The sequence below is a fragment of the Dermacentor variabilis genome, chromosome 7 (assembly GCF_050947875.1).
Source record: "Dermacentor variabilis isolate Ectoservices chromosome 7, ASM5094787v1, whole genome shotgun sequence".
NCBI classification, from domain to species: Eukaryota; Metazoa; Arthropoda; class Arachnida; order Ixodida; family Ixodidae; genus Dermacentor; species Dermacentor variabilis.
In genome coordinates this window covers 113,126,370-113,198,458 of record NC_134574.1, presented here as the reverse complement: position 1 = coordinate 113,198,458, position 72,089 = coordinate 113,126,370, and the positions used below count along the sequence as shown (strand labels likewise).

The 72,089-nt window shown below is 45.2% G+C and overlaps 1 protein-coding gene across 1 annotated transcript; it reads right to left on the bottom strand.

Annotated features, from left to right (window-relative positions):
• Positions 1-32,533: 32,533 nt before the first annotated feature.
• Positions 32,534-70,620, bottom strand: LOC142587030 (uncharacterized). Its single transcript, XM_075697913.1, has 5 exons — positions 70,490-70,620; positions 57,145-57,281; positions 56,991-57,073; positions 41,601-41,690; positions 32,534-32,758 (listed from the first exon to the last, which is right to left on the bottom strand). The coding sequence occupies exons 1-5, from the start codon at positions 70,607-70,609 to the stop codon at positions 32,607-32,609; spliced, it is 582 nt and encodes a 193-aa protein (XP_075554028.1). The 5' UTR covers positions 70,610-70,620; the 3' UTR covers positions 32,534-32,606.
• Positions 70,621-72,089: the final 1,469 nt, after the last annotated feature.

Here is a 72,089-nt window from a genome sequence, read left to right as displayed (position 1 = left end):
CTTCTATTTTTAGGCAGTTTGCGTGTCATTGTTTTTGCCCTTACCAGTGAGTTTACCCTTTCTTTAGTTATCATGACTATGCCATACACGTCGTCCAGTTTTGTGCAATATCTCAAGTGCGCATATAAGGAGCTCTTCTACACTTTCGTCTTTAGGACATTATTGGGGGCGACATACACCACTGGAAAAGCTGGCGCCTCCATCGGCGTGACGTGGCATGAGGGATTACGTGGACACAGCGGCCGCGTCGGCTGCTTTGGAAGTGCTGAAGCGAGCTGAAAACGAAAGTTTAAAGTCCCACCTGCGCCATGGTTCTGATTAAGTGTTGAGGCTTCACCGCCTTGGGTGTCTGCTTTGCAACATTTGAAAGTACTATGATATGTATTGGCTGCCTTTGGAGGCATGCAGCATGGTAGGCTACTGCTCGGTTTGAGGATTGGGCGAGTTGGTATTGCATTCTAGAACTGGTAGAGCGCAATATTCAAAGGAAAAAAACAAGCCGAGCCGGCCAGATAAAGGAACACAGCGCTCTGTTCCTTTATCTGGCCGGCTCGGCATGTTTCTTCCTTTGTATATTGCGCTGTACCAGTTCTAGTCTACTGCTCGGGGCCTCTGTGCCGGACGCACGCAACGGAGCCCGGTGTCAGCCTTATTCACACCACTTCGCAGGGCTTGGAGCTGCGTGAAGCTTGGCTGGCGAAACTTAGAACCGGCAGACAGCAATCGGCTACAACTCGGGTGTGCAGCAAGCACAGACGCGAGGAAGATTTCTGCTACGGCGACGGAACTGAGATGTTCGGTGAGTAGCAGAAAACGCAAACTGAGACGCTCGCCCGCACCCGGCTTCCCGGCTAATGTCATAACGATTTATTAGGTCTATGAACATGTTGATACTAGATTCTGGCAAGTTCATTGGAATGGAAAGGGAGTAGTGAAAAGCGCATTAACAAGAGGGATGGCATATGGTCATGTTCACTGGTCAGTGAATATTGTCACTGAATTACGCAAAATAACCATAGGGAAATCGCACACTGAGAAGACCGATAGAGATACAGTGCAACGCAACTTGAGAAATAATATTCAAATGTCCAAGATTTTAGAAGACAAGAAAAGGTCGAATCGTAGCGACGGCACATCACAGTCGCCGTAGGCGTCGAAGTCCATATAACGAAATTATGTTTGAACAGTTCTGATAGCGTTCATGCAACAATGCTTGCTAGTGTGCTGGTAAATGCTTTAGGCTACGGCTTAAAGTCACGGCACGGTGCGAAAACGCGCTCACAGCGAAATGAAAACATTGTGCGCGGACATGCATGAAGGTACGCAGTCGGTCGCTGCGAACCCGTGCGATCGCTGCATTGAGGCTTCAATCTGTTAGGCTCCGTTTGGTTATACAGACAGCCCAGTATAAGAACATATTTCACATATTTTATTCTCAGCGTTTGCCTACCTTTCACGCAAGAAGCCGGTTCAGGAGACTCCATCGCTGTGGCCGTGCACAGTGGCGTTCACTGTGCGCATTTGGTAAAGAGATAGCGTCTGTAAACGATTCGGTGCTTTCAGTTTGCGCAAGATTATTATATCGACAGTCAAAAACCTCCCTCGTTTTGAGAGTACCTACATAAATCTCCAGGAGGGCTGCTGCATGGTGTTCTTACTGAGCGCCGTAAGGGAAACTTATGAGGAGCACGCCGCGTGATCCTTTATACAACGCTAGGGAGGCGCTTCCGACAAATGGCGACTCTGTAACTCCCCCAGTATAAAAATCTTTTAGAGGTGTACTCGAAACGGCGTTCGCGTTTTCTTGAGTTTTATTTTTATTGTTATTTTACTCTTTGTTAACTTTCGTGTTGTTTCGTAATCATGTAAATGTCATGCATTTTCACTTTTGTTTATTTTCTGAGTGTGTATCATACCAAGTTATGCGAAGATATTTGTTTTTGGAAAGGGAAGCCAATAAGAAGAGGCCAAAGACCTGCCGCGTTGGAAGTGGAATTTATATATGTTCTAGCATATACTGGCATACTCAAAGTATGGATAAGACTGCGTGCGTGCTAACGCATAAAGAACCCACGGTGCACCACGTGCCAGTTCAACCTTGCTATGTACTCCGGGTTAAGTACATTTACCGCAATGCTTGGACACCATGTTAAGGTAATAATAAACATTTTTTCAGCAGAATATTAACACTTGTAACTGAATTGGCCTTTGAGAATTTTCAATCTGAAATCCTCAATAACTTTTTCTGGCGTTTAATGTGTTGAGCTCATTGTGTATTCTCAAAAGCCGGCTCTAAAAAAAAAAGAAGCAAGCTCGCAGCCGCAATTTATGTAAAGGGAACATCAGCTTAAGTCTCAAGATACGGTTGACCTGCAGATAAAGTGAATAATGCATGGCAAATATCATGAACACTTTTACATCTTAACCAGTGGGGTCACTCACGCAGCCATGAAATTACGGCATTCACACACACGATGCATTGAGGCTGGTTTCGTGAATTGTTTCATGCTTCCAAGGTTTCTTCTCCATTTGTGAAGGCGGTCTCCACAACATAAAAAGCGATAAGAGTGAAAAAAGCAACTTCAACATGCTAAAAATACGTTGGCCATTTGCAAGAAACCAGCAGTCTTTTTGGCTCCCAGCTGGCCTCGTGCAAATCTGCTGTGCCTCATTACTTGCTTTACCGAGCACCAGCCACATTAAAATGCAAAGTGTTCAGAGCCCTCGCCCTCTGTTTTTCTGCTTTGGAAACACTTTACCATGTGTTCAGTTGGCGTCGAGAAAGGCAACACAAAACACTGTGCACCACTGATTTATAATATGTTTTGCTGGATGCAGCGCACCGCACCGGATGCAGGTGAAGCCAGTGGAAGTGCGGTGTCGTGCAGCGGCTTTTCCTGGAAGCAGGGCGTATGGTGCACTAACTACAGCGTGTGATCTGATAATATTTTTCTTCGTGGTTTTCCACATTTTAGAAAATCTTGTCTCTACATGTCTGGTAGGCGCTTTTATGATGATCTCAACCCGTATACGATTACATAAAATGGTTTCTTATTTACCATTGTTCCCTGTGCGTGCCACGTATGTTACCGACGTTGTGGGCGCTGGAATGGAAAAATTCTGAACATCTTCTCAAAACAATGCTCTGGCCTGCTTCGGCAGCTTACGGCACAACAGGCCGGTATTTTAGGGTAAGGAATGCAACACACCCATGCAGACGAAGTGCTGCTGTAAAGTCGGGAAGCATCAACTTCCGGGATAAGGTTGACTTCAGTTGAGGGCGCTCGATGTGCTATCCACCCCCTGTACTAGAGATCAGTGGTGTGGACCCTTTTATACTGGCTTTCCTTTCTGGTCTGAACCTTGGTAACAGCTCACACCTTATTTTTTGAACCTTCAACATATGCAAAGAAAGACACTTTACTGTGTTGATTCTATCGCTTTATTTTTCTAAGCGAACTGCCTACACATTCTATCAAATAACAAAAATTACAGTTGACACATTTTTACTACTGTTGCTAGACGTGTGAAACATGTTACCAGCCCTCTGACAGAAGGCAACAATAGAAGCGCTCACTATAAAGCTACACTACAATTTAACCTTACGTGACACTATGAGCATACAGTATGGTTAGTGTGCACTTTAGCCCTGTGTCAAGTAAAATTTAGTTGCCAATTGTTTATGGTCATTTCTACTTATTCTGAGTAATCAAACTACGCAATCAATGTTCCTTGTTTACACATTGTTTCGATTGCCTATGTGATTCGTTTCCTACTTACACATGCAGTAATCCCACTGCTATAAGAAAAATGAGGTATAAAGAGAAATGCCGTGATAATCTTCCAGATTTTCTGAGGGCAGGAGCAATTGCCAATAGTATGTGGTTGAAGCTACGTAAATATAGAGTTTTCACACAGCTTAATTGTTCAGTAAGTAATGAAGAGGTGTTGTGTGCACCTCTGCATGCCCAATGCAATCTCTCAATTGATACTGCACTGAGGATGCTGAGGATGCCCAACCCTTATATATAGCTTTCATTGATTACGAAAAAGCGTTTGATTCTGTTGAAACCTCAGCAGTCATAGAGGCATTACGGAATCAGGGTGTAGACGAGCCGTATGTAAAAATACTGAAAGATATCCATAGCGGCTCCACAGCCACCGTAGTCCTCCATAAAGCAAGCAACAAAATCCCAATAAAGAAAGGCGTCAGGCAGGGAGATACGATATCTCCAATCCTATTCACAGCGTGTTTACAGGAGGTATTCAGAGACCTGGATTGGGAAGAATTGGGGATAAAAGTTAATGGAGAATACCTTAGTAACTTGCGATTCGCTGATGATATTGCCTTGCTTAGTAACTCAGGGGACCAATTGCAATGCATGCTCACTGAACTGGAGAGGCAAAGCAGAAGAGTGGGTCTAAAAATTAATCTGCAGAAAACTAAAGTAATGCTTAACAGTCTCGGAAGAGGACAGCAATTTACAATAGGCAGCGAGGCACTGGAAGTCGTAAGGGAATACATCTACTTAGGGCAGGTAGTGACGGCGGATCCGGATCATGAGACGGAAATAATCAGAAGAATAAGAATGGGCAGGGGTGCGTTTGGCAGGCATTCTCAGATCATGAACAGCAGGTTGCCATTATCCCTCAAGAGAAAAGTATATAATAGCTGTGTCTTACCAGTACTCACCTACGGGGCAGAAACCCGGAGGCTTACGAAAAGGGTTCTACTCAAATTGAGGACGACGCAACGAGCTATGGAAAGAAGAATGATAGGTGTAACGTTAAGGGATAAGAAAAGAGCAGATTGGGTGAGGGAACAAACGCGAGTTAATGACATCTTAGTTGAAATCAGGAAAAAGAAATGGGCATGGGCAGGACATGTAATGAGGAGGGAAGATAACCGATGGTCATTAAGGGTTACGGACTGGATCCCAAGGGAAGGGAAGCGTAGCAGGGGGCGGCAGAAAGTTAGGTGGGCGGATGAGATTAAGAAGTTTGCAGGCATGGCATGGCCACAATTAGTACATGACCGGGGTTGTTGGAGAAGTATGGGAGAGGCCTTTGCCCTGCAGTGGGCGTAACCAGGCTGATGATGATGATGATGATGATGATGAGGATGCTGATTGGTACTGTACACTAGTTCGGCTTTTTTTTACTGCTAGAAAGAATTGTTTAGGTACTAGTAGCTTAGTCTTCGATAAAATAGAACTTGGACCACTCGTCATGTGCACATAAATAATGAGACTGCAAATATAACTCAAGGGGAGGATTATGGACATGTTTGAAAAAGAACAACATCATATTTATTACGATTATAACGTGATGTGATGCCACAATGAAACAGAAAGCAGCTCATAGAAGTGGACGGCGCTTCTCTGCCGCCAAGTTTATTGGACAGGCAGTACTTCAGAATTACCCGCGACAGAGTCAAACAAGGTAAAGCCGTGTTTCCTCGGGTGTTTGAACACAGCTCCACACAAGGTTGCGGTTCGAGTATTGCTGTCCAGTGGTTTAGCTCGCCACAGTTTGAAGTGTGAGAAGATGTAAAGAGAGAAAACTGCATTATCATGGTCTCTGCGAAGTTCAAAATGCCAAATTCCCTGAGTTTTCCAGGTTCTTCCTGAGTGGCTTTGCACTATTCCCTGAGTGACAGAGAACTTTGTTTTATGTCAAGGCAGGCTGGGACACCATGTCGCCCGATGCTGTCACTCTCTAGTAAGCATGTTAAAAAATAAAAAAGCGACTTAATCCAGTATTTATAATAAGGACTAATGCTTATTTTGTTAAATAAAAACAGAAAAGGGGGACGCTAGTGAAATACTTAGCAAATACAATACCTTCGAAAAAGAATGGTAAAACGTATTGCGAATCGAGTCGAACTTTCTCAAATACTAATAAAAAGGAGATGCATACAGAAACAAATATTTTCGAATGTGACCTATTTCTATAAATTGATTACACGCTCATTGGTATGACGTCCGAACTTTGTCACAAGTGAGATTCTCTTTTAACAGCTGTTAATTCACCCTCAAGGCATACTCTCAGTCCAGGCATACTCTCAGGCATAGTCTCTGAAACGCCTCAGTGTTGCGTTTCACTGCTCGAAAGAGTTTATTTTTTTTTGGATGAGGGACGCCTGCATCTCGGAGTCAGCCAATACCTTTCTTTTTTTGAGATCAAGCTTCTTCAATGAAGCGGCGACTCGCTTCCCGTTCATTCCTCAGTGTGTGGGTCCTTTCTGTTCTCGAATTCCCTCCGACGCACGTTCGCTTCACGAACCATTTCTACCATCCTCTTGGTCATTTGTACAGTCAACGTATGATTGTCAGTAAACTTAGGAGCCGCGAAAACTACTGAAAAATAGGGCAGTTTGACAAAAGGAATGCATGTCTTTTACTGCACTTAAGGGCTCAAATCGTTACAAGCACTTCTGAAAAAGCTCTGATTACCTTACAGTACACTTATTAGGCATATCGGTGCTCGTGCTATGACAGGAGATGGCGAGTGTATGCGTGTATAGTTAACGAATACATACTGCGTCCCGTGAAAATTACCCCTTCCCATACTTGTTATGCTTCACCGCAATACTTTTGCTTATGCTTCACTACATAACGCTAAAGTACTAAGGCGAAGATAACTCTCAAGAACTTGCCTTGAGCAACGCGTTGTTGTTTCCGAGATTCGAAGCTAATAGCGTGGACCACACAGGCTCAGTCACATTGCTAACAGTGGCGAATGTTTTCAATGAACGTCGAAGCAGCTGGGCCTAGCGCTGCCGCGGGGTGGCTACGGCTGCAAGCGGATCTGCGTGCGAGAGCGCCATTCGTGCCAGCGAGGTAATCAAAATGGCAGCGGTGGTGGCTTTGTTTGATTAAAGCCATGGATTTCGGACCTGCGGTCACGGAAAAAAGTTCGGAAAATCTGACGGCGAAGGGTTCTTGCGTCCAAAATTTCAGACGTTCTTATACATTGACTCTATGGGGTACGTGGTGGTGCCGCGAAGCTGTCCGAATTATCGGGCGTCCGGAAAGCCGGTCGTTGACTGTACACTGGCAACTCCTACAGCTGACACCACGGTGTCAAAGTAGATTCGTTACGGTTCCTCTTTGTTACTCGAGCTAGAATTACCGCAACTTTCGCTCCCTTTCAATAAAGTTACAGCTAATTTTACCTGAGAGGAGCACAATTTCCCTGAGTTTTCCCTGAGAATTTCCAGACTATTTAATATCCCTGAGAATTCCCGGTTTTCCTGGTTTTCCCGGTTAGTAGACACCCTGAGTATAGCCTTGTCGCAAACAGGAATATAACGTGAGGGGCATTCCGAGGCCCGAAACTGCTGAAAAAAAATCATGCATTTTATTCATGCAAATAGGTAAGCTGCATGACAAGTTTCACATGACAAATTTTCATGATTCACTAGTGTGCAGGGTTTTATAGACAAAGTCAAATACATTTGTTGCAAGTAGCACACTATGATCGTACGCAATAAAGTCATCTCTCATAAAATAAAAGGCGTTGCCTTAATGTTAAAACAAGAGTTGATATTCAATCAGAGCCGTGTAAATTTTAGCATGCAGAGGCACCATTTGGTTAAACAACAGCGATGTAACGTCTATGTATACAAGTATTGTCCATGCATTTCTGCCATTGTCCAAAAGAAATAAGTTTCCTCATCTTTGTCTGCCTCTTACAAGAGTAGAACTAAAGCACAAATTTTATATAGTCACCCTAACCGGAGCACATCATTTCAACTTCACACCAAATAGACCTGTTTATGCCAAGCTCTTACAAGGATGAACCTTGCTGCATGCTTTCCAGAGAAATTATAGTGATATCAGTTAACTCTAGAGCTATGCAGCACTGCAGCATTGTAGAACACATCTACAAGTGCCCCATTTCATGTGTAACAGCTCAATTGATTTCTTTTCACAACTTAACAAGCGCAAATTAAAATTACTTCTCCTCGTTTATCATTTTTGCCTGCTAGACCACAGTCGAATGACATCAATATATTAACGTATTAACTAAGAGAACCTAATTTGGAATATATATTAACACCTTCGTATATTGCCACAGCTAAACTCTGTCATATGTGTTGCAATAATAAAGGGGTGCTTGTCCACCAGTACTGCAATATCGCTAAGAGTTATTATCAACACAGGAAAGTAGGTGGTCATGATTCAGGTAGAAAGATGCTGAGAGAAAAAAATCCACTCACTTTCAGAGCAACAATACTGCGATAACTTGAGAGAGATGGACCCATTGCAGGCGAAAGCCCTCTTCTCTGCTATAGCAGGACACAGCAACTAGTGTTTTGATAAAAGAAAGTGATTCATTAGTAATGATAAGTAACTTCGTTCCGAATGAGTGTCAATCCAATCTGATTTACATGGATATCTACGCCCCGATTTACTAATACAACTGAATTATTCGTAAAATACAGTCTATGATAGTTGCATCCGCTTCTCTTGTACGTCCAAATTTTTTTTTGAAACGGATCTAACATTTACAGTTTGCTTAATGACACCAATGCGTTGACTGCCCAGACACCATTCAAAGCAAAACAGCTTGCTTCCCGGCAAGCGCTTGCATAAGGAAATACACAGCGAAGAACTTTTCATGATCACTACAATAAAAGCGTGCATGTAGGCAAGAAAGTAACGATCACTCGTAGCGAGCCACTGCTATTATCGCGAACGTTTAGTTCCTTATGCTAACAGAAGTTCTTGCCGTATCGTATACAGTGTGCTCTCAAGCCAGTACAAGCGTCAATACCAGTGCGCCGCTGAATGCAGTTTTATCCTACGCTTTTAACGCAAGTGGGCAAGATGTTACAAGTTTAACACGGAAAATTGTGATCGCGATCGAGCCAATCGCCCTACCATTGCGATCGATTTGAAAAGATAGGTGATCCTTTTCCCCATTCATGCGTCATTCTTGGCCTAAGACGCTGCTTAGTAGCCCTTTGAAATAATGTTTCTGCTCACTAAGCCGGCTTACCACAGATAATTTTAACACCTACGTTATGCAAACCAAATAAAATTAAAGTGGGCTTACCTCATGAGCAAGTTACGAGCTCGCGTAGTCTGTTGGAAGATCCGTTGAGAGCAGGCCATGGCGTGTCAAGCGCATACGTGGTAACCGAACGCGGGACAACTTCTTCGATGCATGCAGTTTTGTAGACGAAGTGAAATACATCCAGGCGCCATGACGGCACATGACGAGCACACAAACGTACACCACGCAGCGACAAATCCGTAACTTTGCCAATTCGAACATGCCGAGACTCAAGCAGCGTAACCATTCATCGCTTCTGTTCTTCGCTTCCGATGCGTCAATTTCTCTTTGTTGGGGCCTTGCTCCACTCCTGAGTACAAATCAAGACCTATTTACGGTGAACTAACAATTTTTACAACATGAAACGATAGAAGCCAGCGGACTACACATGTGCAGCTTTGTCGACCGCTCCTTAGATTGGAAGCGTAGTGTTCCTGTGTATGCCCCCGAAGAGAGCAAAGTTTCGCATAGGTCCGGCATTAGGTTCCTGCTACGCAGTGAAGCCACTCCTCGCGTGCGCAGAAGGCAAATGCCGCTCGGTGTTCTATTTGCTGCTTTGTCTGCTGTTCGTGAGCTACATACTACATTTTCCGCAAGTGCTGAGCAAGATGGCACATTTTAACGCAGGCTACGCTTGAACCACTGGCACAACCGGAGGGGAGTAGTGTTCGAACCCCCCCAAAATTTTTAGTTTGTATCTACATATATACACGCACGAACGTGTATATAGGGGGCAGGACCGCCCTCGATCCCTGGAAATAAAATTCTGGTTACACCTTTGTCGCGACGGCGGTGGGGCTACATTAAATCAGGAGGAGCTCGGCCACACCGACCCCTTATTAACCTTTCATGAGATCGTCTCCCATTATAAAGAGGAATGCAGGCGCTTCTCGCCTCCACATCCAAATCTATGCAGATCTCAATCGATCACGCTTAGGATGCTTCAGACGAGGTCATATCCCTCGGGAGGTTTCTTAAGCAGGATTTACCCGGAAATTGACCCACAGTGCCCGGATTGTGGGGAGGAGGTTATCACTCTATCTCATATGCTCTGGCAGTGTCCTGCGTTACGGGATACGTCCTTCACCAGCGAACGGGACTAGGACGAGGCCATATCTAGTACGCAATTAAAGATGCAGTCCATGGCCGTCCAGAGGGCCCGTGAAAGAGCGGAGAGGCTTGGCCTCCCGATTCCGACATGGGAACAGGCAGCGGCGAGCCGGGGGCCCCAACGGGTCTCCGCCGGCTAGTCCCTCAGGACCTCAATAAAAGTTAATTGTCTGCCTGTCTGTACACCTGTAGCTCGAACAGCTCAAACGCTCGCGTGATAACCCGCAGTACTTCGCAACAAAAAGCGGTGCAATGTTTTTCAGCATGCATATGAAGGTTTCTCGCCGAGGCCAGAAGGCAAGAAATGTTTTAAAAAATGTTTAAAGAAAACTTCCCACACGTAAGGTAGAGAATAATGTGAGCGCATTTTCGCTGTCAAAACCAGCCGAATAATGATCGTTGCCAAGCGAAATATCGTTACTGCAGTTATGTCAGTGACCGTTGACAGAGCGGGATTTATGACTAACCTCAATAACCGTCGTTCACAGCAGCTTTACCTTTTCGATATATGAGGTGCATACATGTAGATTTAAACACATTAAACACAAATGTTCACGTGCGCACACTTTAGGCATAGCTTATTTTCACGATTCATTCACACCACAAACGAAACAGCTGCTTTGTAGCAGCGAATCTCCAAGTGGAAAAGATTCAAGATGCAGGGGTTTGTAGACCAAATTTATTTCGCGCAAGGGAGTAAATGACCAATAGCTGCTGGTAGCAGCGCCAGAGTGCTGGTGCTTGGAGCCTTGGGATGCAGAATTCAAGGTAACTGGAAAGGCAACAAGCAATTAACAGTAACAACAGCTTATTTTTATTGTACTAATCAATCCATGATTACAAACTTACAAAGTAATTAATCACAAATTGTAGGCTGTAATACGGGAACATAGTTTTGTTGATCTCTTCATACTATTCAGCTCAATTTACTATAACACAGCGCTTAGTAAACATACAGGCGGAATTTTGCGTTCCTCATGTCGACTAAGGTCGATATAACAAGCAAGATATTGAAGGCGCTAATGCTGAGGCTATCACATCTATCTAATGAACGGGAGCATGTGAGGTTTACGTTTACTAAACAAGAATAAACACTAGCACACTAATCAAGGTTACATGAAAACTACAACGCCTACAAAGAATAAAGTGAAAAACAGAAGAGAGAAAACAAGGGCGCAGTGGGCAAATTGTGCCTGCTAGTATTTACACTGCTTTGAACACACTGCTCGAGACTCTCATAGTCAGAACAATCGTACAAGCAACAAAGCAAACTGGGCAAGTTGGTAAGTTAACATTCTTTGCGCATATGTGCAGCGCGACTCGGACATATCGCTCATTCTTCGTCCCGTGTCTGTATCGCGCTGCATATATACGCCAAAAATCATTCAAAAAGTGAACAACCTCTCATGCCAGGTGTACGCATTGCGCCATTAAAAGTGGTGTTACTGGGGATAAATGTTGCTTTGGTGTAAACAAGGCGAACGCACCACGCATATCGTGGTCGCTTTCGGAGCCGGTCGGTCTCGGATAGTACGCAGTTGCCATACCAATCGCCGCCGCCCATCTGTCCGTTCGCGCGGCACCACGTAAGAACCTTTGTAACCTTCCGTGCGGTTTGTGCAGTTTTGTGCGCTGCACACCGTCATACGGGAATACAAGTGTCAAGTGTCACTGTGATGTGTTTCGTATCACTTCACTAAATTGCTTGACTTAATCTCGCTGAATACCGTACCAGCGACCCACAGCCGATGAATTCAACGCACGCTCGACGGTCCACTGATTGCTGTGTCGATGACACTGACAAAAGCAACGAGTCGGTGTCGCGCGCTTAAAGTTGGTTTCGCAGCGGCGCAGTTGAACATTCGACGCCAATTTTGCAGAAGAGCGCGCCTTTGGCCTGGTTGGTTCATGATTATGGGCAGTAAAACAGCGCTAAACAACAGGACAAGGAGAGGGACACAGACAACAGCACTGACTAGCAACCAAGTGTTTTTATTCATTCAGTCAGCATATATAAATTCCGCCGCTATGTCAAAGCACAGAATCAACAGAATACAGAATGCGCAGGGGGAAAATGCAATTATTGCGATTGGAAAGCAATCTGCTTCGCAAGGTGAGAAATAAAAGGAAGGCTTACACATGCTTCGCCGCCAACATGATTGTGGAAAGCTTCGGAAATAAGATTTGTGCGGTATTTTGACGGATGTTCTCTCTGCTCTAGCAGAGAGAACAAAACAGAATCGATTTCGTTCTCGCATTTGTGCTATTGTTGCAGGAACAGGAAAATATTTGCTTGACAAATAATTGAATTCTGAAAGAGGAGAGCGCAATTTCTCCCATAAGTTGTGCATTTAAAAAAAAGAGATAAGGAATGCAACACGAAGAAAGGCAGGGAGGTCAATCAGAGGGTTTGCACCTGGGGATAGCAGGCCCCAGTGTTGGAATGCAGTTCAAAGCAGTGCACTGCGATGCGCCAATAAGCTCTATAGTATAGTGCTAATTTGGGTTAGTTGGTGCATGTAACGAACGGGTAAATAATAAGATATGTCATAACATTTAAGATTCGAGTTAATTAAGATAGAGTTAAGGTACTGGAACCCCCGACCTTTGGTGGGAGGGAATATTAGGAAGTAACAGGACATTTTAATAAGAATGTCAGGTAGTTTAATGATTGCCTCGTCAGAGCGCAGGTCTTCGCCTTCATCCTTTTTAGCGTGTGCCCAAGTGGCTGTCAAATTTTGTGTCAACTGGCCGTGCCTGCAATATCCGCAAATCACATTACATTAGTTAAACGTTACTAGACCACTTGAAAGTGCGTATCTGCAAAATACTTTAGATTCGCAGCGTCCCTGACTGTAGCAACATTCAATTTGCCGATGCTTTCGATATTGACGCAAAATTGCTTCCGCATTGTATATTAGGTAGTTTGATACAAACCATCAGCAGAGCGTACAGACAAATATCATCAATGCGACAGATGATTCACAGTATGAAGTCAAATCTAGCTGGTGTTGGTGTTTTGTCCAACGCTAGACAGAACATTTTCTCGGCGGCTGCCCATTTTTTGCGCATTTTCATGGATGAATTTATGGGAATGGTGGGGCCCAATTAAATTTACTAATTACATCTGCTGTGGTGATCACTGATTCTATATAATGATGTTCCTCACTGGCTGGTTCTGTTGACTCCCTTTAGGAAGGCCTTTCATTCATTTGTACTTAGATACGTGAAGAAAGTCCGTTTAGTATGGGTACCTGGCCACAAACTACTAGACCTACCTGAAATTTCAGATTCCTTATCAAGGCGTCAATGGGCAGCCCGATTCTTCTATATTGCCTTTTATCTGGTTATGCCACATCTGCTGCTTGTCGTAGGCATGTCATCATATATCCTGTCACAAACTCCACTGCACACTGTACTCTTACTTACTCCACGGATTACCCACATCTTTTATATCTGTGGCGCAGAAATGTTAGCCAGACAAGAAAAATTGAAGTGTCCATCACGAAGTGCGCTGTCGCATTACCAATGCTAAATTTCTGTCAGTACAGGTCTGTTCAGTATGCAAAAAAGGTAAGGGGTGCAGATAGGACACAATAAAATAGAAGAGGACAACACGAACGGTGTTCGTGTTGTCCCTTTCTCTTCTCTTGTGTCCTGTCTGCATGCCTCACCTTTTTTGCATAATGAATCCTTACCAACTAGATCAGGTTTCTGCCGTTCTAAGCACATGTCTGGACTGGTTTCCTCACACGTGCGTTCATTCTTTGGTGAGCGAGAGACAGTAGACCCGTTCTGTGATGTCGAACGCCGACAACAGGTGCCTCTTTAGTGTGCTATATATTACGTTTCCATCAAGCGATTGCACCGCCAGCGCACATGTATAAAAGGTGGTCGTTTCGAAAAAAGGCGGCTTTTGTTTGGAAATTCCTTGGTGAGAACGCCTATCACGCGACACTGCAACAGGACAGACGCCACCGTCACCGTTCTTGGCTACGCCAGGAGCGCCTACTATTCCGTAGTCGCCTTGGCTGCGATTTGTCGAGAATTTTATTCTTGCTAGCGGCTCTGATGACCTATCGTCAGAACGGCACTGAGCACTTTTGATCTATCGCCTTGGATCTAATGGACAACGCGTTTTCGAAGCTCCTACCTCGGGAACAAGGAGCACGGCACCGGCTGAAGTTAGCAAATGCAAGAATGTAGGAACGGACGTGTACAACGTCGTAACCGCAGGGTTAAGCAGCCATTTAGGTATACGGGCAATATTCGCGTGAAAGGACACAGTGTTCAAGAGACGGCAGCTTATAGGTGAAGCGAGAGCTTTTTTTTGTTGCTGTCGGATGACCGGCTGACGAGAATATGTGCGACCAGTTTATCCCGGGCTTCGCGAGTCCTTAGTTGCGTGAAATACTTCTGTTTGAGGGCGACATATTGACGTTTCAACGAGAAATCGAGATATATTTGCTTCGGGAAGAAGTCGCCCTAGAGTTGTCATTTTTTGGAAACTCAGTGCAGAGCGTGCCATCCTAATAGCCAATCGTGCACGGTGCATGCAGATACAATCCCTCGAGAATTATGACGCTGACACTCACGATAGAGGCGCTTCCCGTTATGAACCGTAACGCTCACGCTCTCTCGACCCATCTTCAACGCCTACCGACGCTAGCGTTCCGTGCACTCTGGCAAACTACAGGTATGCGATAACTGTCGAGTACTATGTCGCGAACGGGCTCCACGCCCAGCCCAGGGCCGACACCTGGTATGGTTGCGTATGTCTTGGTCATTCCCGCATTGTCTGTAGCCACGAGGCTGCGGGGGCTCATCCCAAGTGCGGGAATTTATGACAGAGGAAAATGCAGCAAGTGTAATCAATGTTACGACCACCCAATTTACGGTGGTTCCGGTTGAACAGGTCCTCAGCCGATTTGCTCACCGTCCAGATATCTTCATTGATGTGCAAGTCGCTGCTCGGACTTCCACATCAACTGCTCCTCTGAACCGACACGCAGCGCAATGTTTCCCGTCGATAACGGATATGCCATGTCAATTTTCAGAGAGCACTTAGGAAACATTATTCAAGGCATACAGCTGCTCCTCAGTGCGAGCTTCACGCTGTTTGAATTTTCAAGACAGAAGATGCCAGTTCCTGGTTCCTTCCGTGCTCGCGTGCTTAAAGTGCAGGGGCAGCCAATGATGCCTTCCATGTTACTCCTAAGGGAACGTGACTGCTTGGATTGGACGCTGTACGAACTCTCCGACTGCAGATCTACGGTGAAGAACTTTGCTGCCTGGATACGTCCACTGAAGCAAGTCAACCCGCGTCTACTTCGACGACGTGCGGTTCTCTGCAAACACCAACCACAAAGGCTACGTGTCCTGGGGATCGCTCCCGAATGGGTTTTCGTGCACCACTGAACGCAATGTTTGCGCATTTTCTGCCCACGCCTCGGACTACGAAGGGTATTCCAGCGCAAGATCAAAGTCATCAGTACCTTCTGTCGCACTCAAGTTAAGGTGGCTATCTCTCTCGCTGCGACAGTCAGTGAGTGACGAGCTGAAGCATTTGGTAGCGGCTGAGGTCATTAGAAACAATTTCTACATCATAGTGGATATCCAGGTGTCCGCTGTTGTGTTACGCAAGAAAGACCAGTTTTCTCGTTGGCCTCAGAGAGCCAAACAAAGCAGTGGTGGTAGATAAGATTCATCTGCCCCACATCGCAGACATGCTGAAGCGGAGCTAGCTGCTTCTCGAAGTCGGGATTGCCTTCAACGTACCAGGATGTACTGCTTCACCCAGACACCAGTGAAATTACAGCACTTATCACGTACTGTCGTTTGTACAGGTTTTAGCGAGCGTACGTCTGTCTGGCTTTAGTCCTAGCTACTTTCCAACAAACGATTATGACTATTCTTCGAGTCTGTAAAGGCGTCCTACGCTTTATCTATGACGTCATCGTCTTTTGGAAGACCGAGCAGGAGCTCACTGAGAACCTCAAGGAGCACCTCTGTCGTACCGCTGAAGCGGGACCCAAGCTGAATGAGAAATGCATATTCAGCGCCAGTGAGTTTTCATTCCTCTGGCGTCGCGTCCGTGCTGAAGGTATGACACCCCTTCAAACCAAGGTACATGTGCTCGTCCATGCAATAGACCGTCGGATGCCGCCACGTTGCGTTTCTATTTGGTTCTCTTTGGTTATTATTCAAGGTTCCTTCCCCACCTAGCCGAGGAAGTAGAACTAACATGTCGGCTTCTTCGCAAGAACACTGTCCGAAATAAACTGGAATTTAAGGCTTCTATTTCTCCCTTAGTCACTGATATATTAACCTCAGCCCTCGAGCTACTTCAAAATAGTTCTGTCAGTTTTATTCTCGGAAACTACAGTTGTGCTATCAGCATCACTTTATTGAATGAGTCCTTGCAGCTTGGCTCACTCGCCTGCTAGCACAAGTTCTACCACCTATGTCGTTTCATAAATTATACTACAATCCCGCCTTGCACGATGACCTTACTCTTCTTCAGTCGTACATTTCACCTTGTTGCGATCATCAACAAAAGGCGGAAATAATGTTGGTATTAACGCAAACAAGTTATCAATCAATTATGCCCCGCCCCTCACAGCATTGGGACAACCACCTTCCGGAATGAGTGTCGTGTCGTGTGTTTTTCAGTGTGTTTCACTCCCCTCTGTAGTGCCTCTGACCGTGAGGGTAACACAAATAAATACAAATAAATAGATCTCGCCAAAATATGTGCGAGTTGTCTAAAAAGAAATGATCCGACCATTTTAGAGGCAGCGTAGGGTTTCATTGGTTTGCGAGTGAGTGCGGCCAGTGCAGGATTATCTGACGAGATTTCGAGGCATTCGTTTCGGAGGTACACCGCTGTCAGTGCAATAGCTTTTTAAAGCCTTATACGTATCCGAAGACGTGACACAGCCAAAGTCCACACACATATGTCGTCGGCTCACATTGACACCTTGATAGCTGCAGGCAGATGTTCAACAAGGCCAATGAGTGTGAGCTTGAATAGGGATAATTGAGATAGTATTTTGCGTAAGTTTTGTTGATGGATATGCGCAGCGATATGAACATTGTCTGTTTGTGAGCAACGTCATTGAAAACCACCCATCCAATTTGTATACATGCTATAGTGCCCAAAGTGGGCAAGTATAATTTTTTCTTGTTACCGTCACTATACAACCGACCAGCACTTTTGGGGTATGTGAGCTGATGAATTGTGGGGACCTGCCCGGCTTCAGGAGCGCGCCCAAGCGGCTTGTCTTATATTCTACATGAACCATGTCTTCTTTCCTGGATACGTTGAATAGATCCAATAATTCTCCCCGTGTGCATTCACTCAGATTGCACAAGGCGCGGTAGGATTTTCCGTTTGATTCCGGGGATGAACAACGCCTCCATTGAGCCGGAGTTGCTTCCAGCTCATTCATTGCGAGAGGAAGATTCATGCGGAAGTCACACGAAACGGGGAAGTCTCTGGGGTCCCAGAGCCTCGGCTTGTTGCTTTGGCCAGGGATAATCACACAAAAGTCTTCTGCAACACCGATATCCAGCCGCCTCTGCAAGAGTGCCTGCGCATAGAATCAGGAGCGTTGTTGCAGGAGGGAACGCAGACCCCGTACGGTTCTCTAGATATGGGAAAGTGGCTTCAGAGGTTCTATTGACTGGCAAAATGTGGAGCATTCAGATGTTGATCTATCCATGCAACATCGAATTTTGTTTTGTATTCGTCTCGCTGTCCTAAGGTCATGACTTCAAATGAGCCTAAGGTCAGAAACTTCAGGTCCTAAGGTCAGGTCCTTCACATCAGGTCCTAAGGTCAGAAAATTCAAAAGAGCCAATTTTTCTGCCGTAAACTCAAGCCTATGTTCATTTCTTGACGACTTCTCATCGCAGTTTTTTGAACGATCAGTTGAAAGAAATTGGTGTATGTTCAAGAATAAAATTTTAGAATTAATCCGTCTGCATGTTCCATTCCAGCGCGTTTATTCCCATAATCAAGCCCCCTGGTATAGCAGGTTCCTTAATAGGCTCTCAAATAGGGAGAGACGCCTTTTTCGCAACGCTAAACGGACGAAAAAGCCTGCACATTGGCTTGAATATATAAACGCTGCCACTGACTGCTCAATTACTGCTAAAAATACTAAGCACACATTTTTTTTGCAAAACCCTGCCATTACTACTAACAACCAATTCAAAGCGCTTTTGGAGCGTAGTAAAATTCAAGCGTGAAAATAAGATTGCATTAACACAGTCTGGTAGTCAGGTTTCCAGCTATCTTTAGGTAGACGTCTTGAACAGCGCGTTTGGGCAATTATTTTCGCCTCCCGCACCTAACAACGTACGTCCCGTACTACAGGGCTGTAACTTTCCTATGGACCCTATTATATTTGATGCAACAGGAATGAAAAAAAAATGATCGAAAATTTGAAAATTACTTCTTTCTGCGGTGTCGATGAAATCACCACGAAACTCTTCATTAGCACAGTTGAATATTCGCCTATCACATTGCAATATCTATTCTCGCAATCATATAACTCTGCAATGCTTCCGCTAGATTGGAAAACAGGAAAAATCATTCCCATACACAAATCAGGTGACATTCATAATCCTTTTAATTATAGACCAATTTCTCTGACATCAGTACCCTGTAAAATTATGGAACATGTAATTTAAACGCATCTCATTAACTTCCTTGACGACAATAATTTCTTTACTCCTCACCCAGCATGGGCTTAGAAAAAACTTCTCTTGCGAAACACAGCTAACATTCACGAACGATTTACACTCTAACCTTGACGCAGGCTTCACGAAGGAGTGCATATTTTTGGATTTCGCTAAGGCATTCGAGAAGGTGTGTCATGCTCTTCCCTTACACAAACTAAGCATTTTAAACGTGCACCCTACACTACTTAAATAGACCTGCAGCTTTCTTACATCGCGCGTTCAGTTTGTTGCTGCTAATGAATCTAATTCATCTTTAGTCCCTGTCGGCGCAGCCCTCCCTCAAGGATCTGTGCTGGGCCCACTTTTGTTTCTTATATACATTAATGAATTACCTACTAATATTTCATCAAATATATGTTCATTCGCAGACGATTGTGTGATATACCGCAAAATTTCAAATGACTGTGATGTAACAGCTCTGCAAACTGACTAAAATAAAATTACTGATTGGTGCAGCACGTGGAAAATGCAACTTAACATTAAGAAGTGCAAAATTATGAGGGTTTCTCGTACTAACTCTAGTTCTCCTAATTACTCTCTCACTAATATATCACTCGATTGTGTCACCTCGTATCGTTATTTAGGAGTGACCGTAACTAACAATTTGTCTTGAAAATCGCACATAGATAATATAGTGTCCAAAGCTAACCACACTTTAGGCTACCTGCGCAGAAATTTTTCTCATGCACCATCATCATTAAAACAATTACTGTATACCACTTACGTTCGCTCGCAGCTTGAGTATGCTTCATCAATATGGGATCCCTGGCATTCAACACTAATACATACGCTGGAAGCTACACAAAACCGCTCAGCCCGTTTCATTTTAAATAACTTCAGTCGGACAGCAAGCGTAACACACATGAAATGTTTATTAAACCTGCCTTTTTTACCCGACCGCCGGAAACACTCACCTATTTCTTTTTTTCAGAAAATTTATTATCATAACACCTTTTTACACACTCTTTGGATCAGGCCTGCACCTTTCATTTCTTCTCATCGTGATCATAATCAGAAAGTTAGCATATCGCATTTCAATACTATGATGGGCGCGAATTCATTCTTGCCAAAGACTAGCAAAGACTGGAACAACTTATCGCCTTCATCAACAGGTACAATTAATCCACTTATGTTTAGAAACGCACTTGAAAACGAACTTTTCTAATATACTTACCATTTGTCTTGCCTATGTGTATGTACCTTTTTCTATTGCAGCGTTTTCATTAGCATCATGATCAAAAAGTTAACAATGCATTTTGTAAATCTACTGCACATATGTTTTTCGAACCTCTTTACCATTATACATCACATTTGTATTTGTATCTTTTGTACCTCTGTTTGATATCAACGGATGTCAACTCAAATTTGTAGTTATTACTGCTGTTATTTATTTTATTTGAGTTACTTTTACCGATGTTTACTTTGTATTCTCTTAGCCCCTCCCCTCTATAATGTACTATGTACCTTGAGGGTAAAATAAATGAAATGAAATGAACTGATACAAAATGCCGAAATAAAGTACGAGCAAGAGGATACCCAATATATTATTCACAATGACTGTGGAGTCTACACTTTGTGCAACGTTTTCGTGCACATGAAGAAGTGATTTCAGTGAAAAATGTGCCGGATACTGCTACTGCTGCAGAATACGTATTCAGCCGTGGTTTATCACAGGGCTGGTTTCATAAAAAAACGATGCCCAGTAGCATAAGAGGCAGGGAATTGTGCCTTTAAGTACGTGTACTAGAGCGCATGAGGCAATTCTCTATGTGAGGAGAGAAACAGAGAATCATGCCGGTTGACAACATAGTGTGAGCAGGGGGTAGGTTGCACAGGTAGCTTGATGCGGCATAATTCATCAGCAGAACGAAAATGGGTTGAACGTCAGCGTTAATCAGCATTCATATGCGTTCATGAAGATGACGAACCACTGCACGCCCCATGTGCCCGAGTTGGACTTTGAATGGTGGACGCAGAATACGGGATGTTGAATAGTTGCTGTTGTATGTATGAACAATACTGTCATATAGAATGTGTCCATAACCACATAGACGTCTCTGCCGGGCATAACTACGTTGTCATGAAACCTAAACTGTGTCTAGCCTGATGCCCCTGATGAGCATAATGATGAAGCCATGAACACTGCTTAGCACGGCTTAACAGAGCACATCTACAGGCAGCCAAGATAGTGCGTCGGCGGCAAAATTAGCCTTGCCAGAGAAATGAAAAATGTCACTTGCAACTTCACATACGTAAGGTTTCAAACGAGGCTGATCAGAAGGACGACCAGCCGACAATAGTACGCAGCCTAAAGCTGCGTTCAATACACCCAATATAAAAAAATTTATAACGGGGCCTTTGCGTTAGTTACATGTTCTTCAGCATGCTGTCTGCGCGTAGCCACATGCTCTGACAGAGAGGTGCACACTCCATGCAACTTTCTTCCCTCGACAACCACCGGTTACCAGGCTTACACCTTCAAATGTCTGGAGGGCACAGCTCACCCTTACAAAATTTTTTATAGAAAGTCCATAGACAGTCTATAGACATTTGTCTATGAAGTCTATAGACTGTCTATAGATATTTCTTTAGACTAGTCTATAGACAGTCTATAGATTTATGGCCATACACTTTTTATAGACTAGTCTATAAAAAGTCTGAGTCTATAGACTGTCTATAGACATTTCTTTAGACTAGTCTATAGACAGTCTATAGACTTATGGCCATACACTTTTTATAGACTAGTCTATAAAAAGTCTGAGTCTATAGACTGTCTATACACAGTCTATAGACAGTCTATAGACTTATGGCCATACTTTTTATAGACTAGTCTATAAAAAGTCTGAGTCTATAGATTGTCTATAAACTGTCTATAGACTTATGGCCATACACTTTTTATAGACTAGTCTATAAGAAGTCTGCGTCTATAGACTGTCTATAGACGGTCTATAGACTTATGGCCATACACTTTTTATAGACTAGTCTATAAAAAGTCTGAGTCTATAGACTGTCTATACACTGCCTATAGACAGTCTAGAGACTTATGGCCATACACTTTTTATAGACTAGTCTATAAGAAGTCTGAGTCTATAGACTGTCTATAGACTGTCTATGGACAAGTGTATAGGCTTACAGTTCTACTTTTGTAGACTGAAGTCTATAGAATCTCTACAGATGAGATTTGTCCGTAGACATTTTATACACTTCAGTCTACAAAAGTAGAACTATATATACAGTTCTACTTTTGTAGACTGAAGTCTATGGAATGTCTATATACAAATGTATATAGATAGTCTATAGACATTCTATAGACTTCAGTCTACAAAAACAGAACTTTATAGTCCGATACACTTTTTTTCTATGACATTCTGGAGACATTTGTTAACAAATATGAATTTTTTTTAATCTATAGGCACTCTATATACACAGACATCTTATAGACAAGTCTACAAAGAGTGTATAAGGCCATAACTCCATAGCGGCTATCTACAAGTTAGTTTACATTTTTGTTTACATGCGGTAGCAAAAAGTTTTGAATGTATTTATGCATGTGCACCTGTTCCTTTTCATCTGCACTTATGCATAACCGTTAGTAGATTAATAATGCTTCTGAACCAGCTGTACTTTCATATATGTTGCACAAACAGAAAGAATTTATATAGTGCTGAATCATGCAGTGCGAAAAATAAAACAAATGCGCCAGCAATGCATTTACCGTTTTTATTGCTCGATATAATAGATGAATTCCTTAAATTCATGTCGTATGCTATTATGGAAACAGATTAAATATTTACACTACTCCTTGGCAAGCATGGTCGCCAGGCTGGCCTTGACCTTTGTGTCATTAGTCCCAAAGGTGCTGCAGGTGTATGCTGCAAATAAGTAGATGCAGCAATATGAGGCAAAAATAACAAGTGTATATTCTTTGTGTGTTCATTAAGCAGCTTAATATATTTGCTCAAACCATCTAAGTCAATACTTAATGCGGTTTAACTATGACTAATGGCTGCTTGTCAATACAAATCAGCACCTTTATACAATGTTTTATTCCATGGTATGGTGAAAAATTAAACAGTCACAACTGTTGCTCGTGCCAGCAACAGTATGCTCCCTTTTATGACAAGTTCATATATGATGCATTATTGTACTTATCCCAAATGGTCTCTATATTTATTGCTGAAACGTTACCCAGTTGGGCTTTCTGTACATTTTTTTGGCTGGTAGTTAAGTATGCCCGTGCAGAGGGATATTTTCAGAAGACGTGACTGGAATATTCACAGTATCATGCCTAAGATTGTAATTTATTTTGCTTAATACACATTTAAATGTCTTTCTCATACTTTTAAATGAATGTGTGATTGGCCATAACTTCAACGGAAGGCAGATGGGCTGATTGTATCGATATGGTCACTTAATTTGTTACAGGTAATGAGGCCTCTTGGGCGTGCTAACAGGTTTCCAAGTTCGGTATACCACATGAGCACCCGAAATACCACACGAGCACTTTGTGTCATGGCACGACAGATATGCACCTCCTAGGAAACAGAACTGATAGTATAGTTCGAATGAATTCTATTACAGTAAATTATTTAAGGTGCTTTGAAAGATGCAAATTTTTTGTAGGCTATCGAGGTTCAGGACGTTTAGTTAACGCAAAAAAAACACATATTGAGTAAGAAATGCCTTGTCAGTAAGCTTGACTTTCTTTTATTTATCAATAAATGGAACCAATTTCCTTCAATTTTTATCAGGTGAAACGTTTTAAAAATATATTTAACTCAGAGATTCTCTGGAAACTTTGTATGACATATAACAAGACAGCATACCTATGTGGCCATTTTAAAATTTCCCGATCTTTTTCCAAGCCTTCCCTGGCTGTTTTCATGAAAATTTTCTGGCAATCTATGACGCCTGCAGCTTAAGTGTAATAAAAAAAATATTGTGGTTTAATGCTTGCCAAGTACTGCCAGTCCATAATATTTAGATAAAACGAATAACACGTCAGTCACTTGACACGCTGTATTAGATTCAACTGACTTGAATCCCTTGATTAATAAAGCTGATAAGGGCTTCGGCAAGTTCGTAATTGATGGCCACACGAGTACAGCACGGAAGACACAGAGACACACGTAAAGCAAATGCAACAATGTGAGGAAAAACTATACAATGAGTTATACAATTAGTTATTTTTACGCTTCAATAGTAGTTTTCAATATAATTTGCTCTCATCACTTATGCCTCTAGTTAACTTTGTTTACCTCTGACTAAAGACTACATGGGGATATTAATCAGTACCATTATGATGTTTCGTTATACTACAGTATGATAAGCAGTTAGACAACCGTAATGGTCGCCGGTGCCAGCAACGGTACGTTTCGTTTTAGGACAGGTTCATGTGACACACAGTGTACTTATAAAAATAAAAGAAATGCGAGAATCCCAAACGATTCCTATAATAATACTTGTTGAAACAAAGATACCCGGCTGGACTGTGCACATTTTTCACGTGTTAATACAATATGCCCGTGCCGAACGAACATGCTCAGCATACTGACTGCAGTTTTGAACAGTCACGTTAAGATTTGCAATTTATTTCCGCTTTGAACAGTCTGCAATGTCTCTTTTCTCATACTTCGAGATGAATACATTTGCCACACTTTCAGTAGAATGCACATGAATGGGGGCGTACTGATCAGGTTACTTATCAATTAAAACATGTTACGATCTCTTAGGTGTGTTGATAAGGGTAGAACAAATGCAATGCCCACTGAATTATTTGAATAATCTGTGCGTTATCTACTTAGAAAAGACCACCAAATTGATAATCTGGCTCTTTTTTCTTTTGTACAGCGCATATTGTATGCAGTCTGTCCAAGACGACGGCGCTACATGCAACAGTAATGAAAACCGGAACACTTATTACGCACGACAATGGCTTCATACCATGCACGATTAGCACAATGCGAATCTGCGCCAGCAGCTGCCTTGTGATTAAGAGCACGTAAACTGCAGAACGCCGAAGCATCGGAAGCCGCTTAACGCTTTTCATATAGCTCGAAAGATAACTTCTGCTGCTAAATTGTTTAAAAAAGAGACAAAAAACAAATCTTCCAACTACCGTCAAACGCAATGCCTTCAGTTTGAAACGTGTAAAGGTGTTCCCGGAGCGACTAATTTATTGTTCTCTAATTTTTTCGGCTAAGTTGCGGAGCTGCAAGTGACTAAGCTTATCGCAGGTTTCATGCTCCAAAAGCGTTTGTGGTTGCATATAAATAGATTGGGTGAATCTAGAGATTTCTACTAGATATTTCTTCAAGTCTCATGTTTTGCTTGCTGTAACTTCCCAAAATTATTTAGATTGCCAGGAACCTTAAAAATACTGCTACTTTTAAACTATGCGAAAACGGCAGCGCACACACCGCTGATGCATGCCCCGCAAACACGGCCTTTCATCCGTGTACGCTAGCAGTTATCCAACTATGCCTGTCTGTTTGAAAATTCTTGATGCTAACACAATTTCGAGATATATGCTTAAAGCGTGTCACGAGAATTTCGCTACACATACGGTGCAGCATTCATCGCGGCCGGATCAAGCGCCACTAAATGAGATCTACCACACTGGCTGCCCAACACACACAATCCGCTTAGTGGTAGCTCAGTATCAAGTTAAAACATGGTGTACTTCCTTTTTTACGCACCTAAGCTATAATGATAAAATCAACAAGCACGAGCGATCGCTCGCCGTAAAACATTCCGTATAGTAGAAGCGAGAACAAGAGCGCGTTATCAAACCATGTCAACGACAAACCGACACTGTACCCGAGTCGCCTGCGCTACGTGCAGCCGGTTCGCGCTACGAAATGCGCTCACATAATCATGAGGTATTGACGCAAAACGTCTTTGATAAAGCTTACCATTCAATGTAGTTGACGTGTGATGCCACAAAGAAGACACGCATACACAGACACCAACGTTCAGGGAGACACCGCACACCGGCACAACCGTTTACGTGCCTGGCGCACTCGTTGAGACGGCGCACCGCCGCGCATGCGCAAGAGCTCCGAGCATGCGCAGGAGCTCCGCGCAGGAGGGCGTGCGCGCTCGGAGGAGTGTGAGCGCCTTTTCCTCCTTCATTTTTTTCTTTGTCTCTTTCTCTCTCTCTGCGCGCCATGCGCGCCGGAACGGGTGGCTTTTCTTTTCCGTTATGCATTTTTTTCGTGGACGAAGGATATGCGCTGGCAGGTTGTAAGACAAACGCTGTGGGCTATCATATCAGACTGGAACGCTAACATGAATGCGCTGTTTGTAAAAGCCGTTACGGTGCCCTTCAGACGTTTTAGACGCATTATTGTCAGCGTCGATGAGTAATACAGCGTATTTGTAGCATATCTTCCAGCGTACCGCTAAATGTGATGCCCGCACGTATGTTAGTACTAATTTTCTGTTCCGATGATAGGTCAAAGCAATCAGTACAGCACTGAGGTACTCATATGCGTGGCTGCGCAGGCATACCGCCGGCGAAATACTGGGTGGGCTCAGAGAATTTGGCACCTATTTTAAGTGAATGAGAAACGTTGATGAGTTTATAGTGCAGGATATTAGGCAACAAAAGTCGCCCGATGTTAGTGACGCAGCCGAGATATGAAGACAATGTGAAAAGTATCCGAGAATCGGACGACACACAACGCGAACACCACATGCGCGACATCGGTTCATGGCACATTCACAAAGTCCGCGTTGTCAGCTACAAACATTACGAGTGTCTTTGCTGTTAGCTTGATGCCTGTTTCGAATCCACTTGTATCTGAAGCTGGCGTTCATAACATATATTTTCACAATTGGATCGGCGTTTTGCTTCCGTTATTCTACTGCCGCAAAAGTGATGCGATAACTGTGAAGACTGTCTTGGGATTGCCGAGAGTGACTACGTAGATCATATGTGGTCAACAAACGCGGAGGTATACACTATGTGTATACTAAAGTCTACAAATAGGCTCTACAGCAATCTCAGCAGTATACAACTTTAGTGGCTTATATCAAATGCAGCTATGTATTATCCACCGGTACCTGCGCTTGGTTAAGCGTACACGGGTTGGGCCCAGATTAACGATGTTTGTCTATTGTTAATCTATAGACATACAAGACCACGACAACTCAGAGGTGGTGAATTCACCACCTGGTCTGCGGGCTTTCGCCACTTATTCACCCCCTTTGCCACATCTTCACCATCTGACCTTCACCACCTGGTCTTCGCGAAGTGTACGTCTGGGAAGCAGCCAGGTTTAGGGCCTTCGGGTGCCTGGAAGACCTTGGTGACTCGGACGGTGCCTGCTCCGCCGCGATCCTCGTTCGGTGCAGCTGCACCGAACGCAGACTAGCAGTCTGCACGGTTTGCCCGCCGCGCCAGGGTTGCGGTGCCGTCGTGCATGAACCAGTGCCATATCATCGCGTTCGCAGAGGGCGGGGGGTATGGGAACTCAGAATTACATATTATCGACTTTCTTCTATAGACATTCAATACACCAGGAGTAGATTATTATGACTCCCTATATTATGGACTATTGTCCATAATATAGAGAGTCAACAGACAAAGTATGGACAAAAATAAATAGAAACTGTATCGGCTTTCGTCTACAGGTAGTCCATATAGAGGGGAAGTAGACAAAGAAGAAACAAACTCCTTATCAAATTTTTCTATAGACCGTCTATAGACTGCGAGTAGACAAAAAGAAATAGAAATCTTATCGACTTTCGTCTACAGAAAGTCTATATACAAAGTATATGGACAAAAATAAATAGACACTGTATCGACGTTCGTCTAAAAGTAGTCCATAGAGGGGAAATAGACAAAAAGAAACAAACACCTTATCGACTTTTTCTATAGACCGTCTATAGACAGCGAGTAGACAAAAAGAAATAGAAACCTCATCGACTTTCGTCTATAGAAAGTCTATAGACGAATGTTGGACAAAAATAGATAGAGACTGTATCCACTTTCGTCTGTAGGTATTCTATAGAGGGGAAGCAGATAAAAAGGAAACAAACACCTTATCGACTTTTTTCTATAGACCGTCTATAGACTGCGAATAGACAAAAATAAATAGAAACCCTATCGACTTTCGTCTATAGAAAGTCTATAGACAAAGTATGGACAAAGATAGATAGAGACTGTGTCTACTTTCGTCTGTAGGTATTCTATAGAGGGGAAGCAGACAAAAAAGAAACAAACACCTTATCGACTTTTTTCTATAGACCGTCTATAGACTGCGAGTAGACAAAAAGAAATAGAAACCCTATCGACTTTCGTCTATAGAAAGTCTATAGACAAAGTATGGACAAACATAGATAGAGACTGTATCCGCTTTCGTCTGTAGGTATTCTATAGAGGGGAAGCAGATAAAAAGGAAACAAACACCTTATCGACTTTTTTCTATAGACCGTCTATAGACTGCGAATAGACAAAAAGAAATAGAAAGCCTATCGACTTTCGTCTATAGAAAGTCTAAAGACAAAGTATGGACAAAAATAGATAGAGACTGTGTCGACTTTCGTCTGTAGGCATTCTATAGAGGGGAAGCAGACAAAAAGGAAACAAACACCTTATCGACTTTCTTCTATAGACCGTCTATAGACTGCGAATAGACAAAAAGAAATAGAAACTTTATCGACTTTCGTCTATAGACAGTCTATAGACTTTATATCAACAAAAGTCCAAATCTATAGAAAGGAAAGGTCGTCTATTAAAAGTCTATAGACTTTCTATAGACAGTCTAAAGTCATTTTTGTAAGGGCAGTCTTCGTATTTGAAGTTACTTTCAATGCTCAAGCGTGTTGTATCAAGACTCGTGCCAGTGCATTGCATTTGTTGTGTTTCAAGATATTTGAAGACGGAAAAAATGGCCAAATGATAATTTATCAGCTGAAACTTGCAAAATTTTTTATTTGTACGTAAAGAAGTATGGCGTTCGCATTCATAGAGTACCTCACGCACTTTTAGGGGCATAACTCTCTATCTATGTACCTAATAGTTTTCTCTACTGCGAGGGTCATGGGTAGGCCACATTTGAATGGGTAGCGCATCGGGCTGCTCTGTTAAGTAAAGAAAGTAAAAAGTATTGTCAACCGACTGCACGGCCAAACTTTTGTCGCTTAGTATGTGGCAATGCAAGAGTAGACAGGTGCCGCTCTTCAACGAACCTCCTTCATGCCGACAGGGACTTGGTATGTACCATTATTCAATGAAACCCATCCGCGGTGGCATCTAGCCCTATGTGTGTACCAATAGGTATGTGCCGGTCTTCAATAAACCAGTTTGATGCCTACATAGGTCACTGGCTACGTGCCAATAGGCGCGCGCCCCTTTTCAACGAACGTCTTTGACGTAAACTTGGGTATGTGCCACTAGAATTGTGCCACCCTACAATGACAAGTAGATAATAAAAATTTCTCTCATGCTGGGCGAACTCAATCCCACGTCACACGTGTGCCTCAAGGACAAAAATACGCCTCTTCAGCGACGCGGTTCGTGAACGCACTGGTTATGTGCCGCTCTTCGATGAACATCTTGCCCGCTTGGATTACGGTGTATGAACCTTGGGGCGTGTGGCGAGACAGAGCCACTCTCAGCATTTATACGCAACAGCCCGGCACACTTTTTGCCTAGGAGTAAACGCACAGAAACTCCTCGGGGAGTTCTATAAGTACGCCCTAGCGTTGGGCCACTTGCTCATCTCCACGCCGCCCAATGTCAATATCAATGTATTGAAACTTCATCCGACCAGTAGAAACGACAGCGCCGCGGTGACACGAAATGCTGCGAATGGCGGCGCAAGGGGAACTTATGATGCATGCAAACTATTGCAGGTGGCGACACCAGGAGCGCTGATGACGTGCCGATTATTATAAGCCGGTATTGCCCTTCAGGGCCTTGTCCATCCGCGTCGAACCATTATCAAACGTGATCAAATGTACTCCGGCGGTGGTTGCGTATGGGGCGGCCGCGGGAGCCTTATCTTGAAAGCGATCTGCTATGCGGACAGAGTTTTCCGAGTGCTGATAGCTTCGTGTGCGCTGTGTTCTCGCGGCTTACTTGGAGTTGAAACAAGATGCAGCACGTAGGTCAATCCGCTTACTCCTGCGGGCCCCATCTTGAAAGTGATCATCTTACATGATAGACGGGCATACGGATGAACGGATGTGCGGACGGGTTTCTTCGATGGGTTTCGCGGCAGCGGCGCGCGATGGGTTTCGGAATACACAAGCAGGCTTCGCAGTGGTGCCTATAGATGGCGCCGAGTCTTCTTAAGGAAGCGCAAAAAAGGAGTCCCGCTGGCGTACACCTCTCATCCGTAACCACTTTCGGAGGTGGCAATACATGGTGTCGTTATATTTATTAAGTCCTAGACGCGTAACCACTGATAGCGATCGTCTTATTGGCTCTGCGGGTTTTTTTAGTTAGTATTAAGGAACATTGTCTCGCGTTTCAATATACGGACAGCCCCCTGCTTATGTTGAAGCATTATAATTCTGAAAATGCTATTGGTAACCTGCGCTATGGCTCGCAACAACTTGTAAATTGGCTTTACAATAAACAAATCTGAGCAGACGAACGTCGTAAGTTTTCATAAAATTTTAGAGATCCCTACGGATACCCGCCGCGGTGGCTTAGCGGCCATGGTATCGCGCTGTTAAGCACGAGGTCACGGGATGAAATCCCGGCCGCGGCGGCCGCATATAGGCGGGGGCAAAATGTGAAATGTCCGTGTCCCACGTGCTGGGAGCACGTTAAAGCTACCCTTGTGGTCAAAATTAACACAAAATACCCCCCTATTGCGTGACTCGAAATGAAATTGTAGTTTAGGCACGGAGCAACCCGGCATTCAAGTTAATTCCTAAGGATGCTTCAATAATTCTATAGGTGCCCAGTTAAAGCAATCTGCCTACCTATGTGTTCAACCTGCAGATCCTGCGAAGTACACATAAACATTTCTTTCGGCTTATTTCCTGGAACCAATTTTGCGTTTCTGTTGTACTCCCGCGGGTCACTGTGGCCGATGTAGATACGAAGGCAGTTAGTATTCTCTTTGGAAATAATGCTTTGTCGGTTGCTATCACGCTTTCACTTCTGTTCTAATTCTTGGGCGGATCAAATTGTAGGTCTTTATGTGCCAAAACTCATTATGAGGCATCTCATACTGGGGGACTCCAGAAATTTGCTCCACCTGCGTTTCTTTGACGTGCACTGAAATCAAAGTACACGGGTGTTTTCGCCTTTTACCGCCATCGAAATGTGGCCGTCAAGGCCGGGTTTCGATCCCGCAGCCTCGTGCTTAGACTGCGGGAAAGTATACATTGGGCAAACTGGACGTTGTCTAAACGATAGGTTACGGGAGCACAAATACACGTGCCAGCTTCTGACAGCACCTAGCAACTTGGCCGCACATTGCAAACAGTGCAAATGCTCTCCGCTAATAGAAAGCACCACAGTCATCGGAACATCAAAAACAAAAACGGAGCGAGAAATATGGGAGGCGCTTGCGATAGCTAAAGAAAAAGAGACGTGCGTAAGCACTCCGTCCATCGCGCTTATCAAAGCTGAGGTCGAGTTCGCCAGGGCGAACGGGTGCATGTGAAGGATGTATGCCTGACCCAAACTATAATCACATGTCGTCACCTTGTCATATCTTTTTATATGTAGCCCCCCCGCACCATATCTCCTTGTATATAAGCGCGTTCTTTAACAGTATCAAACAGTTGGTAGTTTGCGCTTCGTCCGTCCACGTCCTGTCCTTCCTTAGTATCGTGTTTGTAAAACTGAGCGCAATATAACCATGATCGTGCTTAGCATCTTGTCCCAAAGCGTTCTGTCGCTTCTCCGAAGCATGTAAAAATATCTGATGAGTGCTTTTCAGAAGAGGGACGTCTACAGTGGAAATTCCACTACACGAGACCGATTGGAGCTCTTTCTGTTCATTTTAAGGAGAGAAGCTCTGTAAAGTACATTTGGACGAGATAGCTTTGCCTCTCTTATAAACCTGACAGAGAGCTCTGTCCACTGCAGCGTTAAGGCTTGTTCTTTTTTTTTTGTCATACCCACACTCGTAAGCGAAAACCTTTAACAGAATAATAAATTCCAGTTATTTTAAATTTTGTGCCTCACATTTGTGACACAAGCATTTTTATACCTTTATTGTATTGAAATCTGCGATTATGTAAATATTTGCTGACTGCGTTTTCATATCTCAATCGGCCGGGTGCGGCCCCTCGAGCCCTCGTTTGGCTACAGAGGGCCCGCTTTTGTATATTCGAATAATATAAAGCAAAAATCGTATATACTTCTCTTTGCTTTTGTCTTGTGCCGTAACAACGCTGAACTTGTGTAAGAGGATTTTGATTACGGACACTTGAACGTTCGGTGCCTTTTATTTGATGAAAAACTAAGTTACGGTGGCACCCCAGCTGCGATGGGATTATTCTTAGCGTAATTCAAAAACAGGTGTCTTTATGAATGTTTACATGAAAGAGCAAACAAACTAAGATTTGATTTCACGTATCTATTTGCTTATTTATCAGCTAAAGAAAGCAGAGAATGCAAATGACTGTAAATTTCGGATGCTTTATTATAACAGTAATAATAAGGCCAAGAACAGGCAAGCATAACAGAAAGTAGGCGCTACATGCAATTCTCATTTGCATGTAGCGTTGTATGGAGATGTCCAGTTTGTCTTAGCCCACTGCATTGATTTTTCAAATTGTTTCTTGCATTCTTCTTCAATACTTGTAGGGTCATTCGGGCGATTTTTCACACGCAGGTCTCTCCAGACCGTAGTGAAAGCGTCTGTGAAAGAAGAAAGTATCAGTGACTGTTAAATATAAACGCCAGGAGAAAGTAAACATTTAGTAAATTACCATGTTAAGGAATGAAGCCATCGGCATGCGACATTTTGACTGCCGTCGACCAGCAGCATTATTTCGGTCCTAAGCTAGCACTACATATAACACATCTGTAGGACCACGTGGCACTCGTAAATTTTAACTGCACACAATGTGAGCGTTACTACCACGAAAAAAGGCGTACTATAGCTTAATACACAAGAGAACCTCTATTCGGTAGTCACGGAAAGCAGACCAATGGCCCGAACAAGAGCAGGAATGGCGTAACGGAGACAGAGCAAAGTTATGTCCAAGTTTCCTCGTACTTATTCTGTCTGATTTGGTGTTATAAGTATTGTGACGCATGCTTTACTTGAGGTGTTACTCCATTTTAACGGTTTTCTAATTGATCAGGCGGATGTGATTGATGGTGCATATCCCTCTGAAAAGCAAGCTTGTTGTACTGGATATTTCAGTTAATGTACCACCCAGATTCTATTCAAGTTCGCCTTTGTCAACACATTGAACACGGCCGAAAGCAGTGGAATGGCCTGCCGCCTTTCAGTTTTCTGAAATGTTAATTATTTTAGAGCAATATTATATTTACATTTCTAGAAATTAGCTGGCGCACCATAAGCAATGGAATTTTGCCAATGAAAGGTCGCTAGTTTTTGAGCATAACATTTATTAGATCGGTCGCTGTCTTTCGTGCACAAACCATTGCATGTGCTAATTTCGGTAGTATCGGAAGTGTATGGGCCCTTTTTCATCAGGGACTTGATTGTATTTGTTCATCCTGGCAAGCGAAATTGAATATTGTGCTTGAACGTGTCAAGAACGTCAACTCTGTGTTGTAGGGAGGTTTACGCTTGGTAGAGATGGTAGCGAAGCTTCGTAGCGCAGTGGCAATGGAGCGTTTATGTCTATAGTCGATGGAACAAACTTGACGTAGATGTATTTATTGAAACGCACACAACTGAATCATTTCAGCGTAAACTGTCATGTGTTTGCCGAATGCATTGTTTGTTTATTGCGGAATTGGTGTTACGTGTTTGTGGAAAATTCATTTTCCCTCATCCCTGAAACAGCCCTCAAGGGCTAACAGTATTGGAAATAAATAAATGAATAAAATGTCCCATAGGATGCGCAGAGTCGAACCTCAAGTTTCTCCCCGTGTGGGTCGGCTTCTGACAGTCCGTCGCCGCTTCCCTCTGCTCTCGCGTATTGCGCATCTACTCCGAGCCTGGACTGCGCAAGCAAGACCTAGACGTGGTAAGGAAGGACATCTCCAATAACGGCTACCCAGCGCAGCTTTTGAGGACTCAAAAACTGCGGTCGTCAGTTGGTAAGCACGCAAAGATACAAGAAAAGCGTAGCAGAAACGGGTGGTTGTCTCCTAAGCACAAGGCATCTGTGAAGCACTGGCAAACGTTTTTGGCAAATACAGTGTAACAATCGCATACCTGCCAACAAAAAAACGAAGACAGATGTTCGTACACGTGGAAGACCCTTTGGAAGTTTCAAGGATTCCAGGGGTAATCTACACGATTACATGCAAGACTTGTGACACATGTTACATAAGTGAAACTGGGAATTTTAAAAGAAATCAGCAGCATCAGAACGATGTCAGGAAAGGCAATGCAAATTCATGCGCCTTGGTGGATCATCACTTGACTACTAACCACATCATCGACTGTGATGCTGCGAGCGTAACGGCGATAGAGAAGCGCCTATCTTTACGACTGCTGTTAGAATCTTTACATATTCAAAGGACTAGAAACGCCATTAACCGGGCACGGGGTAATCTCCGCGAGATGTACATGCGCACTCTACGCCTTCTAACGCATAAATAACCACCCCCTCCTGCGCTCGCCTTCATTGTGAACAATGGACCCGTAGTTGTCTCGAAACGTCATTTTATGTTTTATTCCTTTTTGAACCTTAGGCGAGTGCCACTTCATTTGACAATGTATCACCCTCGCCTGACGAGTATGGACTATGCTACACTTTGAGAGAAGCATGAGGCGCAAGTTATTGTGCTTTTTCGTCAGTTCGTCAATCTGAAGCTCCGACTATGCTCATTCCAAAGCCACCTGGTATTCAACAACCATTGCAAATATTCTCTCCTCACCCTAAAGTATCTTCGACTGCCGCTCATTGTACGTACGGTCATAGGTAGAAAGACAATCGCCCAAGCAGAAGGCTGTCTGCTACAAGCGCGGATTTTGGAAACCAAGTCAACGATTAAGCGACTGGAAAATTAAATTTTCTTTTCCCAACGACCGCTTGGAATTTGCCTTCCAAACGATTTGCACGATTTGTTACTACATGCAATTAGCGTCGCTTGCTAGAATCGCGAAACTAGGACAGAATCCCAGGACGCCAAGTTCTCCCTACTGCTGCTTCTCAACCCTGACCCTTCTGGTATGCTCGGTGTTCGCAACCTGTCTTCGCACAAACTCGACCCCTTGGAAGAAGTTCTGAGCCGTGGTTTGAACTTTACCGTGGGTTATCGCCCAAACTACGAAAAAGAACGTGTGCCGTGGAACAGGCGGCCCGCCTGGTCAACCCTCCGCTACAACAGGGGGCACGTTCACGCGCCATCGGGGTCCTCTCCAAGCTGTCAAAGACTAAGACTGACACGCTACTTGTTCCTGAGAAGACAGTGTTGCGAAGGCTTCAGCAGAATAAGGACACTGTTATTCTTTGCGCAGACAAAGAAAACGCTACGGTCATCCTTGACCGCTCGGACTACGTCGCCAAGATGACGTCGTTGCTTCAAGACGACACAATCTATACCAAGGGAAGCCCGGACCAAACGAAAAATATTGAATCCGAGCAAGAAAAGCTACTCAGGGATTATCTCAGTATCTACTCAAAAGCTACTTACTTACTCATTCGAACGCGGTGTAAATTTGGTAATAAGTTGCAACGTGTTTGAATTAGAATTTCAAGTAAGTTAATGAATCTCTGGCTTTCGCCTTCACCGTCTATGGTGTATGCTAAAGTGACGGCCGTTCTTTTTTTTTTTTTGAGATGGTATGAGGGCGGGCATGAGACCACTACTTATATCAACCGCAAATGAAAAAGGTGATATTCTCCCACCAAAGGTTGTGGGCTCGAGGGCCTTAATTGACGCTAATTAATCATTGGTGTCTTCATTATCTTCGCCCTACCTAACACAAGGGGTCAAGGATGCGACTACCGCCAGATGTCCGAGGTCAGAGTGCGTAAATAAATATATATTAATTAACTGTGTCTCAATCACCTGAGACTTAAGACCAAAGATTGTGGGTTCGACTTCCACATAAGCTCGAGGGCGCGACTCCCACCGAAGGTCGTGGGGTCGAGTGAATATAAATAACTCTATTTCAATTAACTTTGCCATGGCATGATAAGCGGAAGAAGATGCCAGCTGTGGAAGAAGATGACGACGAACGCGGGAGCAGTGGCACGAGCGCGTGTCTGCCTAAGGCGAGTTCACATAACTTTCTGCAAGGGACGTCTGCGGTCAGGAGGCGTTCGGTGCGTCGCGACACCACAGACCCGAGCACAGGATGTGTGGAGCCTCCCACGTTTAGCCGTGCTTGACTTAGCTGAGTCCGGCAAAAAAAAAAGGATTTCGGAGGATTTGGCTGACACTATTTCTAGAGCGTTCAACCTTCCGAACAAAGGCAACACACTATTTGGTATCGGCTTCACGTAGACGACACCCTCGGACTGACCCATACGAGGGAAATTGGGATACTTCTTTCATTGTCCAACTCTTCTGTTTTAATGGAAATAGCATTTTCCGCCTACTTCAGCCGTTTTAAGCCTTGACTTGCTTTGCCTTGCCTTGGCTTGCCTTGCCCGCCCGCCCGCCCGCACGCCCACCTGCCTGCCCGTTCGGCGCTGACAATCGGGGCACGAGAGAACGACCTTCTGAACATATCTGTTGACACTACGCCAGTAGTACTACTTTCGAATACCCTGGTATGTTTTGAGTACTTCTGAGTGTGAACACTGTGGATCAGATAGGACTAACGCGCATATTCTAGAACGCGGACTACCGGGTACAACTGGTAACCACTCGCGACCATCGGCGGTGTAATTGCGTGGGTGGAGTAGGTCGTGGTGAATGGTGAAATTGTGGGCTTGACGACGCAACGCGCAAGTCGATGGTTGTGCTGATGGATCAGAGTGCAAGTCTATTGGCCAGGCGATCCATTGGTACATGACCTGTTGAGAAGTGATGGTGCGGGGCTCAATGGAAGAAACGGCAAGCTGGGATGCGAAGCAGCGGACATTGGACAAGGGAGAGCGCGAGAGGGCGTCGGCGTCAGAGTGCTCTAGGCCGCTGCGGTAGAGTACGCAAGTATCGTAGTCCTGCAGTCGAAGGAAGAACGGAAAAAGTGTACAAGGAAAGGTAGGGAGGTTAACCAGGTAACTTATCCGGTTTGCTACCCTAAACATGGGAGCGGGATGGGGGATGAAAGATGGGGATGAGAGAGAGAGCATATAACACAGCACACACATCGTCAGTTACAGTCCGTCACTCTTGCGCGGTACGTGACATGGCTCACAGCCGATTGTCCAAGCGCGTCTTGTTCAAAAACCGAAGTAGTCCCTTCGTCGCCTTCGGCTGCGATGTCTTCTGTCGGTGATATGTGAAAATAGTTGCTACTTACAATGGCCTATTATCAAGGTGCGCTTGAACAGACGCCAGGGACTTTCTCTGAACATTATATTCAGGACAGTCGCACAGAATGCGTTCTAGCGTCTCCTCGCAAAGACAGGCTTTTCAGAGAGCGTTGTCGGCCATTGCAATGCGAAATGAGTCAGATTTGGTGAAGGGCACCCGTAGCCATAAGCGATAAAGCAGAGTGGCCTCTCTTCGGCGGAGTCCAGTTGGCATACAGAGATGCATCAAAGAGGGCAGGCCGTATTGACGATTGCTCCGGTTGATCTGGCTGCTTGGTGTGCATTATAAAGATAGCGTGATCTCCTGTGAAAGCACTCGAAGTCTGCTGGCTGCGCCTGCAGGCAAAGTGCGCAACGGCCAAGGCGGCCTGAGGGGTCCTTCTGTGGTGGCAGCCAACAAAGTGCGCGATGGTCAGCGACCACCTGAAATGTGCGACCTTACATATATGGCCGGAACTTAGTAAGAGCCCAGGGGATTGCCAAACATTCTTTTTCCGTGATGGTGTAGTTACTCTCGGCTTTTATAAGCGTATGACTTGCATAAGCCACAACGTATTCGGAAACTCGTGCTTGTGCGGCACAAGGACTGCGCCGAGGCCAATACCACTGGCATCTGTGTGTAGGAGCCTTCAGGTCACAGCAACGCGAAATTGAAAATACGTCAGCAAACGGCACAGGACTGGGAACGCCTCGTCGCACTCTGAAGGCCACGAAGTGAGGGGCCCGCTGCTTCTAAGAAGCTTTGTCAGGGGCGATATGATGGTGCCAAAGTTTCGAATGAAGTGTCTAAAGTAGGAACACAGAGTTACGAAATTGCGCTGGTCTTTGACGGACGTAGTTTTAGAGAATTCGGGAACAGCCCGAAGTCTGGCCGGATCGAGGAGAATTCCATTCTTGTAGACGGCGTAACGTAGTATGGTTAGCTGCCGCACTTGAAATCGGCACATTTTAAAATTTAGTTGACAGGCGGCTGTTCTCAAGCACGTCAAAACACGCCGGCAGCGTTGAAGGCGCGTGATGAAATCCTGAGCGAAAACGACAACGTCTTCGATGTAGCACAAGCATCTATGCCATTTCAAGTTGCGCGGAATGGTATCCGTCGTGCGCTCAAAGTTGCGGGTGCATTGCAAAGTTCAAACGGCATGACGTTGTCACGCTGGACGTACAAGCCGTCCGGCGTGACAAAAGCTGTCTTCGATCGATCGTTGTCTGCCATGGGTATATGCCAATACTCTGAGCGCAGATAAAGAGACAAAAAGAATTATGCTCCTTGTAGGCTGTCAATGGCGTTGTCAACTTGCGGTAGTGGGTAAGTTGTCTTGCAAGTAATCCAGTTGAGGTGCCGAAAGTCCACGCAGAACCTTCTTTTTTTCGCACGAAGGACGACAGGTGATGCCCAAGGACTGTTCGGGGGTCGAGTCACTTCACATCGAAGCATGTAAACCACTTGCTCGTTAAACACTAGACGTTCTGCGGGAGGCGCGAGGTACGGGCGTTGCTGCAGTGGCGGTTGCGAGCCAGTGTCGACGCGTTGCGTAACAGTGGATGTCCGGGCCAGGGAACGTTGCCCAACGTCGAAAGAAGGAAATTCTTCAAACAGGCACCGAGGCTGGGAACGTTGGGCAGGCGTAGGCTTATCAGCAATGGGAGGAACCAAATACATCACAGGCTGATCGAGCAGACGTAGAAATAGCAATGAGAAGTACTGTAAGTGGCGCAGTGCGTGTCAACGGGCTCGTCCATAAATTGCTGGGGTTCGATGGCTTCGACACTGCCAAGACATTTCCTTTCGCAGCAACACCACCTTGTATGGGGACGGGTTGCTAACAAAGCGCTTGACCCCTCAGTGATTTCTACGGTTGCAAAAGGTAGCAGGAGACCTTTTCGGGTGGAAAAGAGGTCAGATGGACAAAGTAGTTCAGCGGCGTCAGAGATGATGCTGCAACCGTTGACGAGTTCGGGTGTACTGTGGCACTGCCTTTGACGAATAGCTTGTTCGAAGCCGAAGAACCGTCGGTAGGCGTCAAGTATGAGAACGGCGAGAGTTTTGTTTTGGCGCGTGCGCAGTAAATCACTGCATTATGGCGGGAAAGAAAATCCCAGCCTGAGATGGGGTCATGCTAGCATGAGGAAATTATGGAGAATTTGATGGCGTCTAGAACACCCGCAATGACAACACGAGTCGCGCATGCCGGTATGGAGCGAGCACTCAGGGCGCTGGCTGTGCGGAGGGACAGTCCAGAAAGTGATGTCGTCAATTTTCTAAGCAAACGGCTAAGTTTCGCGGTCATAACGGATACGGCGGCTCCAGTGTCCAGATGCGCAGATGCGTTAACACCGTCCACAAACACGTTTGTCACATTCGATGAGCTTTGTTCAGGGCTTTCAGGTTTCTATAGCGTCGCAGCCCGTGCCCCGAGCACGGGAACGACTAGTTTTCCTCTTCTCGACCGAAGGGACGAGGTCGCATCGGCGATAGTGAGTGACAACGTGGAGAACGCGAACGCCGAGTTTTGGCCGCGGGCTTACACAGGGCGACAAGTTAAAAGGCGGGACATCACATAGGCGGGGGGAACCAACAAGACGGCTTGTCGGGTATGATGCAACGCCAGAAGGCTAGCTGCAAGGAACTGCATTCCTTCATGACGAACTAATATATAGGGCTTCTACCAATTGAACCATTTGGGGGAATACAATTCAAGACAGGATTCTCATTTATTCAGCAATCTTGCATAAAGTAGGACGAAACATTTCCTCTTTTTAAAAATTTCTGCTAGTTGTAGGTATAAGCGTAATCATGTTTTGTAGAATTTTTAAGAAATGTGCTTATTGAAATTTTCTATTGTGGAAATAAAACTTCTATGCGTTAAATTGACCTTTCCCGCACTTCGTATTGCGATTGCAATGAATAATAAATCCTATAACATCTACACAAAAACAACTAATTGTACAAAAGCGGTGCATTCCTCCATTGCAAGGAAATAGTTCGGCTTTGCTCTTGTCGTCAAATGCGGTGCGTTAAAAGGTTGTTCTTCGTACCGTAATAAACAACCTAATTATTATCGTCCCAGTTTGACGTTATTCTAGAGCTACATTTTTTTATTTCTAAGCTAAGAGTTCGATTTATGAGAAAGCTGGGCCATGTAATCATTTTAGAACATCTTAATCGTTTGCATACTGCGACCATGTGAGCAGGCATCAAAATTTTTTTGCCTCCGGTTTTCCTTTAGTACGTGAAAAGAAACATAACTCACATGTTGACAAGACTATTCAAATGTTGTATATGTTGCCATTAAAAGAATTTTTTATTGCGATCGCATTTATATGGACACTCCGAGCGCATCACTGCCGTCGGCGTCGCCGTAAGGTTCCGTGTAAAGTCCAAGGGCGGTAAAATCATCCCCTCCCGCCGTGTGCTGTATGTGCGAGGGAAATCGTGCGATCGTGAGCCTGCGATAGCAGCTCAATTTCACGCACAAAAGGGAGAAAAGCAGTAGAAAGCGCGACATCTTTCGTCACCCGCAAGGCTCCAAGGGGAGGGTAAGGAGGAGGGGGGGGGGGTGCTCTACTCCGCGCCGCTGAATCTTGAAAGCCCTATGCGACGGGGACGCAGTCCGCCGGGCGCCGTGTTTTCGCGGCTTAGTCCTTTTTGGTGCAAGACGCAGCACGAAGGTCAGTTCACTCACTGCTTCTGCCGTGCTTGCTCACTCCAGCTTTTTAACAGCGAGCTTCCGCGGTCATCGAGTGGGAAATGTTCATGTTTGCATGTACGCGCGTGACACCGTGCTTGTTGATTTATTTTGGTGGGCCTCTATTTACAAGGTTAACCGACCGATGAAACTACTACACTTACGTTGCATAGCTGTCCACTAATTTACCATCGCAATCAATGCTTATCCTTTGGGGCGAAACTGCGCCTTTTTTTGAATGCAGGTACAAGGCCTAATAAAGTTTTAACCGACATATGGTGATTGTAACGATCATTGGCACTCATAAACAAAGTGTGTCCTTTTGTTAACGATACTAAGATAAAGGATTTACATAGTCGAGCGAGAAGCGCCTAATTTCACACCGTACTATAGTGCCACATATGTCGTTTCTTCAAGAGGTGGTGCATTGCTTACCTACTGTTCTGAAGGCCAACACTTTAACGACGCCGCACGTGAAGTTCTGGCTGGCATATTCTAATATTTCCATGTATACTCCCATACTATCTGTTAGTGATATGAAAATGCATCTTAGTTTAAGCAAGTCAAGATTATCAGTAATCGTTACAGGTGCACAAATTCATAAAGAAAGGATGGGAGAAGAGTACATAATATAAAAACTATAGTACAAAGGAATCAAGTCAATTCGATTTGGTAACGAATAAGGCACCTCGTAAAGGTTACTTGCAGTTTGACCTTTAAATATAGTTGGCACCAGTGAAACAAATATTTAAAACGAACAGACATGAGCATTATTTCCGCCATAAAGTCATTCACTCTAACACAAGCAGCACTTGACTGAAAACATCTCCGTTCATGGTGTTCATGGCAGGGTTGTACTTATCCTGAATACGCTACTGAGTATGTACTACTTGACATACATTTGCAACCTCGTGGCATTTGACAAATATTTCTGCAAAGCACTATTTAGTACTGCAACCCTAATACTTTTGACGTAATTTTGTACACTCCTTTAATATACTTCATGAGATAGAGAAACGCGAATCCACTATATGGCGTGACATGCGGTGAACCGTTAAAATGTTCGACATCTACATCAACTAAACAAGTATATGGCTCATGAATACGGCAATTTCGGTTGTACCAATGTTGGAATACAAACAGCAGGCACGCAGCCATTTTGCTTGCCCAGTTTTAGTTGAGTGATCGCCTGCGTTTTTTTTTTCTGGTATCGCGAATGAATTATTCCAACTGGTTCGACTTACCACACCTATGTTAAGGTACTTACATACGTAGGATTGTTTTGGAGCTCCGGTGGGGATATTTTCAAATATATGAGGAGCCTGCTATTTGAAGCAAATTTTAACAAAGCTCACTTTGGAGTGATAAAAGAAACGTTTTGGGCAATTTCACCCTTAGCTTTCTAGAAAATAAAGGGCATGAGCGTTAAAGCACACTTTTGTCGGAGTTCACAATCGTGTGTATGTCGTGATGATTAAAAGCATCTTGAAAGTACAGAATATGTCTTTATTTGCTTCTCTGTTCAAATACTTAGATCCATATCTTATATATATATATATATATATATATATATATATATATATATATATATATATATATATATATATATATATATATTTCCTCAGATATAGTATAAGAGCCATGTTGATGATGCTGTACACGTGCTGTGTCTATGGTTGCCAACCATGTTGAATTTATTGATACCGTCCCTACTTTTGAGTAAAAGTCGCGAATGCTCTTGACTAAGTCGGGAATGCCAAATGCCCCGGCGTTGGCTATTTTTTTCTACTGCATACCAAAGAATAAACCAGAATGCCTTGTGAAAAATTCCTGACAACTAGCTCTGTTGCATGTTCTTTATTCTTGCATCAATTATTTGTGTTTTGTATTTTATGTTGTGGTCAACAAAAACGGGCTTTCGTTATTGTCGGGCTATCTTGCTGTAAGCGCTAGCCTTTCACAGTACGTCTGTATTTATTAGTATTTGTGTAAGCTAGGCAAATAATACACCTTTGTGGATGGAAATTGCGATGCGGTGGAAATGATGAAAAAAAAAACCTTGTAGACTGGCGGCTGTTTTAGTCTTGTAACCTGCCACCCCCCCTCCCGACTTCGTTTTTTCGAGACTTGTCGGCCCTAGGTGTGCACTTAAAATGTGGTTGGTCCAGAGTAGTGTGAATGAGCACAAAGATGGAGACCAAGACTTGGCACAGTGCGTCTAGCATTCGCCTCTGTCTGTACTTTTACCTTCAAATACTCATAGCAAATGTAGTTTGTTCGCGAGTTACCGGCTCCTAAATTGGCCTAATACTGTACTCTTGCGGTTAAAAACATGTGCCACATCCACCACCAAGCCTAGGAGTGGCGATACCTAGCACTTCTGAGTCGAGTTCGCGCGCACGGATGCACTGTAAGCGAATATAAACCCACCTAGGAGTTTTTAACAGGTGATGGGCCCTAAAACCTCCCCTCCTCGAATATATACTGCGATGTATGGGAGCAAAACAGCGCCATTCGCTCGTTTCACTCGACTGGCTAGCTGTGGGAGTATGAAGGCGACATGACGCGATTTTACTCCGCTTGAAAATCTTGTTCTCCTGTGATAACTGCGACACTGCGATAACTGCGATAACTGGGAGTTTTAAAAAACTCCCCTCCGCCGAAACAGGTTGGTCACGTGGCGCTTCCCATGAGGCTGTGCGCCTCACCAGCGACCGGGCGCGTTTGGCGGAGCCGGCAGTTCTCATGGCTGACGGTTTTACATGTGTGAAGTATTGTTCCGTGACAGCGTTTTGTCAATTTGTTTCCCGTATTTCCTTTCAGAAAGTGTTATGCGGGCCTGAAGCTCACTGTATCTCAGCTTCAAGTACGTCAGCTCTGATCACTTTGCTGACAACAATGAATGCAAGAGCAACGTTTTCAAGTGCGGAAAAGAGCTTAGGTATACCTCGAAGCTGTTCACTGGCTTGTGATGTCGGCTCAGGTTCACACTGTTTTCGTGCTGCGTGACCGTGGCTTGTGTTCTTCAGTACGTGAAATGCGACTTTTATGTCTTTTTGCGTACATGCTGACAACGTCCGGTGTAGTGTTTGAAGGGACCGCGGCCACTGTTCGAGTGACGACGTCCGTGCTAGTCGCACATGAATGGCGTACCCCAAGTTCGTGTAGGTGCTGTGTCGCCAGTGAGAAAGACAGGAGTATAAGCAAACGTTTTTATGTATCTGTGAACGGATATCCTCGCCCGAAGAAAAACGGTAGGACATAAGTATGCGTACTATAAATAAAGCTTCTTATCGAGCGATGAGAATCGAATTGTTTTCACGCGTATAGGTTTTGGCCACGTCGTTGCTTCCGATATTGCATTAACATTACGCTCTATCCGAGACACTGATTTAGACGCGTGCCTGCTGGCTCCGAGTTTGAGGATTCACTCGACAGATCAGCGATGTAGCTCCTTTTCACAACTGAGAGAGATTGCTTGGACGCAGAGCAAGTAGTGCGGTGTATAAAATGTATGACTGCGTATTTTTCGGTGTTGCGTCGGCTTCTGCGGGTCATGCTCACACGTAATATTTTCTTTCTACGCTACCACTATATCGCAAAAATTTAATTTTGCTATGAAGCACACGCACTTACATTTTTCTTGCTTACTGCAACTAACGCACTACTTTTTGGCCGACCCGCCGTGGTTGCTCAGTAGCTATGGTGTTGGGCTGCTGAGCACGAGGTCGCGGGATCGAATCCCGGCCACGGCGGCCGCATTTCGATGGGGGCGAAATGCGAAAACACCCGTGTGCTTAGATTTAGGTGCACGTTAAAGAACCCCAGGTGGTCAAAATTTCCAGAGTCCTCCACTACGGCGTGCCTCATAATCAGAAAGTGGTTTTGGCACGTAAAACCCCAAATATTATTATTATTATTACTTTTTGGCCGCAAACGCCGGCAGTGTGCGAAGTCGCTTCAGCACTCACAGAATGGAATGCTAATTTTGAAAAATTACGCCATTGACTTTCTTCTCTCACTATTCTGAATTAAGAGTTTTGTGTTGATTAAAGTATTCTATTAATTTCAGAGAGGCAGATCTCGTATGAACGAGCATGTGAGTCGTAATTCTGAAAACAGCACAGGTGCTCCCTAGGCTGTTTCGAGGCACACAGTGTCGTGGCTATATATACCGGCAGTGTTGCTTCTTGAGTATCGCGTGTACGTGGGATGTCTTTCAAATGTCTGCACTGGGCGTTTCTGAAATGTTTATGTATGTCATGATATATGTGCTTTTATTGACTTGTTTCGTCGACTTTGACGCGGTCTCGTGTGCATATTTCGAAATTTGACCAGCAGCCTCTGCATGTAAAGATGTTCGCGCAAACTCACGGGATGCCTCTTTTTATACTCCCGTTACAGCTCGAAGAAACTACGTCCATTAAAAAGCAAGAAATAAAGAAAAGACATAAGAAACTACCATAATTTCATGTATAATTTCCGCTCGCACGGAGTAAAAGTTCTACTCCGATCATACGGAGCATAATAAACTCCGAACAGGAGGTTCGCTAGAGGACAAGAGTTATACTCCCACCTGGGAGTTATTTCCGTTTACAGTCTACCCAAGAAAAATCAACGAGAGGCGGACCACCGCCGTCGATAAATTTGTATAGCCTCACACGCGTTAGGTTTAAGATGTCGTTTTGGCTCTCAGGAAGGAGCGTTGCCTTTCCGTCCACTGTCATTCCCCTCGTTTTCTATATTGTGTACGCATACTGAGAAATTAAAGTTCCGTTTCTACGAGCTGTTAATGGATTAATTGTGTGTTGGCTACACAACACTGTAATTTACACTACAAAAGCCAATGAAGGACAGAAAAGATGTGCCTACGAATACGATTAGTCAATTTTGAATGCAAAAAGGACTAAGCGAAGTGGATGCGCCACAACTCTTCGCTCAATCGCCTTGGTGGCACTGTAAGCGCAGCGTCCTTGCTTCGGCCGCAGGGATGCGAAAAAGAACAATATGCTCACGCCAGCGTGCCTGCTGAGCTGCTGCGTGCTTGACCTGGTCTGAGCAGTAAATATGAAGTTTGCGTTATACATTTCTCACGCTGCAGCGGCAACGGGCGCACGCTTCAACGTTGCCTAATTTTTGCCCAACTACTTTGCAGAAGCATCCGCTGCGCTATCACCGTCACCTGACCTACGGACCGGATAAGAAGCTACTGGCTCAGCGAAAGTTGCATGGCGCCGACAGCATCGACGACGGACGCTGGAAGCGTATAAAGGAACGGACCACCGGAGGCTCTGACATTTCTCACGCAGCAGCGGCAACGGGCGCACGCTTCAACGTTGCCTAATTTTTGCCCAACTACTTTGCAGGTTGGTTGCTTTTCGGCCTTTCTGTACTATAAATTATTTCTTGTGCTACCGTTGCTGCTGCTGCTGCTGCCGCTTTCTCTGCGATGTCTAAGGGAAGCTTGATAGAGTGCCTAAAGTGTCATGGCCAAGTGTCTGAGGGTGATTTGTTCATTACGTGTGCTTCCTGTGATTGCCCTTACCACATTGGAGATTGCTCTGGCCTTAGCGCCTCTAAATTCCGCAAACAAAAGGACTCTTTGAAGGCTACTTGGAACTGCGCAACCTGTGTAGTGGCTGGTAGTAGAAGCGCATGTGTCCCTGGTGAATCAAACGCCTCCAACATTGAGCGCAAACTAACTGAGCTTAACGAGAAGTTTTCCATGCTCCTTCCGCTTGTCGCAAAAGTAGACGCCCTTCCTGAACTGGTCACGAAAGTGACCCGCATTGAATCGTCACTCGTTCTTATCTCTGAAAAGTACGACCAAATAATGGACAAACTTAACAAACAAGAGAAGGATGTTACTTCTCTGAAGGAGCGGGTAGAACGAATTGAATCCGGTACCTCGCCAGTAGTTGAGCAAATGAAGCATCAACTGAATGACCTGGAGCAGTACAGCCGACGCCTGAACATTCAAATTCACGGTATTGTAAAAACTGAGAATGAAAACTTGCTCGAAAAGATTAACGACCTGGCCCGAACACTGGAACTGCCCGAGATAACGAGTTCCGACGTTGACGCCCTTCACCGACTGCCAGCACGGCCCGGTAAAGAATCTGTTGTAATTGCTCGGTTTCGTTCAACCACCCTGAAGGAAGCGTGTTTACAGAGCCGCTCTGTCCTTAAGTTAAAGAAGCCTAACATGCGTATCTTTGAAAACATGACTGCTTTCAACAAACATCTCCTGTCGCTTGCGCGAAAGAAGGCGGAAGAAAAATGCTACCGTTTTGTGTGGCAAAAGAATGGGCATGTGCTTGTCCGTAAGGACGAGGGCGATGGCGTCATTCGTATCCGTAACGAACATGACCTAGAAAAAATGGTATAGGTGGTTAAGCCTTTTTTTTTAAAATGCGATAGTGATTTCCAATGCCCGTCGCAAAGGATTCCTGCCGTTATCATGATATCGCATCTTTCCGCAACGTTGTATCTGTGCAACAGAAGCAATCTAGTTTTTTTTCTTATTACCATTTAAATACGCAGAGCTTAAGGAATAAAGAAGAACTGCACTCTTTTTTGTCTTCTGTACACTACAATTTCGATGTACTGGCGTTTAATGAAACGTGGTTTACTTGTGACTGGGATGTCGTACAGCTCGATGGCTACAATTGCGAGGCACTATGTAGAAAAAACAGGAGGGGTGGTGGCGTGGCCCTTTACATCAAAAATGAATTTTCATATAATGTTATACCCGAATACTCTGTTATTAATCCAGATTTTGAGTCCCTTTTCATCACAGCTAACGTATTCACACTTGGAGTTACCTACCGCCCGCCCTCTGGATCCTTAGAAGAGTTTTACCGCTTTCTTGAACCAATGTTGGAGTATTTTTCATCTTTCACATCGGCAGTAATTATTTTAGGGGATTTCAATATAAACATTTTAAAGCAAATGGATTTAGTTACAGAATTTGTCGATATTATATCGTTAAATGGTTTTTCGACTGTTATTGATGTTCCCACACGCATAACGGCCACTTCTGAGACTCTGATTGACTTATGCCTCACAAATCTCGATAAAAGCGATATTAATGCTGGTGTACTTACTACTGCTATCAGTGACCATATGTCTCTTTACTGTTTTGCTCCGAAACGCTCGGTGCATAGGGTGACACCCACAGCTACAAGCATTACTGTTAGGCCTATAACGTCAAGTTGTATTGATAATTTTCGACAACTTGTATCGTTGATAGACTGGGGTACATTAATGCAAGAGGCTAATCCTAATGACCTCTATGATGGATTTCTTGATAAAATTATTGGAGCATATGATCGTGCGTTTCCGATCAAGATAATTAAGAAATGTAAGAAAGCAAGAAAACCTTGTATAACCCGAGAGCTATTGCGCCGAATAAAGGAAAAGAATAAACTCTTCCATAAATTTATAAAACACAGAGACTTGGCAATGCTTGTAGAATTTAAAAAGATCAGAAATAAGCCGAGCTCAGATATTAAGAAGTCCCGAATTTCTTATTATGCTAGTAAATTTGCCGAAATATATTATGACCCTCAGAAAACCTGGCGCACTATCAAAGACTTACTACGGAAAACGCGAATTGACGTCCCTCATGAAATGAAAATAGATGGGCAGAGATTAACTGGTAAGGCTCTCGCTAATGAGTTTAACCACCACTTTTTGACTTTTGGAGCATCGGAAGGGACCACCTGTGAGGATTTTGAAACATATATGGAACACAATTTGCCACAAACTTTATTTCTTTACCCGGTTACCGAAGTTGAAATTGCTGCTATAATTAACAGTCTTAAAAGTAATGTTTCGTGTGGCTTCGATGGCATCAAAGCAGCCCCAATTAAAGCGGTCTCAGATTTGCTATCCGACGTAGTTTGCCACTTAATGAATACTATTTTGTTGACAGGAATATTTCCGGATAAAATGAAAGTTGCTAGGGTTTCAGTTCTGCATAAAGGTGGTCCTCTTGACTGTATTTCTAACTACAGACCAATATCAGTACTTCCGCTATTTTCCAATATAGCAGAGAAGGTTATAAATTCTAGAATTTCTCAGCATTTATGTAAGCACAACCTAATATCCGAATATCAGTACGGGTTTCAACAAGGTAAATCGACTGAGTCAGCATTATTAAACATTAGAGAAAAAATTGTAACTAATATAGAAAATAAACTGTATACAATAGGCATTTTCCTAGATTTTAACAAAGCCTTCGATTCTATTAAACATCCCATACTGTTTGCAAAGTTACCTTATTATGGAATAAGAGGACTTCCACTTAAGTTACTGCGTAGTTACCTGACTAACCGTACTCAGTTCGTTGTAATTAAGAATGTACAGTCGGATACGGAATTCATAAGTTATGGAGTTCCGCAAGGATCTATATTAGAACCAACAATATTCTTGCTGTACATAAACGATATTGTCAACATCCCCCTGACCACAGACATTGTCCTTTACGCAGAAGATACAAATGTTTTTTTTACATCTAACAACCTTTCGTCTCTCACTCGTACTGTTAACTTATGGCTTCAAAATTTGTCCTGCTGGTTAGATGCAAATAAACTCTTATTGAATGTTCGGAAAACCAAATACATTGTCTTCTCATCCGTTAATAAACTAGTTCACCTGGATAGTTCGATAACGTTTAAATCATGTCCATTAGAGCAGACTTCAGAATACAAGTTTTTAGGGGTAATATTTCATGAAAACATTCGATGGACAAGTCACGTGAATTTTATAAAGGGTATCATTGCTAAATCAATTGGAATGCTAAATAGATTTCGGACGTTGTTGCCAATAAGATTAAAACGGCAACTTTATTTTAGTACTGTACATTCCCGTATACAATATTGTCTACTAGTTTGGGGTGTTACATCAAAGTATAATTTGGAACGACTATACATAATGCAGAAGAAAAGTATAAGGTTCATTCAAAACCTATCTAGTCGTGATAATACATCCCCATACTTTGCCGAGAACCGAATACTTCACATAGAAATGTTATATAAACAGCGTTTGTTAGAATTGATATTTCTCGAATTAAAAGCAAATCGTGAGCTGTGTTTTCATACATATACAAATACAGAGACACCATATTATTTCAGAAATAAAAACTTTGTAAAGATTAAAACACGAACTAGATACGGTGTGCAATTATTAAAATGGCAAATTCCGAACCTACTGAATTGTTATCCATCGTTCTTAGATACAATGGAGAGTGCTCCCTCCTTGCTTGCCTTCAGGAAACTAACTAAAATGTATTTCCTCCAACAGTTGTAATTTTGCTGTACATTTGTTTTGTTCTCTTCAAATCCAATTGTAGTTCATTGGCCTTAATAGTTATATGTCTTGTTGATGGTGAATGTGTTGACGACAAATTGTCATTCTTCCTTATCTTGCTTTATCGTGTTTGATACTCTGTACATGCATTTTTATTTATATGTGTTTGATATTTTGCAGTGTGCTTTGAAGCATGTTGCGCTCATGTTGTGTGCTGCGCGTGCTGTCTGGTGTCAAAGGCCTAGTCAGGTGGCTTTTAGTGCCGCCTTTTGCCTTGGCACCAAGACAAACCGCTCTTGAGCGTTGTTTTGTCAATAAACAAATAAACAAACAAACAATACTTCACTGCGTGCTGGCTAATGCCGACGGTTTCTCGTCGGTGTCCTATTGCGCAGCGTCCAGGTGCGATGCCTGCAACGCCCCAGGCGGCGCTCACGACGCGAACGTTCCGAGACGCCTGGCCATGAGGGCATATGTCCCTTCTGCCTAGCAGGCGTTGTCTTGCGTGGAACGTTGCGCCAACAAGTCGCCTTCATGTGAGGTAAGAAATTGGGTTACAGTAATGTTTGAGACATATTTGCCGAGCGCAGAGGCTGTTATCATTGCCAGTGCTTTGCCATTGGGGTAGAACTTCCAGTACTATGTTGAAAGCTGTGAGTGTTATGCGATGTGACTAACGCTCCAGGCGGCTGAAAGGGGGGCTTGCACGAGGGACCTGTGGTGGCCTGATAGTCAGCATAGACGAGAAGACGGCGAGGACACGCTCCAAGAAAACGTTTATTGTGCCGCCAGCGTCAACGGCTCCTCCCGCAGCGGCCATGACGGTCAGACGCTTCTCGGCAGCGATCAAACTGAAGAGCTTGCACTTTTTAAAAGCGCTGCTCTGGGCACGCAAAATGTCCCCGTCCGTTTCACTGTATCATCTGTGCTACCTACGGTCACGTCGCTGCAACATCTGTCGATCAGCTACGCTGCCTCCGCTGCTAAGAGGGATTGTAGTGCTAAGAGGGATTGTTTCGAGCCGGAAACAGGATGCTTTTACTACGGCGGCCGACATGCCGTGGCCGAGTTAGCATGCCTTCGGGGGCTGCAGGAACAGAAAACCGTGACCACACTTGCAGCATCTGCTCAGCCACTCACACGCCGCCAAGGCGGTGCAACCCTACCCTATCTGAGTAGTTCGTTGTGGCACTGGGCAAGTTGCAGGATTCAGCCATTGGGAAGGGTACCTCAATAGAGTTTTTCACAATATTAGCTAGGGAAATCTGGTGCTGGGGCCCTATAACGTAAAACTATTGCAATATGTTTTTATTCCAATCTCCTAACGTCAAATTTGGGTAACCGCCGACGTAAGCATCGGGCGGTGACCCGCAGGGTTGTCTGAACATACCAATCAAATGCTCTCTTTGTTCATAGGACGTCACTTTTGTTTGCTTGAAAAACTAATAACAATTCTTACACTGGGCGGCTTGTCTTATCTAGGTGGCTCAGTATAGGCGAGGAGCAAGCTCAAGTGGAGATAGACTCGATGGGGCCGAGCCAGTGCGCTGAATATCGATAACCGGATGAAGAAGGTGTGCCGGCGTATGCGATTGGTCCGCTTTCCCTCACATAGCTTGCGGTGGCTGGTTGAAAATCGCGGCGGCAGGCAACGGAAGCTTGAAAATGACGGTAAAACGGATCCTCAGCAAAAAAAGAGTAGGAAGAACGAGGTCGTAAACGTGCCGAAAGTGCTCGAAAATTTTACATGGCCACGCAAGAATTTTCATAGTGCGCAAATAAACCCACGCTTTCTGGCAGGTGCGAGTAGCCACTGCCTGAGCGATCGGTCGCTGCCATCTTTTCTTCCTTTCGGAACGGGACAGCTTGAGGCTATTCAGAAGAAAATTCAGGTTTGTTCGCGTACCCGTCACTGTGACGAGGTGATTTTTCGTGGATTTGGGACATAGCGTGACTGGCAGGTGAAGTGGGTAAAGCCCGAAAACTTTTAAAAATTAAATTATGGGGTTTTATGTGCCAAAAACACTTTCTTATTATGAGGCACGCCGTAGTGGAGGACTCCGGAAATTTCGACCACCTGGGGTTCTTTAACGTGCACCTAAATCTAAGTACACGGGTGTTTTCGCATTTTGCCCCCATCGAAATGCGGCCGCCGTGGCCGGGATTCGATTCCGCGACCTCGTGCTCAGCAGCCTAACACCATAGCCACTGAGCAACCACGGCGGGTCCCGAAAGCTTTTGACCAATAACCGAGGGCTAATCGCGAAAAGCGTCGAATCAGAAATAACTATTTTTCTTTTGTTCGGTCAAATCATGCATAATCAGTGTGTACACGCTATATCAAATGGGGAGCTATCGCGGTTTTCGTGATGTCGCGTGACAGACAGGGGAAGTGGGAGTGCTCCAAAATTTTTTTTAACCAATTGCAGAAGGCGGATTGCAGAATTGGAATAGAAAAGTTGGGAGTAGTTTTACGTTAGAGCGCCCCCGCTGTGCTGTTGTATGCATGGGAATGGCAGCATATTGTGGCGTCGGATTGACATTGTCCTAGGAAAGCCAGGCCATTTTTAATACGCGCCGGGCTAGTACCGTTTCGTCTGTCACATTATTCATTTCGTACTGAAACAGCACGTAAAGAGCGGTTTTGGCGTAATTATAACAAAATTACAATGCTTTGTTTAATTTTGATGACTTGCGATTGGATGTCGCATTGTATGAAAAGCAAAAAGTATCAGCAGGCGGCTAAAGTTGTAGGAGAGGCGACAAGATCTGCGCTCGATTTGGTATAGCTTGTCTCTTCTTGCTTTTCTTCGTTTTATTCTGTATTGTAGGCGAGTAATCATCATTGAAAGACATAATATGGGTGAATGCAAACATTTGACGAAGGTTTTATTGTAAGAACGCATTATCTGCGCAGCCATATCCACGTCTTAGACGAAGCCTCGTAGAACACCTGCCAACACAAGCCTTGCACACCCATATACCGCCATTCCCGTGACGGCAAAGCGCTAGTTAGAAAACTCGCTTATACTGTGGCACCAGATTTCTCTGGATGTAATAAACTGAGAAACTCTATAGTTGCCGCTACAAGCGTGTTCATACGCTCCGCGTCACCTGCTCCGCTTGTGCTCTCCGTTCTGTAAATACATGCTGCCCCGGTACAATGATGCAACAGATACTTTGGGAACTTACCCATCTGCCGCGTTTACATGAATGCGACAATTGCGCTTCAGTTCACCTATACTGTCTGGCGGCAGTTCCTTCCAGCCTGCTTACCCAAATGCAGGGTCGAGCGCCCCTTTAAGCTACGTATTCAGAAATGCCACTCAACTTGAAGTCCAGTCTTGACTTGGCCAAAATAACACTAGAAGGGAACGCTGCAGAAGGAAGGGAAAGAGGGTCTTGGCACGTTCTCGATATTATCGTCTAGATCAAGTCAAGCATAGCCTTCATGTAGAGGCCATTTATAAATCCGGGGGTGCATATGTTCAATCCCACCGCATCGTCTTCTAGTCGTATAGTTGGCGCCTGTTCGTCATTGCCGTCAGACACCTCGCTAGAGCGAAATAGTAAATTAATGATGCAGTGACCAATTAGGCTTTTAGAGCATTCCGCGTCGTCAGTGCATCCCCAGCGCTAACGTTCTGACGCCAACTGCTAAGCTGAAATTAAACCACTTTTACGGCTTTTTGCCGCCTGTGTAGGTCTAGAAGCGTGAACACGAGCAGGTGATTTTAATTATGACGACACAACATACCCTGTGTTTGGCCCTCATGGTAACATGAGAGTAATCGATGGATGATCTGCCTAAATATTTTTGCGGTCAGGGTGGAGAAACAAGCATGAATTCGTGTCGAACTTGGTGGCCTAGGCCAACGTTACCAGAATCAGTTCGATTTGAGAGCTCCCTGTCCCTTCCCACGGAGCAGTAAGTCCCTAGTGGTGGGTGCTGGAACTAGTGGCGTTGCAATTGACACTTTGACGTAATAGTTCGGCGGAAACCCGCAAGGTGGAGATAAGTAAATAAATACGGAAATATTCGAGACCCACCCAATTGTAGTAATTGCCACAAAGGAAACCCATACGCGTTCCTCGAAAGTTGATGAGAAATTCGCCCGCGTCTGAGACTCGAACCCGGTACTGCAGCCTTTTCGGGGAAGCCATTATACCATCTGAGCTAACCAGGCGGCTAGCAGATGGCAGGGCGAAGTCGGATATGTCATCAACTCGAAGCAAAGGCAAGAATTTGACGTAATAGTTCCGCAGAAACCCGTAAGATGGAGAAAAACATTAATTATGGGGCTTTACGTGCCAAAACCACTTTCTGATTATGAGGCACGCCGTAGTTGAGGACTCCGCACATTTCGACCACCTTGGGTTACTTACCGTGCACCTAAATCTAAGTACACGGGTGTTTTCGCATTTCGCCCCCATCGAAATGCGGCCTCCGTCGCCGGGATTTGATCTCCTGACCTCGTGCTCAGCAGCTCAACACCACAGCCACTGAGCAACCTCGGCGGGTAAGGTGGAGAGAAGTTATTAAATAATAGGAAAACGATACATCCATCCAATCGTAGCAATTGCTACGAAGGAAACCCATACGGGTTCGTCGAAAGAAAAGCTTCGAAACTTCAACTGTGAAGCATGTTCAGTTCATTCAACACAAATAGCTCGATTCGTACGGAGCTTGAAAAGTACTTATTTAATGCTCTGGAACGCTTGCGTAACTAACTTTATACTAAAATTACAATTAAACCATACATTTTAAACGTTGGTTGCCCGTCACCAAGAACATGCCTGCAATATATTTCAACGAAATATATACAAACTTCATCATTTAGCTCCAGGAGAAGACCAGGAAAACTAACCACACAAACACCTGCTTTTTCTTGCATAGATATAGACAAAAACATACAATTAAATTCTAGGTTCATAACTAATCTGCACCCTTATAACGTTCGGATGATTTTTTTTCCAGAAATGTGCACCAATTCCTAAGAGGCACGTTCATCGGGCCCATTGTAATGGGTGGTGTCCCCGTAAATATTGCACTACGAAGAACCATGGCACCCATTTGTTTCAAATATATAATTACTGGCACCAGTGGTGCTACGAGCGAGCTGTAAACTTTTTAATGTTTTCATTCATAACATATCTAAGCAGGCTGAAGATAAATTTAGCCTCTAAATCACGACGACTGCCATATTTACTCCTGTCATAAACCCTGACATGTTCTACCTTCCTTCCAAGTATGCACGGCGAATTAATAGTTATCTTAGCTGACGGCAGTAAAAACAGGAACATTTTAGAGCGCTTTAATGTACCCTATAGGAGCTCGGCTGCAAAACGCCGCGCAGCGCAATGTTATTAGATTGGTCCAGTGCAATGCCAGAGGAGGAAGCCGCGAACTGCTCTAGCGCAGTTTTTAAATGCGCAAGCTTGCGTATGCCTGCCCAACGAGAAGTTTGTCCATCATATAAGACAATCAATTGCTTACACCCCCTTAAGCAATGGGTCGTACCCCCCAATGGTAAAGAACACGAACGAAATAGTTGTGACCTCGACTTTTACTCCCTGCAATCTGCGGAATGAAACAGTTTCTTTGGTTTCCAGCAAACGAAAGCATACTCTATGCATTTGACACCAAACAACACGATTTCTTCATTACTATTCATTTAGATAGAAGATTGTAGGGAAAGCTGCCTCACAAGCTTGCAAGGAAGCTGCAGCGCATGGCCTACCAGTCAGCTTACAGTTGGTTTATCAAAGAGCTGACATCGAGATTAAGAAAAAAACTGTGATTTTTGTGCCATTCTTATGATGTCGAGTAATTGCTGCTGTTAGCATGGAGACAACAATGGAGCTGTCGATACTTGTGAAGCATTATGCTCAATTGTTGCCTAATCAATAGAGAAATGAAAAACATGGAGAATGTTTCTTTAACCTAATGCGAAAGGCAGTGAACTGTGTCATTCGTGGCCAAAATAGGTGAACTAATGGTAGAAGAAGGCCACGGAAGAACTCAGAAATAGGTGTGCGTTATCCAACTCAAAATGGTATATTTGTAGCACTTAGAGCGCTGCCTCTTCTAGAACGTGAGTGATAAGCATCACCGCTCTTAAATTATCGGCGGGTTGCTTTTGTAGAAAAACATTTGTGCCGCAATACGGTGACATATAAACTGCGTTCTCTTGCATCGCTTAGCGTTAGAAAATAAACAGGATACCGAATGAATTAAATTATCCCAGAGTCCTACCACAGAAAACGATGTTTGTCTTTGTTTATACGCACAGTAGTACTGCGAAATAAGCGAGTGACTACATGACGGGAGAGCACTGTTTATGGGTCGTAATCAAATGACACGATTTCCTTTCTGAAATCTGAGCAGATCATAGATTGGAAGATTTACTTACAAGGGAAGTAAATGGGCTTATTTTCTTCTATTAATAGCACCTTCATTAAATAATTTCAACAGTTCTATAGGCAGTAGGAAAACATCACACTACTACCTACCGCCATAAACATGAATTGTGTCGTAGACTTCGTTTCGATCTTGACGATGGTAGTCAAAAGTTCCTTTCAGTTCTTCTGTTATGCTGTTCAAGGGGAATCAAATTAGTCATTTCATGTCGAATAAGAAAGACGCATAAGAAACTCCATCTCTTACTTTGTCCCATTCTCTAGATAGGACCTCTGAAAGAATGTGGTGTTTGAAGTCATGTTGTGGTTGATGTCCTTTCGGCACATCGGTGCATTTCGCTGAGTAGTGTTAAAAACCCAAATTTCCTCAGTCGTATTGAAGAACTGAAATAAAACAAATGCAATATTTTATGCTTTCGTTATGTAAATACCATCCCAATCATTATGATTATTAAATATACTGCAGGACGAAGACCTTTCGCTGCGATCTTCCATTATCCCAGCCTTGTGCTAGCTGATTTTAACTAGCACCAGTCAATTTCCTAATTTCCTCACCCCACCCAGTTTTCTGCCGTTCTCGATTGCGCTTTCCTTTTCCTTGGCACCCATATTGTAATTGTAATGGTCCATCAGCTATCTGCCCTACGTGTTACATGCGCTGCCGTGCTCCAGTCATTTCGCTTAATGTATACTACGCGTAGGATATCTCGCGATACCTGTTCGCATTCCGATTCACACCGCTCCCTCCTCGCCTACGAATAGTCCACCTAACGTTTCTTGTTCCGTCACTCTTTGGGCGGTGCTTAACTTGTTCTAGAACTTCGTCCACCTCTAGGTTTGTTCCCCATATGTTAGCACCGGTAGGAGCTAACGATTGTTCTCTTTTCTCTTCAACGGCACTCACTGCTGTCTTTGGAGGCTATTGCTTTTGCTACTTCTTTGAAGCATGCAATCAATACAATTGAAGATATGGTGTCACCTCTCAATAAATCGTTTGTGATATATATATATATATATATATATATATATATATATATATATATATATATATATATATATGTCGGGGTGATACAACTGGCGCTTAGGATGCATGGCGCACAGGAAGGCGAAGACGCGCATCTGAGCTTGGCACGAGCTGGCTGTCTTGGTCTCTGGCTGCACTACTCTTTGAAATACGGTGCAAATGGCCGTTTCTGTCTGTGTTTTTCTGCACATAACATTATGGTGGAGGATTCTGATACCCTTCCTCGCCACGGAGCTCCGCAGTGCTTGCTACATCGAGGTCGCTACCATGCCCCCGGAGATGGGGCTCCGTCATCGTCGGCTGCGACTCGTCAGACTGTTCCAGTTGTTACGCTTGCCCACGCTCGCGAACCTGGTCTGTTGCCCGGCTTGGACGACACCGACGTCGAAGTGTGGATGAACCGCTATGAACGCGTCCGCACTAACAATTGGTGGGATCCAACGATCATGCTCCCTACCATTGTTTTTATTGCGACAGGAATTATATCGACACACCAGGCGCATTTCTGCCGTCGCCGTCGTCGTGAGGTTCCGTATAAATTCCAAGGACGATGAAGTCGCCGCCGTGTGGCGTATGCTGTATGAGCCAGCGAAAGTGGGTGATGGTGAGCCGGCGAACGCAGGTCAATCTCGTGTGCGCCAGCGAGGAAGGTGGGGCTGAAGTGGGCCCTTTACTGTGGCGCGTGACGCACGGGGATCAGGCGATGGAGGGGGGCGTTCTTCTGTGGCGGCTGCTGCTTACGGCGCAGCCGTGCGAGTGCCCCATCTTGAAAGCGCGTTGCGACATGGTCAAAGTGCGCGCCCACGCAAGCGTCATCTTCAAAGCGATCTGCGATGTATGCAGAATGCGCGTAGTACCGGTACCTTTGTATACGCTGTGCTTTCAACGTTTCGTTCCCGTAGAAACGAGAGATGCACGAAGGTCAATTTTCTCGCTGCTGCTGCCGTAATTTGGCACTGCACCACTTCTACAGTGAGTCTCCGCGTTCATCTAGCGAGATGTATTCATGTTTACCAGTGCGTGCGTGGTGCCGTGCTGACTAATCTTGTTAGTAAGCGAATGTTTACAAGTTTATTCGGCCGATAAAGCTGCCATCTTTACTTCGTATATGTATCTACTAATTCGCTATCGCAATGGGTGCTTCGCCTTTCGGGTGAAATTGCGACATATTTACCTGCCCTCGCGTGTGGTACCGAACCCAGTAAGATGAATTAACAAGCTGGTATATTTACAAAGAAAAATTGCTGTTCTATTGCACTCTGTGGTGGTCATGATCAGCGAAGCTGTGTATGTGAGCCCCTTAAAGGCGAACTGTGCATAGCCTTGCGTGAAACGCCTTATGCACATAAATAGAAAGCGAGGCACGACTAGTCGCTCCTCTACGATACTGGGCCTCGGAAGATGGGGCACCGCGGGGTACATGCATATACCTACATATTGCTGCAGCACACGGCACGACACCTTTTACTAACGAATTTCAGCACGTAGAACAGACACGCACTTCACCGCACTCCGAGGGCACACACCGCATCACCGCAGCCAAGGCGATCGTGCGTTGGTCGATGTCCAGCAGAGCAGTACTGGTCGTGAGGTCACTCAAGAACCACAACTTTTGTGGAGAACGGAAAGACCTCAGAGCACGCTAACTCCATGGTATTTGAATTCGCTACAAATGTGAGCCTTTCATTTGCATTTTGTGAACAAAGTCTTCAAAACATCGTGTCTACCTCGCTCGAACGTACAGTCGCGATCAATTTGAAGGTGATCGCTCGAGCGGCGACCAAAACTAGGAGCAGCGCCACGTTACGTCATCACCGTCGGTCGAGAGGGAAACATCGCATAGCTCCCCTCTCTCTCTTTTGGCATTCCCTGAAAAGCTGTCACTCCCGTCAACGTTCACGGCATAACCTGCGAATTCATTTCGATTGCGTTATGAGCCTTTGCACGGAGGCGTCATTGTTAGCCAAGATATGCATGAGGAAGCGACGCACACAGATCATTGCCATGAAAGGGAAACAGACGCAAAAATGTGGCGAGTTGGTCTTGGAGGGTGATGGCCACAGCCTGGAAGAGCATAATAGGGGAAGAAGGCAGCGTAATTTTTATCTTCGCAGTTCCGAAATCGGCCGCTATACTGCTTGGAAGGCCCGCCGGTCGATGCTCATGCGATCACCTTCAAATTGATCGCGACTATACATGGTAATGCCACAAAGCAGGTCAGGCACGTCTTCCTTGAGGGATTTATACAAAAAATTAATCTAGACACCGGCTCCTGCAGCTGTGCATACCAAGTTTCTGATCTTTAAGAAAGTGTTAGTAGTCAAAGTACACCTATGTTGAAAGTGTCTATCATGCACAATTGGGACAAAACGTTCATGTACTACCTCAATTTTCTCATTACAAGAAGCTCCTAAGTTATTCCAAGTAACAGAGGCGAATTCAAGAGGAGGTCTCATTAGCGAACAAAAAAAAGTTGGAGCAGGACAAAAAGACATCGCACAAATATTGGCGGTATTATGGAACTGAAAAAAAAATCAATAAATATATGGGTATTAAAGGAGACGAAAAAACAACGGACCGCATGTGGGATACGAACCCACGTCTTCGCGTAACGCGTGTAGTTTGTTACCGACTGAGCTACCATGGTGCCACTGTGCCATCTATTTTCAGGGGTCTCAATTGCTACGTGCTATTCGAAGGTGATGATGCGGACACTTGGATTTAGTGGGATGCGCCCACAATCAATCGCTCTCTGATCTGAGGACGATGATGTGTTTTGTTTGATATTGGCTGGTTTCCATGTTGGCCAGCACTTGGTATTCCTTGTAAATATACCACGTAAATAGTTTAACGACTGTGCTTCCACGTAAAATTTATTTGGTGGAGGTGCTGGGTACTTCTTTTGACGACGGAGCCTCGTCGCGGACGCCATGTCGAATCTGCCACCATGCCCCCAGGTGATGACACGTCGCCGCCAGCTACGCCTGCGACCACCCACCCAGTTTATCACCCTCTCACCGCTCCACGATCCCGGGATCTTTTCCGGTGCAAACAGCGATGACGTGGTTGACTGGTTAAGCATGTATAAGCGTGTCAGTAAATGGAATAGCTGGGATCCAACTGTAATGCTGGCCAACGTCATGCTTTACCTCGGCGGATCCTTTAGCATATGGTTTCGTAGCGACGAGGTCAATATGACCATCTGGGACACGTTCAAGCAGCATCCGTTTGGCCGACACAACTGGCGGTACATACCCAGACGTCAACTCAGCCATACTTGGGCTGGCCTTGTGTCTGCCAGTTGACCAGAAGGTGCCCGAGGCTGACAAGATCACCCACGTTTTCAAGGGAATCGCAGGCGACGCATTCAATCTGCTCGTAATTATTAAAGCGAAAATCAGACATGCTATTATTACGCCAATCTGCTCCTCTTCACCAACGTGACCACGGTTGACAGTGTGGTCAAAGAGTGCCACCGTTTTGAGCAAGCGAAACGATGACGCATCTCGCATATGTAAGAACGTCAACCGATAGCCGCTGCAACGTCTTCCTGCGAGGTGACTGCTTGTTAACCGTTCCCACCAGACGACGCGACGCGCACCGTACACCGAGAAATTGGGGCCGCCATATCCGGCTTTTTATAAACCCACTGTATCTGAGACATCGACGCCGGCTGTTTCTTGGATCCAGGCTGTTCTTCCCCATGAATTTACCAACCTTGGCCTTCTCTTTGCTGTCTGCTCCTGACACCGCCCTAGTCTCTACTGGCAGGTCTGGTCGCGGACCCTACGCTCTTCGTCGTTCCAGAAACCCGTAAGAATGAAGGCCAGCCGACGATAAGCCTAGCTGTTTCAGCTGCAGCCGAGCTGGACACATTCCTCGCAATTGCCAGACAGTGGCCCTCTCAGGGCTCTAACCCATTTCCCGCTTACTCTGGTGCCTTCCTTAGTGCTAGCCGCTGTCTGCCCGCACCTAATTCTCTGCACTCATTGCCCCTGGCGAAGGAAGGCGCTCTACGCCCAGCCGCCTCCACCGCATCGCCGGCCATCTCGTTCACCGCCTCCATCGCCGTCGCTTTTCGCCTGAAAGCAATACTCCGGAGCTTCTGAAGGTGAAATTGTACTGTCAACCGTGACCCAAAATCTTCAGATGCCCTTACGTGCCCACCGGCACATACCTGAAGCTCACGTCAACGGCGTCAGCGCTTTGGTTCATATTGGGGTGCATGTCTCTGGCTTTAGTGCCAGTCTGTCGCCGCATGAAAAAAGTTATTATACTTCCCACGACCCAAGTCATACGTGTCTGTGCCCGTGCGATGGCCGCCGTTGTTGGGATGTGCAAAGCTCAGGTTAGCGTTGCTGGTCACCAGGTGGTAGTTATTTTTACGGTCCTTGCGCAGTGCCATCCCGACCTCATACTTTGGCCTGAGCAAGTCATTGCTCAGGGGTTTTCCGTAGCCTAGTAGCTTAAAACTGAACTTTCCCTGCAACTGTACTGGTATTTGATAGGTTCGCGTTCGGAAAGGTAAACAAACTAATATCTAAGTTTTGCCCCGGCAAGGCCGGTGACGGTAAGGCTGGGAGCTTCTGTCCAAGGGCCACATCAGCATAAACGGCTTTGTGGGCCGTATAGTTCTTATTTGGAAAATCTGTATAAAACATATTTCATACCACGCAGGCGTCTGCAGGAAGGTCGCCAGGAATTTAACAATAGCACTACTTCTGATTGCCCGTACACACACACACACACACACACACACACACACACACACACACACACACACACACACACACACACACACACACACACACACACACACACACATATATATATATATATATATATATATATATATATATATATCTGGAGAGACAGCTGTTAAGCCTCAACGGTTTATTGCGCCAGTCGTGCGCTGAAGACGATGACGCCGGCCATGATGATGGATATATGGAGATGAAGAAGGTGAAGGGTTAATATAATGCTCACACAGTTTCCCCCGCGCGTGGAAGCGGCCAACCTGGCCGCTGGTTATGGCGGGAAACGCCGTATGAAAGGTTTTAAACGCGAAACATGCACAATCTCTGTGGAACGGCAGCGGCCGTCCACAGGCGGAACAACTGGAGTGACACGATAGTTAACTGACGAAGTCTGTTCCCGAACAATGTAGGGCTCGATAAAACGGGGCTGAAATTTCTCGCACAATCCAGGAGCGCGAACTGGGGTCCACAGTAGCACTTCGTCATCAGGGTGGAAGGCAATGACACGGTGAGATGCATCATAGCGAATTTTGCTGTTTGTTGACTGGCGTCTGTGTTGAGGTGGGCACATTGGCGACACCGGGCAATGCGCTAAGCGAACTGCTCACACACTGATGTGGACGAAGGCACGGGGACACCGAAGAAAGAAGTGTCGAGGATAGTGAGTGGTTGGCGACCATACACAAGGAAAAAGGGCGAGTATCCCGTAGTGTGTTGGACGGCCGTGTTGTGTGCGAAAGTGACGAATGGTAGAATGACATCACAATTGGTGTGTTCAGGGTTGATGTACATAGATATGTCGGACAGCGTGCGATGAAAGCACTCTGTGAGACCATTAGATTGAAGGTGGTAGCTGGAAGTCGTTTTATAGATGGTATTGCACGCACGCTGAACATCCTCGATAAATGTAGAGAGAAAGGTCCTGCGCGGTCACTCAAAAGCACACGTGGGGCTCCGTGCCGTAAAAAGATGGCTTCCACGAAAAAGTATGCAACCTCCTCTGCGGATACCGAAGATAGTGCGGCTGTTTCAGCGTACCGTGTCAAGGGGTCTACAGCTGTGACGATCCATCGTTTACCACCAGTGGTTAAGGGTAGGGGTCCATAGAGGTCGATACCAACGACTACGAAAGGAGGTTCAGGACACGGGACAGGTTGGAGCAGTCCAGCCGGAGGTGAGGTCTATCGTTGGCGGTGTTGGCAGACCGAACAGGAAGCCACGTATTTCGCTGCGCTGGTTGCAAGTCCAGGCCAAGAGAAGCGGCTGCGAATTCGCTCGTAGGTTTTATGGAAACCAAAGTGACCGGCAGAGGGATCGTCGTGAAAGGTCTCCAATATCTGGGCCCTAAGTTACCGGGGAACGAAAGGGACCCAACGGTGTCCTTCGGGATGAAAGACGTACGGGTATAATATCGAATTTTTGATCTTGAAGTTCTTCAACTACCGAAGGAGGCGAGCGTTAGGTGGGCCAGATCATCCGCGAAAACGTTCCATAACGGAGTGGCAGTAGGAGTCATTACGTTGGCTAGTTGACAAGGTGTCCGAGCACTCTAATGGTTTCGCTGGCGAAGTGGCACTTTTTTGTATTCAGCTGAAGGCCAGCATCCTAGAGGAATGTCAGGACTTCGTCGAGGCGCTACAAGTGCTGATGGAAGGTCGACGAAAATATGATGATGTCGTCAAGGTAGCATAAGCAAGTCTTCCACTTTAGGCCCCGTAGTACGCTGTCAATCATCCGCTCAAATGTGGTGGGAGCATTACACAGGCCGAAAGGCATTACGTTAAATTCGTAAAGTCCATGGGTGTGGCAAAAGCAGTTTTCTCTTTGTCTGCTTCGTGCATGGGTATCTGCCAGTATCCGGAGCGTAGATCAACGCTGGGGAAATACTCCGCGCCCTGTAATAAATCTAACGCATCATCGATTCGGGGCAGTGGATATAAATCTTTGCGCGTTATATTGTTCAAGGTAAAATCACATTGAGCCCTCTTACGCACTAAAACGACATTTGATAACCAAGGACTTGAAGATGGGCGTATTATGCTAGTAGCATGTCGCCAACGTATGTATCGATGATATGTTGTTCAGCGGAAGAAACGCGATATGGCCGCCGGCGCACGATGGTAGTTCCATCTGTGTGTATGCGATGAGCCGTCGCAGAAGTCTGTCCCAGAAGAGGAGAGTGGACGTCGAAGCAGTCTTTATGCTTGGATAACAACGCCAGTAACTCCCCCGTCTGCTGCTGCGTTAGATCGGAGCTGATGGTACTAGCGAGATCAGAAGCAGGGACCGGATTCATAGCTGTGGGTGGTCGTGAAGCAGCAGTAGTCGAGGTAAGCAGAGAGACAGGCTGAGTGTCCAAGAAGCACATGAGAGCGGCTCCTTTAGAAAGCAGGACTGGCTCATTGGTTGTCTTGAGTACAGCCAAAGTGGCCATGCCGTTGGTGAAGTGAACAAGGCTGGGTGCCAGAGCAATCTCTTTGGATAAGAAACGGGCTGACGGTAGAACTAAAACGTCACCATCAGTGATGTCAGAGTTAACTGCAAGGAGTTGTTCGCAACCAGGGGGCACCATACAATCGTCAGCAGTTCGTAAGCGAAGGCGCGGTTCGCGCACGTCATCGGAATTGTCGGTCTCTGTCAAGTTAACGAGGCATTCACGGCCCGAGATGAAAGCCAACGTCGAAGAGAGAAAGTCCCACCCTAGTATAGGCATGTGAGCACAGGAAGTCAACACTGCGAACTGGATATGGTGGCGTATCCCATCGATCGAAACTCTAACGGTGCATTGCGCCCATGGCTGAATCACAAAATTATTTGCACCACGAAGAAGAGCTCCACTGTGAGGTGTAGTTACTTTGCGTAGACGAGCGCACAAGCCAGCATGAATAATAGAAATAGCTGCTCTCGTATCAAGCAATGCTAGGACTGGTACACCTTCTACGCACACGAATAAAGTATTGCCCAGGCATGCTGGAGGAGTTGTAGTCTGTGCGAGCCATGCAGCTTTCCCTCCAAAAACTGCACCATCTAGTTTTCCGATCGGTAGTCAGGCATGCGGGTGGCCGATTGCAGGAGTGATGTCGAGCGTCGGAGAGGGCAGGGCGAGCGGCGACACCCTGGACGGTAGTTGCGAGGCGCTTCGGGAAGTGGAGAAAGTGAGCGTGGGGAGAGCCGGCGCTGGTAGAGACTCGGAGGAAGCAACGGGTCTCTCTCATAAATATCGTAGCCACGCGTTCGTCCTGTTCGCGTCTTCGGCAAAAACGCGATATGTGACCGCGAATACCACAATAATAACAAATGGGGCGGGGCGTAGGCCGGGTAGTGTAATATCCTGTGGCAGGCGGACGGGGTGGTAGAGTCACCAGATAGTTGGGGGCAGTAGCAGGAGCAGAAAGCGCTGTCCGAACGAACGCTGGTTGCATAGCCGCAACCTGAGCATAGGAGGTGGGTGGCGAAGGAGGACCACAGCTCGCATTACAGGTCATGGAGGATAGCTCCTCTTTGATGATGTCGCGCAGGCCAGGAACCGAAGGCTGAGGCTGGAGAACGGGAGGACTGAGCAGGCCACACGCTTGGAGCTCTTCGCGTATAAGAGTCAGAATCAGCATACGCAGGTCAGTATCCGACGATGGAGGCGCGTCACCGGCAACTGGTTGCAAACAGATGGCCTGCAGTGCGTCCAGGTGTTGGCAAGTCGCGATCACATCGTTAACGGTATTAGGATTCTTGATCGCCAGTGCGTTGAACGCGACGTGAGCAATGCCCTTTAGGATGTGACGAACATAATCAGATTCCGTCATGGTGATGTCAGCACGGCGACAAAGGGCGAGGACCTCCTCGATATAACATGTGTATGTTTCCCCGGGAAGTTGCATGCGTCCATCAATCTTTTCCTTGGCGACCTCAGAGCGCACGTTGGCAGGGCCAAAAATCTTCCGAAGCAGGTGTTTGAGTGCCGCCCAGTCAGGCAAGGTGCTCTCGTGGTTGAGGAACCAAGTCCTGGCAACGTCAGTGAGGTAGAATGCGACGCTGCGAAGCTTGTGCCCCTCATCCCACCGGTTAGACTCACTCACGCGGTCATAATTGTCCAGCCAGTCATCAACGTCGTCAATACGAAGGCCAGCGAACATGGTGGGATCGCGCTGCCGCGTGCTGATGGTCCATAAAGGAACGGCTGGTGGCGAACAGACGGTGATGCCGGAGGCTCCTGGAGGATCTTCTTGGGGCATCCTGGCGGAAAGGTGGAGCAAGCGGCGGCCTGTACGAAGCCCCAGGGAAACTCGAAGGCGTAGAGGACCAAGGGATCGAATGCACCCTCCACCACTTGAGAGACAGCTGTGAAGCCTCAACGGCGTATTGCGCCGGTCGCGCGCTGAAGACCATGACGCTGGCCATGATGATGAATATATACAGATGAAGAAGATGAAAGGGTAATATAATGCTCACAATATATATATATATATATATATATATATATATATATATATATATATATATCAATGGTGAAGCGGGCCAATTCTAGAGGCAATGGCATAGCAAGGTCGTCCGATCAGAGATGGCCTAATTGTGGGTTTTTCTCCGTTTTGTCGGACAAGCACGTAATTGTTATTTTGAAAGACGTGTGCATTGCTAAACAGTTGTACGCCATTTAATTAACCGGTTAACGAAAGCGTGCCTTCACGTAGATATTATTATGTATATTAGAGATGCATATGTTTTGTCGAAACCAGCATACGTAGTTTGTCAGGGCATGCGTGCGCGTCTTGTATATACTTGTTCGTGGTACTTTCGCTTTTTCTAGCAATTGCAGAGGCATGAAGACTAAGCAAAATCTGGTCTTTAGTATTCTCCGTGGTAATAGCTATTTCCTATCGCTGGTCTTTGCGTGGATTACTGAAAAGTTCCTACGAGCCCAGAAAGTACATTGTTCTAAATATGAAATTGGGTTCATACAATGCTGTTAAAACTCGGGTGCAATCGTCAGCATCGGCTACTTTACTCGTGGAAAACTTTCTGTGGCTATGAAGGGAAATCTTCTGAGGCAAAGCGCGCACAAGTGAAAGCGCTTCTGAAGAGACTCCTGCATTTTCCCCCACGTTAGTATAAGATGGAGAAGACACAACATAAACACCTTATTAGCAACAGTTAAATAAGAGAAAACAGACCATTGAATGTAAAAGTATTTATATTGCGACATTTTCCCTTCTCGCCTAAGCAAACGCGAAACCATCGCACGTGAAAGCCGCGCCGACTAAACGTCTCTTCTGAGGAACTAAAAGCACTGTCAAACTTTGGCGGCCTACTTGACACGGTAACACATGTGCCGGAGCTTCAGCCTCGCAACTTTACCTTCATACCCACAGAAAGTTGTCCACGAGCATAGGCACTATCGCTACACAGAAGCATGTACATGCACCCCAGTGCAACGCACTTCCTCCTGCCATCAATCAAAGCTATACGCAGCATTTGACCTCAGTAAATTTCGCGTTCTTATTGGAAGTGGCCGCTGAGCCAAGTTAATGGCGTTCTTCATGAAGTTGAGAGCATGCTGGCATAATAAAGGCTGCCTGAACATTGCGGACAAAGAACTTAGCTAATGCGAACATATGCGTCATGGAGAAACCTGGCAGGGCTATGAAGGGTAAGGTTGGCGTCATCATTTCCCAAGCTCACTAATATCAACATTCCAGGGGCGGAACAATGCGACTTAAGGCTGCATGGGCATACACCCATGAAGAGCGTTACAATGAAGACATGCCTAGAAGCACTGGAATAATAAACGCTCCACAATTTCAGCATAACCGTAAGGGTAATCAATCAATCAATCAATCAATCAATCAATCAATCAATCAATCAATCAATCAATCAATCAATCAATCAATCAATCAATCGGACAATTTCTTATATGATTAGGAAGAGTTAATAAGGAAATGTTTACAAAGGCAGCTGTTCGATAACATCAAGTACAGCCTTCCCAGCGCTTCGAAGCTTCAAGTTAGCTTGGTGAATACAATGATCTCGCAAGATTAATCTAAAACATACAGGTGTTGCTCTTAAAATGACCCTGAAACGCTTTTGAAGATTTTCTACAAACGTACTGAGTCGTTAGAGTTGGTCCTTCTGATCATTAATTGACACATCTGAGTGCTCTGCGTAAAGCGTGTAATTTATTATAAGGTTTTAAAAATGCACATCGCTGCCGATCGCAGCGCACTGCTCGGCGGAATTTTAAGCCGCCCCTACCCATATGACCAAAATCACCCATATGACGTCAGTGGGGCGAGCTATCCGATTGGCTGACCAGGGCGCGTGATCGATAATTTTTCCAACTTTATGGTAAACAAATGATCTTCGTAATAGTTGGAATGTCAGTTAATTTGTTTTTATGATAAGAAAGTAGCATAAAGAGAATGCACAAGAACAATTTTTCAGTACATTAAGCACTTCCGGCACAGCAAGTGTCGCCTGCTTGTGTTACAACGTACTCCATTATGACGAGAGCTCCGCGGTCACAGTTGGTCTCAGTCTTTTCGCGAGCACTATGATTCGACTTTGTTGCCTTGTGGACTGCAAACATAGCGACTGGCAATATGTCAAGCTGCGACATCGTGTCCCTCTGCAAGGCAGCGTACGAGCGAACTGGCTGCTGCGCATCGGACTGCCGCTATCCGATCGGCGCCAGGATTTGCGCGTTTGTGGCCGTCACTTTACACCGGCAGATTACTAACGCAACAGCGTTTCGCGAGTCCCGTATTAGGGCAAACGTAAGCGCAAGGGGACAGGGTCTGGCCGCTTGACTGTGCCGTAACGGGATGAGCAGAGATGAGCAGAAGGGCAAATGTGAATGGTCTGCACGGTGCAGCCACCTGGTGGCATAGAGCGCAACCATACACAGTAGCAACAACGAAGCGTATTCTTCTTTGCTGCTGGTGCGTATTTTTCGCAGGAGTGTAATCATCGACACGTTGTTTTTATTAATGTTTAAAATGTTTTACACTTGGTTAGAGCAATATTAGCGCTTTGTTTGGTTGGTTAAGCGCTGCGCCAACAAGTGTCTGGACCGTGTAGACCGATCAGGCTGCTCACGTACGTCTACGCCAAAGTTCCTTTATCAGCTTGAGTTTATGCCTCCAGTGATTTGCCGAAATGACCAGCTTGCCTGTGGTTAACGGAATACCAGACACGTTCGGCGCTACGACAGAATGCTCGCAACGCACGCTGCTTCGATAGCTCTCGCTTGGGGTCGACAGCCAAGCGGCTAGCGGAGAGGTCTCGCGCGGGCGGGGGCGGGCTCCAAAACAACCGGAAGTGGACAATGTGACGTCGCATCGTGACGCAGGACCAGTGAAAGCGGAGCGTAGCCCCGCTCACTCGGCGAACGAGTTGAGGAGGAAAAGCGTGGATGGGGAGGAGGGTAAGTTCTAATCGCTTGTAGCTCCATTTATACGTAACGCTTCACTCAAATTGTGGTTCGAATGTTCTACTTAAGCTGTACCCTACGCGTCTACAAAATTTGTCCGAACCGTTTCAGGGGCCCTTTTAACACTAGAGCAATGTGTACCAGTTCGCTATTTCCGCTTGCACGTCTTAGATGATATTAACGAGCCATGAATAAATAACTATATAGGCCGGATATTATGCACGACCATTTTTATTTTCTTGCATTTATTGCACTCATTCCTCGTGCAAAGTACTCTTGTCTTAAACTGCACGCGCCATGTGACAAACCTAATGAGCATTTTACTAAGCTGCAAAATGCCGCCAAATTTATGGAATTTCCAAAGAGCAAGCGGATGTCCTAGGATACTTACCTGATCGATAGGGTAGTCCTGGTTTTGTGGGTCACTGCTTACAGTGGAGCCATCAACTAACCACGCTCCTGAGACTATGGCTGAGAGCACAAGAACTACAAGGCATCTCTCGGAAGACATTGCTTTGCTACGATAAGGTACCCTGACGTGTGTGTTTAGCTGAAAAACACTTATATATAGCCGTGCAAAAGAATAAAACGACCCTACCAAAGCGGAAAACACCCGCTGACATTTTGAATGACATTGTTTCAAAGGGGTCATAACATTTTCGCGAGATATGCGCTACAGTTGATTGACCAGTCTGCGATGGTAAAAGGCAACTAGTGTTCTTTTCTTTATGTGGCTACTGCGGCAGCACATGCGTCAAAGAGAAGTAAAATAATAATAAAAAAAGTAGTTTCGCCCGAAAGGCGAAGCATTGATTGCGATAACAAATTGGTAGATTGCTCTACGAAGTAAGCAGCATAGACTTGTGCACCATATAAACTTGTGAACATTCGCTTACTAACTAAATTAACAATCATATAATATTTAGACAGCGCTGGCTCTGTGTGTCTGTTTCTTTCTAAGTGCTCGTTTCTTTCTACGTGCTATCCTGGATTCAACCAACAAGCCCGCCAACTTTTCCTAACTAAATTAACAAACACGGTGTCAAGCCCACAAGTAAACGTGAGCACATCTCGTTCAGTGGGCGTTAGAACACCCTGTCAATATGTTGTAGTGAGAGTTCGCGGCAGAGCACAGATCGACTGGACCTTCGTGCACCTGTCGCTTCAACGCTAACGAAACGTCAAAAGCACAACGCGTACGAAACTACTACTCTGCACTAAGCACTTAACCTACGCTCACGCTTACTCTGCAGACATCGCAGATCATTTTGAAGATAAGGCCCGCGTGGGTGCGCACTTTGGCCACGTAGCAGATGGCTTTCAATATTGGCGGCGAGCTCCACCACTGGAAAGGCTGGCGCCACCGTCGGCGTGACGTGACATGAGGGATCACGTGGACACAGCGGCCGCGTCGGCTGCTTCGGAAGCGCCGAAGCTAGCTGAAAACGAAAGTGTAAAGTCCCACGTGCGCCGCAGTTCTGATTAAGTGTTTAGGTTTTGCCGCCTTGGGTGTCTGCTTGACAACATTTGAACCTACTATAATAGGTAGCGGCTGCCTTTGGAGGCGTGCAGCATGGTAAGCTACTGCTCAGTGCCGCAGTGCTGGACGTATGCAACGGAGCCCGGTGTCAGCCTTATTCACACGTAGCCGCAGGGCAAGGAGCTGCGTGAAGCTTGGCTGGCGAAACTTAGAACCGGCAGACACGCATCGGCTAGAACTCAGGCATGCAGCAAGCGCACACGCGAAGATTTCTGCTACGGCGCCGGCACTGCGCGATGTTCGGTGTCGCACTGTGACGCTCGCCCGCTGCCCGTCTAATGTCAGGATGAACTTGTTGATGCTAGATACTGGCAAGTTCACTGGAACGGAAAGGGAGCGGTAAGACGCACATTAAAGAAAGGCGTGGCATATGGTCATGTTTGCGTTAAGAATTAATGCACTGGATTACAAAAAAGAAACAGAGGGAAATCGCACGCTGAGAAGACCAATA

What these genes read in the sequence shown, in the direction of transcription:
- LOC142587030 (XM_075697913.1), bottom strand. Translation starts at nt 70,609, where the DNA reads ATGTCTTCCGAGAGATGCCTTGTAGTTCTTGTGCTCTCAGCCATAGTC. An exon ending in TATCTAGAGAATGGGACAAA is followed by an intron (nt 57,074 to 57,144) that starts GTAAGAGATGGA and finishes CCCCTTGAACAG; the next exon opens with CATAACAGAAGAACTGAAAG. An exon ending in CACAATTCATGTTTATGGCG is followed by an intron (nt 41,691 to 56,990) that starts GTAGGTAGTAGT and finishes TATCACTAACAG; the next exon opens with ATAGTATGGGAGTATACATG.